This window comes from Nicotiana attenuata, unplaced genomic scaffold (assembly GCF_001879085.1).
Source record: "Nicotiana attenuata strain UT unplaced genomic scaffold, NIATTr2, whole genome shotgun sequence".
NCBI classification, from domain to species: Eukaryota; Viridiplantae; Streptophyta; class Magnoliopsida; order Solanales; family Solanaceae; genus Nicotiana; species Nicotiana attenuata.
In genome coordinates this window covers 118,503-190,591 of record NW_017672048.1, presented here as the reverse complement: position 1 = coordinate 190,591, position 72,089 = coordinate 118,503, and the positions used below count along the sequence as shown (strand labels likewise).

General features: G+C 37.9%; 4 protein-coding genes across 4 annotated transcripts; 3 read left to right on the top strand and 1 right to left on the bottom strand.

Moving 5' to 3' along the window:
• Positions 1-14,661: 14,661 nt before the first annotated feature.
• Positions 14,662-30,529, top strand: LOC109211533 (eukaryotic translation initiation factor 2 subunit alpha homolog). Its single transcript, XM_019375075.1, has 7 exons — positions 14,662-15,155; positions 18,160-18,216; positions 18,307-18,393; positions 18,474-18,620; positions 18,757-18,861; positions 29,513-29,611; positions 30,153-30,529. The coding sequence occupies exons 1-7, from the start codon at positions 14,772-14,774 to the stop codon at positions 30,306-30,308; spliced, it is 1,035 nt and encodes a 344-aa protein (XP_019230620.1). The 5' UTR covers positions 14,662-14,771; the 3' UTR covers positions 30,309-30,529.
• Positions 30,530-32,134: 1,605 nt separating this feature from the next.
• On the top strand, positions 32,135-35,845 carry LOC109211529 (probable methyltransferase PMT22). Its single transcript, XM_019375069.1, has 8 exons — positions 32,135-32,908; positions 33,276-33,425; positions 33,738-34,008; positions 34,085-34,195; positions 34,391-34,565; positions 34,660-34,902; positions 34,987-35,181; positions 35,316-35,845. The coding sequence occupies exons 1-8, from the start codon at positions 32,360-32,362 to the stop codon at positions 35,524-35,526; spliced, it is 1,905 nt and encodes a 634-aa protein (XP_019230614.1). The 5' UTR covers positions 32,135-32,359; the 3' UTR covers positions 35,527-35,845.
• A 92-nt stretch (positions 35,846-35,937) lies between these two features.
• Positions 35,938-38,106, bottom strand: LOC109211530 (peptide-N4-(N-acetyl-beta-glucosaminyl)asparagine amidase A-like). The gene has a single exon (XM_019375071.1). It carries the CDS (start codon positions 37,872-37,874, stop codon positions 36,138-36,140), a length of 1,737 nt encoding a protein of 578 aa, XP_019230616.1. The 5' UTR covers positions 37,875-38,106; the 3' UTR covers positions 35,938-36,137.
• Positions 38,107-45,112: 7,006 nt separating this feature from the next.
• On the top strand, positions 45,113-49,374 carry LOC109211527 (BICD family-like cargo adapter 1). Its single transcript, XM_019375067.1, has 4 exons — positions 45,113-45,258; positions 45,675-45,879; positions 45,939-46,383; positions 49,214-49,374. Exons 1-4 carry the CDS (start codon positions 45,113-45,115, stop codon positions 49,372-49,374), a joined length of 957 nt encoding a protein of 318 aa, XP_019230612.1.
• Positions 49,375-72,089: the final 22,715 nt, after the last annotated feature.

The window sequence follows — 72,089 nt, the reverse complement described above, 5'->3', positions numbered from 1 at the left end:
ATGCCCAGGATGGCCTCAAAGTCGGCCATATCAAGTAACAGAAGGTCCGCTCTAGTCTCGTAACCACAAAATATGACAACACAAGATCGATAGATCCGATCCACAACCATAGAATCGCCCATAGGGGTGGACACATAAACAAGAGTACCCAAGGACTCACGAGGAATAACCAGGGAATGAGCAAATAGAGATGACACATATGAATAGGTAGATCCTGGATCAAATAACACCGAAGCATCCCTACCACAAACAGAAATAATACATGTGATCACGACATCTGGTCTGGCCGAAAGAGCATAGAATCTAGCTGGAGCGTCGGCTAGCTAGCCTCCACCTAATTGAACAATAGCTGGCTGACCTCCCCCTGCCTGGCCTCCACCTCTAGGACGGCCCCTACCTGATTATCCCCCACCTCTGGGCGGTCGGACGGCTGGTGCTGCAATCATGGGCTGATGACCCTGTTGTACTGCCTTGCCCCGAAGTCTGGGACAGGTTCTCTTCATGTGAACCGGATCTCCGCACTCATAACAATCTCTCGATACCATAGATTGTTGCCTTGAAATCTGACCCTGATGGCCTGAATACCCACTAGAAGAACCCCGAATTGCTGGTGGGCAGTACAAACTCTCTAGCATAGCGCTAAAATAGGGTCGCGTTGGAGCACCCCCAAGGAGGTGGTGGTGTTGGATATGTGGGCCTGCGAGGCTGACCCCTCCCAAACTGACCTCTGCTCCCGGTCGGGGCACCTTTAAACTCTCAAGAGAAATGGGTCCTCTTGTCCTGTTGTATCTGCTCCCTACACCTCTGGCGGTAGCCCTCAATCCTCTGAGCAATCTCTACCACTAGCTGATAATCAGTACCCATCTCAACCTCCCGGGCCATACTAGCCCGAATACTAGGATGCGACCCTGCAACAAATCTCCGCACTCTCTCTGTGTACGTAGGAAGTATCATAAATGCATAGCGAGACAACTCATAAAATCTCACCTCATAATCGGTCACGGACATCTGACCCTGCTCGAGCAGCTCAAATTGACACTGCAACTCTTCCCTCTACGAGGGTGGAATATACTTATCCAAGAAAAGTCGCGTAAACTGGCCCCAAGTCATGGGAGGAGAACCCACTGGCCTGCCAAGAAGATAAGACTGCCACCATCTACGGGCCCTGCCCTCCAACTGGAAAGTAGTGAAATCCACCCCATGCGACTCTAATATCCTCATGTTGTGCAGTCTTTCCCTGCACCTATCAATGAAGTCCTGGGGATCCTCATGACCCCCACCTCCGAAGACAAATGGGTGTAGCCCAATCCATCTGTCCAAAAGCTTCTGCGGCTCGCCGGTCGCAGCTGGTCTAGGCTCAGGTACAGCCGTTGCAACTGGCTGGGCTCCGCCCACGGTAGTGTACCCGGAGTCTAATATACTACAGCTGTATGCTAGGAGCCTGAGCAGTAGAGGTCTGTGCTCCCCCTCCCGCCTGAGATGTGGCTGGGTCTGCTGGAAATAAACCAGCATGGGTCATAGAATCCATGAACCGCAGCATACGGCCCATGACCTCCTAGAAGCCTAGTGCTGACATGAAATCTATCGGGGCTGGCTCTGTTGGGGGCACCTCGCCCTGCTCCTCAATAATGGGATCCCCTACTGGATCCACTAGTGGTGCAGCTGGGGCAACCCAGGGACATCCTCGTCCCCTACCTTGGGCCGGTGCCCTCCCCCGGCCTCTGCCTCGGCCTCTAACAACGGGAGGAGCAGCTCCTCTAGGGGTCCGAAATGTCTGTTGTGCGTGTTCTCACCATTTGTGAGAGAATAAGAGAAATGAACTTAGTATACCATCAACTGCACGATAGAAAATGAATAAAGAGTAGTTTTCTAACACCCTATAGCCTCTCGAAGATAAGTACAGACGTCTCCGTACCATTCCACAAGACTCTATCAAGTCTGCCCATAACTTGTGAGACCTACGTGAACCTAGTGCTCTGATACCATGTTCTCACGACCCAATTTACATTTCAGGCGTGATGGCGCCGAACACCATTGTTAGGCAAGCCAACAGCGATCAAACTAGTGGTTTCCTATTTTAATTAATTATTAAGTGGGTGTTATTTTCTCATTTATTAAAAGATTTAGAAAATTTGCAAATGGAACACAATTAGACGGAAGCAAAAGAGTATATATCGTAATCATGTATACAATTCCAAAATCATAAGTCTACTAGTGTGTGTGTCAAGATCTGTGTCACAAGTATGTGGGCAATCTAGTAGAATATACTAAAGAATGTTGGCCTACTATCTGAAAGAAAATAGATAGAAAATATAACATAAAGAAGACTCCAGCTACTGCAGCACTGCTTAAAAGACAACTCACCGTGAAGTCTCGAGATGGGGGTCAAATCTACGCGTCGGACTGGTGGCCAGATGCACGTGCCTCAAATCCTGTACAATTAAGTACATAAGTGTAAGTGAGTACATAAAAATATATACCCAGTAAGTATCTAGCCTAACCTCGAAGAAGTAGTGACGAGGGGTCGACTCCGACACTTACTAAGGGCCAACAATATAATAACATGAAATTATAATTAAGCATGATATATAGAGATAACGGTAAAGCTCATAACAAGAAATAGCCGAACAATTCTTTCATCATATTTAAGAATCCAAAACACTTCCTTCATTTAAAACAAATGATCTCTCGAACAATGAATTTATACAAGATAGGAAAAGGACTTTCAGTTCTATTATCACACACAAATTCCACCGAGGACGTTCAGCCCGATCCAACATAAATGTAAATTGTGCACTGTCGAGGGTCGAACGGCCCGAACCATATATGCACCTATTACCCCGCTCACGAATCATACATGCAACGCGGTCAAATATAAATTTATCAATAAATCATAATCCTTTCTTGATACTTTTGAAAATAAAGACAATTCAACTTGAAGCTTTTAAATCCTTAGAAATCGTCAACTTAATTCCATTTGATGCAATTAACAAATATAATCAAATAACTGTGTCCACAAAGCATGGTGTAAACCTAAAACTACCCGGACGTAATAGGAATAGTAGCTACGTACGGACTCTCGTCATTTCTCGCATACGTAGCCCCCACAAATAAATCACATATTAATTAAGTTCACCTATGGAGAAATTTTCCTCTTACAAGGTTAGAAAAGAGACTTACATCGTCTCAAAGCCTACTTCCAAATTCAAGAATGCGCTCAAACCCTCAAATCGGAGCCGAATCAATCCAAAACTATTCAAATAGTGTAAAAACTAATCAATATATGTTCAAGAGTTCATATCCCCACTATTAAAGTGATTACCCAACCCAAAACGCAAGATTCCTAAAGTTCACCCCCGGGCCCACATGCCCAGTCCATAACCTTAGGAACATAAATATATGATTTATAAGTTCCATAACCAATTTCGTGGTCAAAACTCATTTTTATCAAAAACCTAGATTTTCATCTAAACCCTTGATTTTCACTAATTGTTACATGTTAATCCACCCATAATCTATGTATTTAACTTATGTTGTGTAGAAATAACTTATCTCAAAGTGCTAGGTGAAAACCGTCTTCCAAAAGCACCAAAAATCGCCTAAGAGATGAAGTGAAATGAAATAAATGGCCTAAGTCCCGCATTAAAAGAGCTGGACACAGGCCTCTGATGTTGCATTTGCGACACCGGGTTCACAAATGCGACAAAACACCCGCAAATGCGAAGCCTGGCTTCAGCTTCTCAGGTCGTAAATGCGATGCAGGGGTCACAAATGCGATCACTGCTGAGGTCGCAATTGCAGCTCAGGTGTTGCAAATGCGAACAGTCGAGCTTCTTTGCAATTGCGAAGCTCTTCCTGCAAATGCGAGGTTCGCATTTGCGAACTATTTCTCGCATTAGCGAGACCTGCAACTGATGCCAAGAAACACCAGAAATCTATGTGTTTTTCATCCCTTTTGAACGTTCGAAACTCACCCGAGCCCTCGCGGCTCCACACTAATCACCCACACAAGTCTAGCAACATCATACAAACTTGCTCGTGCGATCGGAACACTAAAATAACTTCAAAAACCACAAATTGGATGCCAAAACGCATGAATTTGCTCATGAACTCCAAAATCTTCTAAAACACTTCCGCGCGTCCGATTCTTGTCAAATTAACTCAAAATAAAGCCAAACTTTGCGTGCAAGTCTTAAATGACATTACGGGCCTACTCCAACTTCTTGAACTGGAATCTAAACTCGATATCAAAAAGTCCACCCTCGGTCAAACTTTCCAAAAACTTCAAAGTTTCTAACTTTCGCCAAATGACTACGAAGCGACCTACGGACCTCGGAATCCACTTCCGGGTGCGCTCCTAAGTCTAGAACCACCATACAGAGCTATTCCCAGGCTCAAAATCACAAATAGACGTCTAGAATGTAAAAATCCATTTCAACCCAAACTTATGGAATTTGCTCAAAATGCCAACTTTCACTATTAGGCGTCGAAACGCTCCCGGGTCATTCAAAACTTGCTCCGAACATACGCCCAAGTCCAAAATCATCATACGAACCTATTAGAACTGTCAATTTCCGATTCAGAGATCGTTTACTCAAAATGTAAGTCAAACTTGGCCTTTTAAGCCAACTTTAAGGAACCAAATGTTCCGCTTTGAACCCGAACTCTTCCAAATCCCGAACTAACCATCCCCGCAAGTTATAAATTAGTAAAATCAAGTACGGGAAGTCTTATTTAGGGGAACGGGGTTCTAGAAAGCAAAATGACTGGTCGGGTCGTTACAATTCCGAGTACTCAGAACCAATACTCAAAGAGTCATCCACAGCAGGCCGTACATGAAGATTTTTGCGAGCAGATAGCTCCAGCTCCCGAACTTGGGCAATGCAATCGTCTATGTTGGAAATACCCAATTTAGCTTCTTCCAAGGTTTTCCTCCTTATATGATATATATCATATGGCTTCTCAAAAACGGGGGAGTCCTCTTATTCTTGGAGTTTGGCTTGAAGCTTATCGACCTCGGCCTGGAGCTCTTCCCTTTCAGATTTCATGGCACTGAGACGAGAGTCGAGCTCAACATGTGTAGTTGAGTGAATCTGGTTCTGATCCATGGTCTCTTTTCCTCGGCAACATTGGCCTCCTCGATTTTGGAGTTTAGGTCTGCCTTCAAATTATTTATTTGCTCCTCGAAGGCAGACTCATGCTCGGCAACAGTAAGCGCAGCATCATGGAGCTCGGCCCACTAAGCCTTGGCCTCTTAAATCTTTTCGTGCAATTGAGTAGCTTCTTGACTGTAGGCCATTTTCTCTTGCTCAGTATGCTGTAACCGAGCCTCGAGCTTGATCATCTCAGTACTTTTGCCTCCAGTATTGGGAGCGAGTCCTTGCTTGTTGATCACGCCCAACTCTAGTCCTAAAAAGGATAAGCGATCGCTGCAAATATAATCCGGTCTAAAAGTCTGGAGTCAAATCCCACAGAGAACTAAGGTTTCACTTAACTGTTCAATATCACTCGGAAGACAAGCTCGAACAATTCCTAAGTTATAATATTAAAATTTTTATGTCTAACTAATTAACTAACAAATTAAAGAAGTAAATTAAAAACTAGGGATACTAAGGGTTGGAGAAAAGATTAGGAGGTCTAGAGTTATGATTTCCCCAATTGTCGGAATCCTTCCCGCTACGTCTTCTATAATTTTGCCTAAGTATTTTCTACCGATCGTGAGTACTCTGAGTGTCGTAGCTCTCTCTCGAACAACTACCACAATTTACTAGATATATTCTCTCAAACTACACTAGCTAGAACTAATTCACCGCCCACTATGATCGCACCAAGGTTTCGTTATCTCTAATCCCGCCATTAAAGCCTCCATATTGATCTCTCACATACGTTAGGAGTGATGTTATTCAACAACTACCTAAATATTCACTCTCTCTCGAGCAGTACACACTAAATAGGCACCGTCAATTGATGGCCATTCAATCAACAACAACAAACACGTAGTTGAACAAGTAGAGACATACAACGGCTTAATTATATAAAAAATATAACAAGAATTCATCCTACAAAAGGTTCCATCAAAACCCTAGATAACAAATTAGCTATTCATAATAGTATGCATTACTAAAATACTAGAATTCATAACCAATAATGGAAATATAAAGAAGGAAGTGAAAAACTCGTGGAAGAATTCTCCGCCTTTCTCCCAGTGTGTTCTTGCCTCCTTAGGTCAAATCCCCGGTCTCCTTAGCCTCCTTAGGTCTAAATTATGTCAAAGTCCCAAAAATAACGTTTTTCTATGTATATATACCAAGTAGGGTCGGGCCCAAACAATTATACCTCCTCCTACACAGAAAAGGACAGTTTTCCCGAACAGGACGTCCGCGGCCGCGGATTCAACCGTGAATTTGGCCGCTGATTTTACCCAGTTTCTGCTTCACATCCACGGCCAGTGCGTGGTCGCACATTTGTTGCGCATTTTTCACCCTGTTCTGTTTGGTATTTGAAAAACGTAAAAAATGGAAGTTGTGTCCCTTTGAATTAGCTTTCCAAACATATATTGTGGAGCTCAAATGGAGTTCTGTGCGAAAGGTTATGTGCATTTTACTAGATAGTGCACAATATGCCTGTTCGATTCTTCGTTCGTTCTTAACTATCATCTGTTGATCCCTGGACACGATCCCAGCTTAATTCCTTGGGATTTAACTCAGACTTCAAAGCTCCAAATCACTTGAATTCATTCCATAACATCTACATAGCTCGAATCACTCCTACACGGCATAAAACACACAATTAGTGCAAAACACTAGCGATTAAAGCGCAAACTCAACTAAAGTGCAGTGAATTGGAATGTAATAATCAACTAAAATACGTAATTATAGCCTATCATCAACACCCCACACTTAAACCATTGCTCGTCCTCGAGCAATCAAACTACACTTTATATAGACACGACATTTTTAAACAATTCTCCTAACTCATCACACCAAGGATATTTAAAATAGATTAAGCACAAAAGTGTAACATCTTCACCTCAAGATTTGACTCACAAGTACCACGGATTATTCACAACTCACCCACTTACTTTAACATAGAGGTCACTAACATTACATTTCTTTCATGAATCAGGTGCCCTCACACAACAAAAGAGAGTAGTTCCACACATAAAATTTAAGAACATTTAGGAACTCAAGATAGAAAGAATTCACTCACTCTCATAAATAACATTCATATGCCATAAAAGATGCACCATAGGCTTGCCCGTAGTGTACTACTCTACTAATCGAGCTCATTCAGTCTAGGATCAAGTAAGACTTATTTGGTTGTAATGTAGGCTGCGGGACGGGTATGATACATTTAGATATAAGAGTGACTACACCTCCCTAAGCACTTTAATACATATACTGAAATATCCAAACCCCATACTTATGTCAAACCAAACTCCACCTTCACATCAATGTATATTACCCATACTTCTTTAAGCACAATTACATCAAGAGTCACCACTTATCAAGGAATATTTTTTTTCACAGCAATACAACTATTTTTTTTCTTTTTTTTTTCAATTCAAGCGGCTCTTACTTTTTCAAAACAGTGCACCTTTCTCCTTATTTCATTATTTCCACTCAAAAGCCAAACCAATCACCCCACACTTTAACTTTACACAATTCATAACAACTCAAGTGCTCATGAGAGGTTAGAAGGTTCGAATAGATGGGTAATTCAAACAAATAGGTAATGCTTGTAATGTGGTTGCCAAAGAAACAGGATTACAGGCTCAAAGGAGTTAACTACGATACATAACAATTAGGCGGGTAAAATATATATATGGCTCAACAAAGCAACGCCTATATCACTTCCAAAAATGAACAAAACTACTATTTCGTTGTGCAAACACACGGCGCAAGTTCTAGGCATCAAATGCAATGCACAGAATAACACCCAAACCTCACACACACATGGCACATAACTCACTCAGGATTGGATTCATCAAGACACTCTAGTGAAAGCAGTTAAGCAAAGTTAAGCTTATACAATTTAAGGTACTTATACAAGAGTCAAAAAAATGAGCCTAAGCGTCACAACCAATGTACTCACTATTCTCAAGGCATAACAAAGTCAAGAGATATTGCTTCAATTCAATTCATCTCAAACTGGCTCCTGCTCCTAAAAAAATAAAACTAACTACACCCGGTTCAAATAAAACCCTTGGAAAAGAACCGCTCTACCCAATAAAAGAAAATCTTTTTGTCTATTTCCTTTCGACTTAGTAAATCCCTCAAGAAAATTGTCTAATAGATCCATCGTCGGGAAATGTCCAATCTTTTCTAATTTTGTAAAAAAAATCAATTAAACTAACACAACTAAATTAGGATAGAAAGTCACCCAAACAATCTCCTCACCCCACACTTAAAATTGTGCATTGTCCCCGATGCACATCCTTAAATACAATAGGGTAAAAGAAACTCCCTGGTAGGCCAACAACCGAAGCACTAGCAGCACATGGGTTACTCAGACTTCTCCCAAACTTGATTCTTTGTGCGGGCACCCCACACTTAGTTTTCACCATCTCACTTGCTTTTGCTTTCTTCCAATAGCCTTGCTTCCCATGCTCCTAGAGAATTCAAAAATAACACTACAAAAATAATACCATAATAAAGAAAATAAAATAAATAAAATAATAATAGCAGTAAAGCTAGGTTGCCTCCCAACAAGCGTTTGATTTAACGTCGCGGCACGACGTGAATCACTTTCTGCCTCCACCTTGAGCTTATGAATTGAACCCTAAGTTTTGCTTCAAGCTTATGATTATGCTCTTGGGGCGGTACAAATTCTTGCGAGCCAAAAATTAGATAAAGTCTTATGCACTTTTTTGGCTCTCGACCGAGGAGTGTCACCTTGCCTAAACGGCCTTGAGAATTTCAAAATATAAGGCTCGTCTACCTCTTCCATGGACTCCTTTTTATACTCATAAGGATCCATCCCCTTTTCACCTTCCGAACATAATGTAGAGAAGTGTTTGGAATGAGGTCCAATGCGCTCCAATACATGAACTTCAAGATTTTCGACCTCCTCAACACCAATAACACTAGAGTCAACTAAATGTATATCCTCAACGTTCCTGGTTGACTTTAGTATTACTTCTTTAACATGGACATCCTCAATTTGCTATTTGGTTAGATTGTTGGTGTTCTACTCTATCCTCCTCCATTATAACCTCAATTTCGGTATCTAATTCACACTCTTCTTGGCTACTATTTACAATATTGGCTTGTTGAGCATTAAATGCTTCAACTAGTTGACTCACTTGTGCCTCCAGGTTGCGAATAGTAGCACTTGCCTTAGTATGTGCAGTTGTTTCTCATTATATTATTCCACAAGGCACCTTAGCATATCCTTGATCTCTTTCAGGTCATCATCCCTGGGTTCTTTGTTCCTATTAACTTCACAAGAAAAATAAGAACCATCAAAATAAGGGGTTGGTGGAAGATAAGAAATATAAGCACAACCATAAAAGTGACCATCTTGACCACCACACATATCACATACATTTCACACATAAGATTAAGTTGGTGCATATAACACGCTCTCGAGAATATTTTGTTAATTTTGCCCTGAGTGCTTTCCTCCAAAATAAGCATTAGGAAGATCAATAGTAGAATTACCAACATTGAAACTCTCATAATTCCAAGATGTCATGTTTCTAAAATCAACAAGTAACAAAATAAAAAAAATCAAATACAAATAATAAAAATAAAAGTTCAAACTTGAAACCTAGCAATATGTACACCTACAGCTACACCGTTAGTTCCCCGGCAACGGCACCAAAATTTGATCACGCACAACTCTAGTCCTAAAAAGGATAAGCGGTCGCTACAAATATAATCTGGTCTAAAAGTCCGGAGTCAAATCCCGCAGAGAACTAAGGTTTCACTATAACTGTTCAATATCACTCGAAAGACAAGCTCGAACAATTCCTAAGTTATAATATTAAGATTTTTATGTCTAACTAATTAACTAAAAAATTAAAGAAGTAAATTAAGAACTAGAGATACTAAGGGTTGGAGAAAAGATTATGAGGTCTAGAGTTATGATTTTCCCAATTGTCGGAATCCTTCCCGCTATGTCTTCTATAATTTCACCTAAATATTCTCTACCGATCGTGAGTAATTTGAGTGTCGTAGCTCTTTCTCGAGCAACTACCACAAATTACTAGATGTATTCTCTTGAACTACACTAGCTAGCACTAATTCACCGCTCACTATGTTCGCACCAAGGTTTGGTTATCTCTAATCCTGCCTTTAAACCCTCCGTATTGATCTCTCACATATGTTGGGAGTGATGTTATTCAATAACTACCTAAATATGTACTCTCTCTCGAGCAGTACACACTAAATAGGCACAGTCAATTGATGGCCATTCAATCAACAACAACAAACACGTAGTTGAACAAGTAGAGAAATCCAACGGCCTAATTATATAGAAATATAATAAGAATTCATCCTACAAAAGGTTCCATCAAAACCCTAGATAACAAATTAGGTATTCATAATAGTATGCATAACTACAATACTAAGATTCATAATCAATAATGGAAATATGAAGAAGGAAGTGAAAAACTCGTGGAAGAATTCTCCACCTTGCTCCCAGTGTGTTCTTGCCTCCTTAGGTCGAATCCCCGGTCTCCTTAGCCTCCTTAGGTCTAAATTATGTCAAAAGTCCCAAAAATAACGTTTTTATATGTATATATACCAAGTAAGGTCAGGCACAAACAATTATACCTCCTCCTACGCAGAAAAGGACAGTTTTCCCGTACAGGACGTCCGCAGCCGCGGATTTTACCCAGTTTCTGCCTCACATCCGCGGCCAGTGCGCTGCCGCACACTCGTCGCGTATTTTTCGCCCTGTTCTGTTTGGAATTTGGAAAAACATAAAACACGAAAGTTGTAGCCCTTTGAATTAGCTTTCTAGCCATATATTGTGGAGCTCAAATGAAGTTCTGGGAGAAAATTTATGTGCATTTTACTAGACAGTGTGCAATATACCTACTCGATTCTTCGTTTGTTCTTAACTATCATCCGTCGATCTACGAACACGATCTTGACTTAATTCCTTGGGATTTTACTCAGAATTCAAAGCTCCAAATCACTTCAATTCATTCCATAACATTTACATAGCTCGGAATCACTCCTACAAGGCATAAAACACACAATTAGTGCAAAACACTAGCAATTAAAGCGCAAACTCAACTGAAGTGCGTGAATTAGAATGTAATAATCGACTAAAATACGTAATTATAGCCTATAATTACTTGTTAGGAATCAACCTTTGAGGTCTTCAGAAGCAAGGAAATTAGCATGGAAAAAAGAATATCAAAGTTAGGATTTCCATTGCAGCAGGTGAATATAAAAGAAAATACGAGGAAATCAGTACGGTACCTACGCCGTGTTGTGCATGGCATTGTTTATCAGGCACTTCCCAGAAAGTGAGTGCATTTTCTTCCAATCTTTCTCTGAAGCCAATGACTTACGATAATTCACAAGCTCCACCGGCTTGGACAAAAGATGGCACTCTTTCGAAATCGAAAGAGTGACACTTCTCATCCCTCGAGGATCTGGGGAAGGGGTTGAATAATCATGTCCCATGTTCCTGTGGACGGGAGACCGACTGTGGAGGGGAAGCATCCCTTTCTTGATCTTCTGTTGCCGGTGGAGGAGATGTGATCATTGTAGGTGGTGAAAGAGTAGATGGTGTCGGTGGATGTGAACCCATCAGTATGGAAGGTGAAGAAGCAACGGTGGCAGTTGATTATTATTTGCTCAGTAGTCGAAGGCAAAAGAGGCCCAGGGTCTAAACTCTTTGGACCGGAGACAACAATGGGGACTGAAAAGCGAGAATACACTGTCTACCAGGCCTATCTCACCCCAAAATGCTTGGGTTTCTTCTGCAGTCGGGTTTTGAAGTTCTCCCGGCTGAGCATCCGGTTGCCGCTGAAGATCTTTATCTCTTTTGAAGGGAAACCTCTTCATCACTGGCTTCCCCGTCATCGACAACAACCATTGTGATCGGCTCGGATGATGTTTTCTTTCTTTTCTTCTCCTGATCATGAGTCCCAACCGAGGAAGGGCGTTTTCTCTTCGATTTCTTGCCCTTGGACTGGGGACCCCGAGAAGTGGCACCCTTACTGGAAGCAGATCACAAGCACAACTTCGAGCAAGGGCACTTTGCAGCACCCTCCTGGCTTCTTCGGGGTCGACTTAGGCGTCAACCTCAGGGCAGACGACAGAGCCCCTTGGAACCCCTGTATCAAGCAAAACACGGATCTAGCAACTTTTCTCATGAAAATTACATAAGTTTCGTACATAGACAAAAGGTCTCTAAACTTTGATCATTTTCATTTTCGTAGGTTCACATGATTTCCAATTATCTTGACTTCGACGAAAAAATCAATATTCAACAATCCACATTAATCTATCACAAAAATTATACTTTTTCCATTAATGTATAGTTATATACTCAAAGATTTGTTCGAATCTATATATTATTAAAACCAAAGAAAAAGGCATCACATTAAGCCAAGTTGCATCGTAGAAAAAAGTCACATGACATAATTAGTTATTGGTTATTATTTTTGAATTTAAATATCTATAAAATTCGAAAATAAGAAAAAAACAAAAAAACTACGAGAGTAGTTTCTTCCTAAAATAGTAGTCTCTCTCTCTCTCTCTCTCTCTCTCTCTCTCTCTCTCTATATATATATATATATATATATATATATATATATATATATATATATATATATATATATATATATATAAATTTTGTTGTTAATAATTAGTTACTCTTTTATAATTTGAATATAAACATACTTAACTATTATTTTTACACAAGCAATAATTATTATATATTATAAACTATTTATTCTAAAACCCATCTATCTATACTATATTAAATGTGCGAAAGCCCTTAGTGAAATGTCATTCGCCTTTTTTATCCTTTTAAAATGGAGTTCACATTAGACAAAATAGTCATTCAATTAATTTTCCTAATATTTAGGAATAACATTTAATTAATTGTCTACTATTTAGGAATAGTTATTTAATCATTTCCCTTATAACTATTTTTTTAAACCATTCCTTATTTGAACTAAGTAAGAAATTTTAATATTTAAAATTATAAGGAATTTAAAGTTCGTTACAAAGATAAGAAAAAATCAAATAGTCCGAACTCATCAACTAAGCCATAAAATCATAAAAGCACATACGTAAGAATAATCTATATACCAACTATTAAAATCATAAGGAAAGGTTTGTTTTCCTACAAGGAAGCTCCACAACATTTTTTGTATTCTTTGTCTTTTGTATTTTAATCAAAATTTCAAATAGTAAATATTTATTTAAAAGCTTGATTATTAAATTATATATTTCTTCTATTTTTTAAATTAACTATCTATCATTAACTTTAGGATTAGTAATCATTGTTGAAAAAATATTAGTAATCATCTATTTGTAATAGGAAATTGATAATCATTTAAAGGAAAGAAAACAGAGAAAAGCTAGAAATATCAATAAAAAAATTTAATTTTTTAGTTGACTATTGATTTCAAGAGTCATCAAAGAGGATATTAAGAAAAATTAAGAAGCGGAAAATAGATATAGCAATTATTTATATTGCCACACAAGATTTCGAGTAAGTTGAAGGCAACGAAAGCTTTGATAAGAGAAGTCACCGACATTGATAATAATATATATAAATATATTTAGATTAAAAAAAACTAATATATTAATCATGACCACAAAGAAGAAAAAAAGAAAGAATTTATTACATCAAAAACATTATTTATAAAAATAGAAAAATTGGTTAAGGTAGAATCAAATAGTTTGTTATATCCATATCGATTTTGAAGAAAAATACACAATCATATTATTTGAGAAAATTTGTATTTTAAGGTAAATTTTCATGTTTCTTTCTCAATGCATTTACCAGAAAAAAGTGGAATGAACGATAGTAAAAGAAAAATTAATAGCTCAAAATGCCAATTTAAAGTTACACAGCTTTTTTATTCTTCAATCATATAATATTATGCGTGAAAAATATAAGTACTCATTCTAAATATTATTAATGTATAATTTCTCCAATTTTTCACCATGACCATACTCTTTAATTAAACATCATATTTTAAAAATCCTTATGATAATACACTTAACGTAGTACATCAAGTTCGAATACCTAATTTTAGAGTAGATGAAAAGATTATTATTACAATCTTCTATAAATTAATTTTCTTACATCAAATATATTCTGCTAATCAATCCTTCGGTAAGTTAGAGGCAAATTCAATAATTATAGAAGCGTAAATTCAAATTTATTTTCTTAGAGAAGCGTAAGGGTTATAGAAGAGTTAAAATATTATTGTAAGTAACATGAATATACATTCACACCTTGTGCTTCTCTTGGAGGTTTATTCCGCCCATATGGAAATATTATAAATATAGCATTTGATAATTTAAATATGGTATAATTTCTTCCTTTATTAAGTTAACTAGAATTGACATACATTATTTCATGAACTTATCCTATATTATAATTTATATTTAGTAGCGAAAACATTATTTAATAGTAATATTTATGTAACTCAGGCATAGATATATAAGCATACATTTCACAATCTCACCACAGACCAAAAACAGGTAGAATCACGAGACAATTCATACTTGACAGATTCTTCTTCGCCAAAACCCTAAACCCTGGTACTGCTCGGCGCTCGCCACATTATGGCGACGAACAGTCCGAACCTAGAGTGCCGAATGTACGAGGCCAAGTATCCTGAGGTGGACCAAGCAGTAATGATACAGGTCAAGAGCATGGCTGATAGTGGCGCCTATGTTTCCCTTCTCGAGTACAATAACATTGAAGGAATGATCCTTTTCTCCGAGCTCTCTCGCCGTCGAATTAGGAGTATCAGTAGTCTCATTAAAGTTGGCCGAATCGAGCCCGTTATGGTTCTTAGGGTTGACCATGAGAGAGGTTATATCGATCTTAGTAAGCGAAGGGTTTCTGAGGAAGATATTCAGGGTTGTGAGGAAAGGTACAATAAGAGCAAGCTTATTCATTCCATTATGCGCCACGTTGCTGAAACTATGAACATCGATTTGGAGGTTAGCTACTTGTTATGCTAAGTTTCTTCAGTTCGTGTTGAATTTTTTTGGTTATGGAGAAATTATTTGTGAATATGGATATGTCGTTGAAGTGTAATGTAAGTAGAAATTGACTGTTTTATTATTCGGCATTATTTCAACACTCATCCAAATCACCATTTGGCATGCTGTCCAAATTATGGAAAATGAAGTGTTTGCAGGTGTTATGCCAATTGTATCTGAAATTGAGTTTTGATTATAAAGTCTGAATGACTAAAATCACCTTTCCTTTCAATTTCTCAATACACTAAATAGTCAAGCACATAGCGTAGCCAGGAATGCTAACAAGGGATTCAAAAAAATGCAAAAAGGCTATACCTGGAAGCTTCTCTTAGATTAAGAGGATTCAATAGTTTATATATATACAATTTTTTTTATACTTGCACAAGATAATTTCGGACTATACTTACTTTTAGCTCCGCCACTGGTCAAGCATATGATAAAAAATATTTGTCTTCTAGCAAGAATTTAGAGGGAGCTTGGTTCTTTGTGCCAGGTCTTGTATTCGTACCATGGTCATAGCACTAAGTGATCACAAACGGAAGCAAAAACCTGGATAGTGTAGAATAACAAGGCAATGGAAGATAGAAGTTAAACACAAAATTGATTTGAATCTATTAGAAATTAGGATAAAGAAACCCTAATAACCTTTAAACCCAATTGAGAATGTACCTAAACTATGAGATCCTCAAGAGATTAATTACTCTTGCAAATTCCGGGCAAAGCTTAATTGCAATTAAGCAATTCACAACCAAATCACTTACCAATTAACGATAAGTGCTTACTAATCAAAACAATTGAAGAAAGCAGTAAAGGAATTAAAAGCTTAAAACTCATAAATGCATAAATGTAAAGAAAAGGATAAATGACATCATTGTCTTTGTTCATCGAAATCTAAACCTATGAAGTACCAAGAATTGACAATTTATACTAGCTATTTTAGGTATAAGTAATTCCCAAAATATCCCTAAGGAGTGGTAAGGATAAGGTCTGCGTACACATTACCCTTCCAGACCCTACATGTGGGATTATACTGGGTAGTTGTGTTGTTGTTGTATCCCTAAGGAGTGGCTTAAGGTGTAATTTAACCACTTTCGGAAAAATCAAAATCTGGCCCGTCTTCAGAGCGCTTAGAGGTGCGTGAACGCGCTTCAATGTGGGCCTCCTGCACAATCGCGTTGTGCAATGTCCTCCCAGTCTAGCTCCAGTCATCGTTTTGTGCAATTGTGTCCACAGGTGTCGATCGTGCTGAAAATCCTTCAGGCCCTCTTGTGCGATCGCTATATGCTTCCACGATCGCAATAAATCAATCTGCCACAGCTCCTCCATTTCTTATTCTTCAGCTCCCATCTCTGTTGGAGGTCCTTCCTTGTATTCTAGCAATGTGTAATAAGTCAAAGACCTCTCCATGACATCCTTGGAGGTGTCCATCTTGGAGGTCAACAATCCTAGCACTTGAAGCTCCTTTGCTTGGCTCCTTGTGAAGGATCTTGAAGGTGCATGTGTATCACGGAGTAATCACTCAGAAGAGTTTACTTTATTTATTACCTACATTTAAGTGAAAGTTTGAGTTAACTGTCACATTAATCGTTCAGGTTCTCATTTTGTTTGCCGGATGCTGCTAATGGATCCCATGTTAAGGCTCCATGTTGTTTCAGAATCATAGGATGCAAAATTTACTGTTGTGCATTTTGCAGAAGTTTATTTCACATCACAACATCTCTAAATTTGTTAGCTCCTGGGGGTATTTTTGCGTTAGTGACAAGTTGAAACTGTGATGTAATTTCATTTCTTTGGGGAGTCGATGAGGTGGAAGACAAAAATTGTGCTGCCACTGCAATTTGCTGTGCCTATTGTAGCGCAATGCAATTTAAAGAACATATATTGGAGGATGAAACTGTTCTATTGGGTGTATGTTTGGCACAGGCTGGGTGCTGGGGAGAGCATTGACAAATTTCAAATAAGTTATCGTTCAGAGGAAGAAATCAATTGTTTGAGTATGGAAAGTGAGAGGGAAGATTTGACTACCACCACATATCATTGTGCTATCTACATATGGAAATTTAGCAATTACCCTGCCCCTACTACTCCGTAATGGGTTGACATAATACCATATGTCGTGCTCTGCTGCTTTATTTCTACTTCCTGTTTGTCCTCAGTTTTGTTATATATTTGAGTTATGGTACTGTGGTCTACCTAGATCTCCGAGGCATTGTGCCTTATCATAACTTTCCTAATATTTAACTAGAACTTATGATACGACCTTCGCTGGAACAACATAAAGACCTGGTTGGTCCCCTTCTAGAGTCACTGAGGGAAATTATTCTTGATTGGGAAAAAACTTGGCACTTTTTTTATATCCGTTTTGTGAATTAGGTTCCAAGTGAGAGATACCAAAAGAAAGGGATCGTGCTTTAGGACACTAGCTGACATTTACTTGGGCTCATTCCAAGTCCCCTGCTTCAAAATTAAAATAGCAAAGAAACATCATGACTGTTTTCATTTGTTTGATGAAGCGAATTAATGCTGGATCAGAGGGAGTGCAATGTGGAAACTGTTTATTTATATGCCCCTTGTTTTTACTAAGCACTTTTTGCTGCTTTGGTTTTAACAGCAATGTCCATTTCGAAGCATGAGGCTAATTCCTAGCAACGTGCTTCAAAATTAAAATAACAGAGATACCTGATGGAAAAAAAGTTAAATTAATAGAGAAGCATCTTGACTGTTTTCTTTTCTTTCTGCTGGATTGGTTGCTGGGAGCATGTTCAAAGTATTATCGTAATTTACTGGTCAGAGAGGTGGTGCAGATTAAACTGTTCTATTTGCTTTCTTTTCTGAACTGTGCATGATCTACTTTCTGCTCTGTGCTATTGTGTTCAGATCAATTCTTTTTTCTTGAAGCCGCCCAGATCTTTAGAATTTCTTCTCTCGACTTTCTATTAATCATCTGATCTGTTTATTGCAGGACCTTTATGTCCATGTTGGTTGGCCTTTATACAGAAATTATGGTCATGCTATTGAGGTGAGAATTGGTATCTGTTTCCAATGTCCTTTTTTTCTCTAACGACTATCAAGATTTGTCATTTGTAGATTTCTTCGTTTTGATTCCCAGGCATTCAAACTAATTGTCAATGATCCAGATCCAATCCTTAATTCCCTCACCCGTGAAATTAAAGAAACTGGCCCCGACGGGCAGGAGGTAGTCTTTTGTCATATCATTTTCTAGGTTAGTTTCTTCCTTTGGTGTTAAATGATGTATACTATCTTATTCTTCCAAAGGTTACTAAGGTGGTTCCTGCTCTATCAGAGGAAGTTAAAGATGTATTAGTCAAGAACATTAGGAGGAGGATGACCCCACAACCGTTGAAGATCCGAGCAGATATTGAGATGAAATGTTTTCAGTTTGATGGTGTTATTCACATTAAGGTAATTAAAGTTGGAATCATTTTTTCATGTGATTATTTATTTCTTCAACCTATTGTCAACACTTGTAGAGGACATAGTTTTTTTGAACATTGACTACTTAAATTTGCACTGATGGTTTATTAACCATCTGATTCAGGAAGCAATGCGTAAAGCTGAAGCTGCCGGTAATCAGGATTGCCCAGTTAAAATTAAACTTGTTGCGCCTCCAGTATATGTGCTGAACGCTCAGACTCTTGACAAGGTAACAGACTGCTATATGTAATTGTTAGCATCTTGTCTGTTGCCTGATGAAATGCTGTGTGTTTTACCAGAGAATGACTGAATGGTGTTATAATGCGCATGAGTACTGTTTATGTTCTTTGTTTTCTACTTAGTGTGTGCGGCATTTCGGCATTTCTTTGTTGCTGCTTACAAGTGATTTTTTAAGGAAAACTTGATAAAGAAAAAGTGGAAGTTAAGGATGGTCGCTTCAAGGGCTTTGAGTTTCTACCAGATGTTTGAGTTAAGACTCTATCTACTTGCCTTCAGTGAGAAGTAGTGAAAGCATACTTGTTGCCATCCCTTAATGAGTTTCTAGGAGAAATTTATTAAGTCTATATTTCATATGTTATCACTGCTTTACCAAAATAGCTTGGGAAGACCTTTTCACAAAAAAAGAAGAAGAAATATCTCAAAAAACAAATAAAAGGACCTTATAAAAAAAAAAAGAAGCTTGGGAAGACTCTCTAGCCTCCTCACCCTCTCATCCCTAGTAGTTCTGTTGACAACAAACAAGGATGTCTCTCTTAGTGATATGCTCGGTGTACTTTTTTTTTTTTGTGAAGCTCTACAGCTGGGCTTCTTTTGCTTGCTAGGATTCTGCAAAGACCACCTCTTATATATTGTTATATCTCTCCTTTACAGGGACTTTGCCAACTATCCTTTTGTCCTGTTTTAAAAGAAAAGATGTTAAAATGATAATGGGTTTCAGGATAGTGAACCTGCCTAGAATCTCTAGAGTAGGACGGAATAAGAAGGAAATCAATCACAAGGGAAAAATAAGCAGCTTAATCTGCTCAGCCGCTTCCACCATTTATCACTTTCCATATGCTGCTAACTCTGGCAAATCAGATTGTCAAAGGCTAAAGGGTAAAAAACTCTTAACACCTGTTAGGGCTTTAAGTATGAAGCACTTAAAGTGTCCACTTTATTAAAGGAAAAGTGCGTAAATGAGGAAAAAAATTGAAATATACATGTGATGCAAGAAAAACTAACTAAACAAAAAAGCACATAAGGATGTGGCCTAGTGGTCAATGAAGTGTGTACAAACCTTGGAGACTAGAGTTCAAATCCCATCAGAGACAAAAATTAGGTGATCTCTTCCCATTTGACTAAGCGTTGGCAGCCCGTGGCAGGCAAGGTCACCTGCTAGACTGGTACATGTGTTGGTGGAATGTAGAAGGTACCCGGTGGAATAGTCGAGGTGCACACTAGCTAGCCGTGTAGTGGGCACCATCGTTGTAAAAAAAAAAAAAATAACAATAATGATATGGAAGAGTGGATTTAAAAGATTACCATTAAGTGGAATATATGAAGTATGCATAAGAAAACGGAATACTAATCATGTAAATACTAATCTTGTAAATCAAGTTCAGAAATTATTTACACTTGGTTATTTAGATGCAAATCTATAATTTTAAGTTTTTAACTCAAATTTAGAGACCAGATATCTTGTACTTCAATCAAATTCTAATTTGTTAACAAATTTATTCTTAACGTTTCCCAATAACTACATATCACTTCGTCAGCTATATTTATATTTAAGAAAATAGCAGCTTTGGTCCCTTAATCTTTGGGTTATTCTAATTTTGCTCCCTGTATAACTTTGCTGAGCCCATCTGACCTTCAATTACACCATAATTGCAGTTTGGTCCAATTATGAACAGTAATAGAAAAATGTTAATTTCTACCTTGTGCAATTCGTGAATTATGAGAAAAATTATAGCTACAGACAAAATAGAAAAGCTTTTTCTTAATTTTTTAAGATGAAGTAATGAGTTTTATAGAAAAAGGCATCAAGAAGATGCAAGAAGTAGAGTCAGCTTTGATACAAAAAAGAAAAGAAATACTAGGCTAAAGCAAAAGAGCTGACAAAATTCAAAAAGTTAATATGGCAATCTACAGGGGCTAAATACTGCCAACTAAATAACCAAAGGAGACATCTAGCTTTAAGTGTGTGTTGGAGTTGATATCCCATCAAAACATCTGCGAATCCTTTCTGTCCAGACACACCAAAAGATACAAGCAGGGATCATCTGCCAGATGACTCTATCAACTTTCCAACCAGACCAGCATTCATAGACTTCTCTGATGCTTTGTGGCATGACCCAACTGAGACCAAAGATAGAAAGAAACATGCACCATATGTCTGAGGCAACTGAGCAATGTAGCAAAAGGTGTCTGTTGGACTCTGAATGTTGCCGGCACATAAAACATCTGTTAACAATTGGCATACCTCTTCTGGTAAGGTTGTCCTGTGTTAAACAAGATTCATTAAGGGCTATCCAGCTGAAGCAAATGATCTTTGGGGGAAGACTTGTCTTCCAGATGTACTTCCAAGGCCATCTATCAATGATTTCATTAGTTGAACATAAATGAGAGTACCCTACTTTCACTGAGTAGAGGCCATCCATCCCCTTAATATTGTCAGCAATGTTGTGGTTGACTGAGTATCCCTCTAAATAGAAAAGCTTTTTCTTAATTATTGAAGAAGAGGACCAAGGTACTGGATCCCAAAGGGCGGGAAGTAGAAGGGAGAAACCTTGATAGTTGATTGCCAAACTAATGGAAGTTAAGATCATGGATCGCCTTACTAGAGAAGCTTGTGGAGGATCGCATCAAGGTGGAGGAGTTGATGCTGCTGCTTGAGTAAGACATTGTTCACAATTTTGTCAGTGATTCAAATCTTTTGCACTTTTGACCAGTTAAATGGAGAAAATGGGACTAGTCAAAGAAGGGAGAAAAACTCAAAAAGGCATGAAGCACTCCAACAGCAAACTCTTTAACTGAAAGCAAGAGTAATACCAAATCATGCAAAGTCAATGAACCAAAATCCAATTCAGTATAAGCAAAATAAATTGAGAATAAGGAATCTACTTTGCTATCAAAACCATAGAGTTCACTAAAAGTCAAACAAAAGTCACAACCAAAATGCAGAACGGCATACTTCAAAATCCAACTTCCCTATACCCATCTGCACTCTTCTTCCTCGGCTGATAGAGGAATTCTACTTACATTTATCCTTGCTTTTCTTCAGATTTTTCTGCTGTGTTAGGCTGCTTTGATTGTTTTATTGTTTTCTTTTCCTCTTTTTTCCAAGCAAAATATTTTATCGATTTCATTAGGGGCTTTTGGGGTGTAGAAGTAGATGTCTCTCATGGTCATGGTTACTCCACTGGTTTTGGTTTCTAGATTAACTCCTTCTGGCATCTTTAGTGGATGAAAGAGTGGGGCTATACTTGGTTTTCTCCAAATTGTGAAGAAAACATTGAAGATTAAACGTATTTGATATACGCTGCAAGAGATCGCCAGTGTCTTCTTCCTTAAACCCTAGCTAATAGAAGAATGAGAGATCCAGCTATGATTATTTCTCTTAATACCAAAATTATCCTTGGTACAAATTATCCTCAACCTACTTTGATTGATAATTGGACCACGATCGTACTTATAATTGAATTGAATTTAATTCAAGGTTGTACTAGTGGAGTAACAGAAGGATCAACAGTGGAATAAACCAATGTACTAAGCAGAATAACTAAAGGACCAACCCTGGAATAAACCAATAATTCAGGGACTCAAACTACAATTTTCCCTTTATTATTAAATGCAACCCCTCCAAATAGAGCCATGGGAGGTAGTCGCATGCCTTGGTGTCTTCACTGAAGCTGAAGCACCGCATAAGCAACACGAAGTACCCAACCACAGGTGCATAAAGAATGCTTCAATCGAGCCCTCAACAACACTATATCAAATAGGTAGTTGATGCCAAATGAGATAAATGCTTCGAGGCAACAAAATATTATATGCTAGGCCACTTCTGTTGGGTATCTCTCCCTGCATTATTAACTCTAAAAATCACTATAGCTTTTAAATGATACTAACATATTTGTCTTTTTTCTTCTGCTTATAAGTTAGTGTGTTGGATAATGATCCACTAGCATGGAGTAGGGAATTTGTAGAACAACTTCTCTATTCTGCATACCGCCAGAAGACTTTGTGTGACGTCTAATTGTGGTTCTATTGCTGTTTAGGCTCTTATATGTGATGCCATGCCTACACATGAAAACAGAAAAAGAAAGAGCGAAGTTAACATAATACCTTTTTCGAGTTTGAAATGGTATTTCGTGAGAATTTTCTCCCAGGCACACTTTTCAAGGCTAGGAAAGACCACTTCTTTTCTGGCATGATCTAATAGTTTCCGACGTCCTTTTTAGAGTTTTTATTTTTAATCATTCATCAGTGATTAATCCTAAAACTTCTTTTGTTTCTTTATGGGGGAAAATAGGATTTATTTTGCTGCAGGTTTTAAATCTTATGATATCACAAGACTCAAGTCTAGGGCAGAAACTTGGTTCGAATGGGTGGAAAGGAGTCGTAATCTGATGCGTAGAACAACCTTCAGCTGGAAAGCCATGGAATGGCTATGCTTTGTTCTTTAGGAGGCTTCCAGAGATGCTGCTACACATGTAAGAAAATGGAAATTCAAAGAGCAATATTCAAACATTTTTGGCTCCCGGAAGAACAAGTTTGGAAGATTTATAAGCATTGTTTCAGTCCAAGGCGACAAAAGATCCGTAACTATTATTCCTGAAGTTGCATTAAATTCAGGATGGCATGATATTGCCTTAAAGATCAGGAGATTCATTAGGCAGATAGAGGAGCCTTTGTGACAAATGGGGCCAGGAAGATAGATCCCAAATTTTCATATACAGAGTCTGTCAAAGCCAGCAAATGGCAGACGAAGGAGTCCAATGAAGTTCATATTACAAAGGGCCCTAACAACAAATCGATTTCTGGTGGTGTTGTAAATGATGATGAAGGTCTATTGGGCAGATGTATTGTTGGTAGCTTCGACGTAGGACTGGCTGAGAAACCTACTCCCACTGATATTCGAAGGTGGTCGGTAAGTTCCTGGAAAAATGCTTTTGGAATCGATGTGTACGCGATGGGTGAATCCAGATTTCTCTTCCAGTTTCCAAACAAACACATGGTGGAACACACCATTCAAGGTGAATGGAGATGGAAGCAAGCAAAAATCCTTCTAGAATGGTGGTCGCCAACTGCCGGCTGCTGCTCCTTCCACCAAAAAAGAGAATGGACATGGATTAGAGCCATGGGTCTGCTGTTGCACTTCTAGACTGAAATTTTTTCCAGAGCCATCGGAGATCACTGTGGAGGTTGGCTAGAAACAGAGGAGGAAACTTCTCTTAAAAATCATTTGAAATGGGCGAGAATCAAAATCAAAGGAGATGGGGGTGATGTTCCGTAGGAGGTGACGATATCAGATAAGGGTTTAGATTTTACTATCCCCATTTGGTGCGAGTCGCCGACGAGGTTTTCAGCCGGAGAAGATGAAGGGAGGAGGTTTGGTTCAAACCAGTGGGCAAAAGAGCCCTATTCTGACAAAGGTGATAGCCACAACTGTACTTTAGACAGGGGAGGGCATATGTGAACCTTTACTATTGTGCCCATTTTAAATTGTATAAGTGATATGGGAAAGGGTGTATGTGGGCATGAGAATAAAGCAAGGAAGAATATGGGTCATGGACCAGCCCAACAACACTTTAAAAAAGGCAAGGAGCGAGGAGAAAATTTGGGCTCATTTTTATTTAATGAGGCCCAAATTGTACTAATAGCCCAGAACATTATGCCTTCCTCTAATACTTTAGACCCAATACTGGTAGAAATAGAGGCAAATACTTCTATTCCTAATATTTCTCCAATCTCTGCAGAAACAAAAAATGAAGAGAGAGAAACTGTTCCATCTCAACTTCAGTCACTTAATCAGATTGTCATTCACGAAGAGGCTGATGATTTTGAAGATGTGACCAACACTGAAGGTGAGGCCACTTAATTTGAGGCAGGGGAAGATAGAAGCAACATACAATTGTTTGATGCAACAGAGACTAATCTTTGGTATGTTGAGGAGGCAGAACCTTTAAAGATACATGTGCAAGAAGAGGAGATAGAGGGGGAGATGGATGCATCTTTATGGGTCCATCAAAACATTTTGAAACTTAGCAAGCAATTTGGAGTTGAATTCCAAGGATGAAAAAGGAAGCCTTGGCCCTATTCATGAAAATTGATAGATGCAGGCAATAGAAGAGACAACAAGCAGAAATCAGTAATATGGAGATTCCCAAGAGAAAATGCAACAATGAGCTCAAAGGTTTGATCTCTGGCATGAAATTCAAAAGCATTGGAGCAAGGAACAAGGGAAAGAAACCACAATTGTGGATCCATGAATATCAAGATTATTTCTTGGAATGTGAGGGGATTGAACCGTAGAAAGAAGAGAAGGGTGGTTGGTAGCTTGATTACCAAATGGAAAGCTGATATTTTCTGCTTTCAGGAGACAAAATAGATAGAAGAGGCGGTTTATCAACTATGGGGTAACAGGAGAATTAGGTTTATGCAATTGGAGGCTAGTGGTACTAGGGGGGGGGGGGTATCTTAATGTTATGGGATAGTAGAGTATGGAACGGGGATGTGATAGCTACAGGCTCTTATTCTCTAACATACAGGTTTAAATCACAAACCCAAGATTTTAGTTGGCATATGACAGGGGTATATGCTCCAAATTGTGATAGAGAAAGGCGGGAAGTGTGGTGGGAGATTGGGGCTGTAAGGGGTCTCTTCCTTGGACCCTGGGTGGTTGCCGAAGATTTCAACATAATTAGATTTCCCTCTGAAAAAATATATTGCACTAGATTCACTAGAGCAATGATAGAATTTTCAGATTTTATAGAGTATATGGAGTTGATTGACCTTCAGATGGAAGGGGGAAATTACACATGGGCCGGTGGGAGCAGACAAGAGACATCCTCTAGAATTGATAGATTTCTCATATCAGTGGAATGGAGTGAGTGTTTCAGGAACATCAGGCAACTCAAAGCTCTTAAAGGAAAGTTGAAAGAGTGGAGTCTTAATAGCTATGACAATCGGGAGAGGGAGAAATCCCTTATACTAAATCAAATTATACTAAATCAAATAACTGAACTGGATGCTATTCAACAACAAAGGGACCTAAATCAGGAGGAAAGAGCCAGGAAAGCTAGACTCTTCATGGAATTTGAAGAGTATGCCAGAAAGGAAGAAATAACATGGAGGCAAAGATCCAGAGTATTATGGCTCAAATTGGGAGACAAAAACACTAAGTTTTTCCAAAAAAATTGATAATGCGCATAAGAGGAACGATACTATTGACAGCCTGATAGTGGAAGGGCAGATCATTGAAGAGCCTGAAGCTATTAAAAAAGAGATAACTGACTTCTATCTTAAGCTGTATTCGTTAAGACCTACCTGCAACATGACCAATTGCCCCACAATCTCAGGAGAAGAACAACAAGCTTTGCATAATCATTTTGAAGTAGAAGTCTTGCACAGTTTGAAATTGTATGCAATAGACAAAGCCACTGGACCAGATGGGTACACTGAGATTTTTCATCAAATGTTGGGAGGTGGTGAAAGACAGACATCATGGCAACTATACAAAACTTCCATTCTCAGGAAATGTTTGAGAAAAGCTTTAACGCAACCTATGTGACTCCGATTCCTAAAAAGAACGGAGGAAAGGAGCTAAGAGATTTCAGGCCTTTTAGCTTAATAGGAAAGCATATACAGGCTGATTTCTAAAATTCTTAAATTCTCACTGAAAGACTTAAGAAAGTGATGCACAAACTAGTTGTCACACACCAGATGGCTTTCATTAAAGGGAGACAAATTACATATGCTGTACTGAATGTATACACTCTAGGATTAAGGAGAAGGAATCAGGAATAATGTGCAAGCTAGATATCGAGAAAGGGTATGATCATGTTAACTGGAATTTCCTCTTGGGAATTCTCCACAAGATGGGGTTTGGAAGGAAGTGCATCAACTGGATGAAATTCTGTATCAGTACTGTTAGGTTCTCTATTTTGATTAATGGATCTCCAGTAGGTTTTTTCCCCTCTGAAAGGGGCTTGAGACAAGGTGACCCACTTTCACCTTTCCTTTTCATACTAGCTATGGAAGGTTTGAACAATATGTTGAAGACTGCTCACAGTAATGGGTGGATTAAGGGATTCAATGTTGCAAATAATCAAGATGAGAGGTTAGAAATAACTCACTTACAATATGCAGATGATACCCTTATTTTTTGTGGACCGGAAGAGAGCCAAGTAAAGTACCTCAGTATTATCCTAATCCTCTTTGAAGCTATCTCTGGTCTTCACATTAACTGGAGAAAGAGTCAGATTTTCCCAGTTAATGAGGTGCCTAGTATTCAGATGCTGACAAATCTTGGGAGGAGAAATTGGCACAATTCCAACTATCTATCTAGGAATGCCTTTGGGAGCAAAAAACAAATCCAAAGAAATTTGAAAAGGAGTTTTGGAAAGATGTGAGAAAAAGCTAGCTAGATGGAAAACACAGTATATATCGTTGGGAGGTAGACTAGTACTTATTAACTCTGTGCTAGATGCTCTCCCTACCTACATGATGTCTTTATTCCTCTACCTGCAAGTGTGGAACATAGATTGGAGGCTCTGAGAAGGAACCTTTTAAGGCATGGAAATAAAGGAAAAAAAAAGGATTTTACCTAGTTAACTGGAAGAAACTGACTATTAGTAAACGAGAAGGTGGATTAGGAATCAGAAACCTTAGGAAGCTGAACAAATGTCTATTGATGAAGTGATTATGGAGGTTTCCTAAGGAAGAACAAACACGATGGGGCAAGGTGATAAAGGCAAAATATGGAAAGAAGGGTTTTGGATGACCAAAGAGGTGAAGAACCCTTATGGAATTAGTTTATGGAGATCAATCCGGAACTTGTGGCCAAACCTTTTTCATGACTTAAGTCTTAATGTGAGGGAGGGAAGGAAAACGTTATTTTGGGAGGACAATTGGCTAGGAATTGAAAGTTTGAAGAATTTGTTCCCTGATATTTTCTGAATCAGCAACAGAGGGGCAACAATTAAGGAGTTATGGGGTACTGAAATATGGAAAGTGACATTTAGAAGATTGTTACAAGACCGGGAACTAACTACAATAACAGAATTTTACAATACTTTGGAACAATGCAGAGAATTACAAGAGGAGGAAGACACTCTAGTATGGCAGAAACATAGCAGCTGGAGGTCTACAGTAGGATCAACTTATAAAAATTTGAATCGGGTAGGATCTCAACTCAGCTTATGGCCTTGGAAGCATATCTGGAAAGTCAAAATACCATATAAAGTGGCATGCTTTACTTGGTTGGTGGATAAAGAAGCAATACTCAAGAAAACCTCATGAAAAGAGGGTTATCAATCTGTTCTAGATATTATTGTGTGGCCAAGATGCAGAGACAATTAGCCATCTGTTTCTACATTGTAGAGTGACAAGACAGCCGTGGGAGTTGTTCGTTACCTAAAGGGCATCCGATGGACAATGCCAGGAAGATCCTATGAACTTTTGTCCAGCTGGAACACGGGAGGGAGCTCTACATCTAACAAAGATAGATGGGAAATATTCCCAGTAGCCATTTGGTGGACAATTTGGAAGGAGAGGAATGCTAGGTGTTTTGAAGATATAAGTAGCCCTATACAGAAGATCAAAATGAATTGCATTCTTATTTTTTGTTTTTGGTGTAAAGCAAAATATATAGATGAACATGGTTCAATCATAGAAGTCTTAGGCTCCTTTAAGAAGAACAAGGAAGTTTAAGTTTGGTTTTTGTCCTGGCTCTTCTTGATGTAATCTTGGTTCCAGTACAAAATTTGTGCTGATGATTTATTAATATATTGGATCTGTTACCATCTCCAAATTTTTTTTTTAACATAATTGTATATTCTAGCCTTCTAAAAAAAAATAAAAAATTACAGGCTTGTATAATGTTTCATTTTGCCACAAAACTCTCATTGCAATGTCCAATCTAGCCATTGTCTTATAAATTAATTTTTTCTCTTTTTATTGGCTGTTTTATATGCTTTCTAGATGTCCAGTTTCTTCTCTGTTGTTGCAGTTTAGTATATTTGATTAAGTGGGTCCCTTGAACTCCCTTATAAATACTTTTAAATACATAACTTAGACTTGAAATTCAGAAAATTTATATTCGTTTTGCCTTCCTTTTTACTCATTAGTTTCTTTAATATTCTTTTGTTGCAAAGCATACTTTCAGAGCATGAATTTGACTGGTACCATTGAAAATAAGTCACAGAAAGGGGGAAAACGGGGACAAAAGGAAATTAATAGATTGTGAGTTTGGGACGGATTGGTTGCAAAAATTCTACTTCGTAATAGCGTCAGACTGTCTAGGCTCTTGTTATTGAATTGTTTGGAAGAATCACACTCACTCTTAAGAGTGGTGCTCTCCATAAATCACACTCCAAATGCTGCAGCAAAAAGTTAGAACAGTCTAGTGGTTGTGCATTGCATTGTTCAGAAGAACTTTGCAAATGCTAAAGAGTGTCGCTCTCTTTGGTGTGGCACTTGGATTATGATTTGCTATTTCTACAGTATTGAGGATTCACCGAATTTATGTGTTTGATTTATGAAGCATGTAATCTGTAATTATGTCTTGCCCTATAATTTTCTTGCCTCTTAAATTTATGTCAAATTTCAAATAGAATCCAAATTTCAGATGACAATATGTGCTTTAATTCTTGGAGCAGGAGCAAGGTATAGCTGTCCTCAGCAAAGCAATTGCCGCTTGCACCCAGGAAATAGAACGTCATAAAGGAAAACTTACAGTCAAGGAGGCCCCTCGAGCGGTGAGAAATTTTTGTTCATTAAACCTGTTTTATATTCCAATTATAGTCATGCATTTTCTTCTTCCTAACTCTGAGAGACCTTTACTTTGACATTGGGACATCAAGATATGGATCAAGCTTAGACTTAGAATTGCAAGATTTAGCACAAACAAACAATAATTAATAAAGCTTGTAAATCTCTTGATAGTTATTGGATGCTGGGAGACCCGAGACCTCCCTTTTCCCCCTTGATAAGTAAAGCTGACACTTCAGGGGGTTTGTTATTAGGAGCTCAACAGATATAGCGCTCTGATTACTTTTTTGAACTATTTTCCTGTTGAATCAAGTTAGATCTTATGATTTAGATTAAAAAACTCGGTTGATGCTCCCCGGGAGTATTTGATTGACTGGAATTGAGCGCCGAGATTAACTGTACAATTGTATAGTTCCAACATATAAAAATAACGCTACAATTGTATAGTTCCGTCACTACTTTTCTTTGTTTTTGTCTCGTGTCTAAAATTTCTGTCTTGCGGCTCTGATGTGATAAAAATCTTTTCAGGTGAGTGAACGGGAAGATAAATTACTTGCTGAACAAATGGCTAAACTTGGACGTGAAAACGAGGAGAGAAGTGGTGATGAAGATAGTGAAGAGGAAGAAGATACAGGAATGGGAGAAATTGATCTTGAAAAGTCAGGAACTGGAATAACAGATTGAAACTGAAGCTTGTTGTGGACTTGAACAGCACTCTGGCATTTTCGTGCCTAATTGTCTACTCTTTTCTCTGTCCTTTGTTAAGCCCTTTGCTTATTTTTGGCCTTTCTCTTTTTAAGCATTTGAGATTGTATACAAAATCAACCTTGATGTCAAGTCCTTGCGGCTATTTGGTAAAATGCAAATTTAGCGATGGATTGAGCAATGATATGGGTTTACTGTCACTTCAGAGGTGCAAATGACAACGCCGTTGGACAAGCTACAAAGGGGATTGTTGATGGCACAATGTCCACGAAGCATGTTAAATGTTAAAATAATATATTTGACCTATCAAAAGTACGTGTCTGAGCTAAGTGCGTGACAACGTCAATAAGCTAGCCGGCCATCAACTACTTTTTTGAAATCATATTGATCTTTTGTAAATAGACAGATGCCTCTGCCCTAGTCGTTCCTGTCGAGCCGCTTCCCTTACCTATTCTTTTTTTATTTTATTTTAATTATGCTCTTGCAATTCTTTTTCACCAAACAGTAGATGGAGGGCTCATATTTTAGTGGGTTATGGTTTAATGTAAATATGGAAACATATAGAGTAAGAGTAGTAGGATATTTAGCAGTGCAGTCATAACCTCAAACTAGTATGTAAAGGCGTCATCGAGCAATTGTCTCATTCGACTGTAAGCAGTCAATTATCCGTTTAAGATTCTTAGTTGCAATTAGAGGTGTACATAGGTGGGGTTGGTTCGGATTTTATAATTACCAAACCAAACCATTGTGTCGGGTTATTAAATTTAAAGACCAAACCAATAAAACTTGGGTTTCTAAATCTCGGGTTTTTTTCGAGTTTTCGGTTTATTCGGGTTTTTCCGGTAAAATCTTCGTAGAACAAAACATATAACTTGTGCTCAAAATATTTCTTTAATCCTAATAAGATACAACTATATAAAGTATTTTTTAAGAAAATAATACAAAATATGAGATGTGTCATGGCATTATCCTAAAATATTCAACAATATAATATAAATATTGCTAATTAAAAAGCCATAATAAAAATAAACATAATCTAAAAGTACTAAGTCATGCTAAAATAAGTAGAGTAATAAGGGAGTATTAATTACATGACTAAACGCTAAAGAAAAAATAAAAATAGGTTATGCATTTTTATCTAAATTATTGCAAAACTAAAAATAGATATTCAATACATTCCCGTTTGTAGTATTGAATTGAATGTCTTTTGTTCGCATTAGTATTGATTTGATTTTGATTTGGGCTTTTTTGTTAGCATTATTTGATTTATTAATATTGATGGCTATAAAACTTATTGGAACATTTAAAAGTTCTAAGTTCAACCTTGAAATAATACCTTAGAAGATAAAATTATGAAAAAACTTAAGAGTTTGGTTTCGGTTTGACTTTCTTTAGTTAAAACCAACCAAACCAATTATGGTCGGGTTTTTTTTCCCAATACCAAACCAAATCAAGCCAAACCATAGTCATTTTCTTTTTCTCGGTTTAACTCGTATAATTGGGTTGGTGCGGTTTATCGATTTCCTCTGTAGGCCCCTAGTTGCAATATTCCACTTGCATTGCATGAATAAAAAATCATGGGACTCGGTGACAAATGGTAGTCCAAAAATCCATGTGCTTATTAAAAACCTATTGACAGCAAAAATTGCACTCTGACTAGGACTTTGTTAATGAAAAACTCGGATATTAAGAAATAAAAAAACAAAAAAGAGGAGGGTAAGCTCAAACCCCCTGGTCTGGGGGTCGGTGGCACTGTTTACACAACTCCTTTGCTGCCATAAAAACAATAATGAGATTCTAGTGTTAACAGATTTGCCTCCTTTGTGTGGCCCCAGATCCTTGTAATCTCTAACCATATTTCAAAATCATCAGTTTCATTTTTTTCGCCTTTGGACTTTTGACTCTCTCTCTCTCTCTCTCTCTCTCTCTCTCGCATATGCTGAATTAGCATTGCGTTTTTTCACGTCATCGTTCTTTTTTCCTCATCTCTCTTGCTAGAGAGAACACAAAAGAATTATCAATCCAAAAAAATGGCTATATCATCATCTTCATCGTCCATGCAAGATATCTTAAAGCAACGCAAATACCCATTCATCTTCTCTTTTTTCCTTTTACTCATCTTCGTCACTTTCCTCCTCATTTCAAACTCCCAGAAATCTCCCATATTCGTTGCCATCGACTTTGCTCAACGTACCTCTCAATCCAAATCATCAATTCCCGATAATCCGGAATTGAATCCTAACACTATTTCAAACGAAAACGTACCGCTGAATAATAGTATTACGATCAATCCTGAGTCTGACGTCCCGCTGAATAATAATTATACGATCCATACTGATTCTGATACATTAATCAACAATGAATTGGAAAGGTTCGCTTATGATTGGAAGCTATGTCCCGGTCCCGTGGCGGTTGATTACATACCGTGCCTTGATAATTGGAAAGCAATAAAGGCAATAAGGTCAAGAAGGCATATGGAGCATAGGGAAAGGCATTGTCCTGTACCTAGTCCCAGGTGTTTGATTCCGTTGCCGGTTGGTTATAAGTTGCCGGTTTCGTGGCCTAAGAGCAGGGACATGGTGAGATTTTCACTTCTTTGGTGGTAAGATTTTTGTTTTCTAGCTTAAAGCGTTGTAGATATATATGATTTTTTAACAATTAGCTGCTTGCTCGCAACTCGATTGCTAACTCTGTCCATCAAAATTTATTTAGGTAGATGAAACGAAATTACCAGTATTTTTGTCTCAACTGACATGGAGCTAGATATGGTTTTAGTTGGTTTTTGGAAGTTATTAATTATAGGTCCAAATAATTGTTTTTCTGTTTATGTAAATGGAGCAACTTCTAAATTTGCTAAAGCTTAATTTTGTTTTCTTAGAGCGTTACTTTCTATTCGTCATACTATTTATTTTTTATTCCTCATTTCTTTCTTCTTCTGCGCGATAGATATGGTACGACAATGTTCCTCATCCTAAGCTTGTGGAATATAAGAAAGAACAGAATTGGGTTAAACAATCTGGTGAGTATTTTGTTTTTCCTGGAGGTGGAACACAATTCAAGGATGGAGTGAATCACTACATCGAATTCATTGAAAAGGTACTCTGTCTATTTGCATTCTCGCCCATCATAATCCCAAGCGACAATCATCGACAATATATGTTTGTTTCTTTTAATTTTCATCTAAAGCAATCATCTAATGAATGTAATATTCATTGTTAATATCTGTCTGTACATTGATGTCTTTCATAATCAGTAGAAGCGATATTTCGTGATATTAAGTTAGGAAGAGGCACTTCATATCCCGCGGTTTCAAAAAAGAACTCCTATTGTTAATTTTAAAAGTGTTCATTTAATTTTCCTATTGTTAATGTTCTCATGGTGTCTTTTTCCTTCTTGCTTTTTATTCAGACTTTTCCAACAATTGAATGGGGAAAGAATATAAGGGTCGTTTTAGATGTTGGATGTGGTGTTGCTAGCTTCGGCGGTTATTTGCTGGATAAAAATGTCATTACCATGTCATTTGCTCCAAAGGATGAACATGAGGCTCAGATACAGTTTGCACTGGAGCGCGGAATCCCTGCTACTCTCTCAGTCATTGCAACTAAAAAGCTTGCATTTCCAGATAATGCATATGATGTGATTCATTGTGCAAGATGCAGGGTTCATTGGCATGCAGATGGTAACTGACTATTCTCAAATTTCTAGGTCCTTCTACCATCTATATTGTCGACATGGTAACTAATTGAAACCTGCAGGAGGAAAACCATTGATGGAGCTCAACAGGATTCTTAGGCCAGGAGGGTACTTCATATGGTCTGCAACTCCAGTTTATAAGAAGGATGAAGGACATAAGAATGTCTGGAAAGGTTCTCGCACATTGATACTTAGTTTTTTCTACTTTCTTTCTGTTTGTTGTTGATGAACTATGTAGAAAGTGACTGCAAGAGGCAAGCTTAAAGAAAAGAAATACAGCACTGTAACGGTGAAGTTACTCTCGAACTGAATTACTCCATATTTGTTATGCTTGGTAACATATGATTTTTCTGTCTTGTTCTTTGCAGTTATGGTTAATCTGACAGAAGCAATGTGCTGGAAGATGGTGGCAAAGACCTACTTTAAAAAGGCTAGAGTCGGGCTAGTCATATATCAAAAGCCAGATTCATCTTCCTGCTATGAGAATCGTAAAGAAAATAATCCCCCTATGTGCGAAAAGAACCATAGGCTGAATAGTTCATGGTACACTTGAAACACTTTGATGAAAATTATCATCTATATCCTTATTCTAATCACATTTTTTCCTTAATCTTGTCTTTCACATCCAAATACGCAGGTACACGCCACTGGACATCTGTCTTCTACCACTCCCCACGAGTAGCTACGAGTGGCCTGCACCTTGGCCCCAGAGGCTCAACAACAAACCTCTAAGTCTATCCCTTGAAACAGACGCCGAAGAAATATTTAATGCGGATACAAAACACTGGGCAGCTTTGCTATCAGATGTGTACTTAGGAGGTCTTGGCATAAATTGGTCAAATGTGAGGAATGTGATGGACATGAATGCAGGCTATGGAGGGTAAGACAAATTTATTTTGTTGGAAGCATATTAATTTTGTGCTGCTTCCTCATCGTCTTACTGTTTTTCCTATGGTTAATGCAGATTTGCGACTGCACTGATTGATCGACCCCTGTGGGTAATGAACGTCGTTCCTATCAGTGGACCGGATACTTTACCCATTATCTTTGATAGAGGGTTGATTGGCACATACCATGACTGGTGCGAGTCCTTCAATACCTATCCGCGGACATATGATCTTCTACATTCCAGCTTCCTCTTTGGAAATTTAAGTCAAAGGTTCAGTCATTACTTCCTGGTTACTATTTTGAGCTAATTTTTGCATGACTTGTTTTAGCAAGAATAGTCAATTACTTAACAGGTGTAGGCAAAATTTTCTTTTGAGATGAACTTTTTGTTGTCTCTTTTTGCAGATGTGACCTAGTGGATGTAGCTGTGGAGATGGACAGAATGCTGAGACCAGGTGGATATTTTTTAGTTCAAGACACTTTGCAGATGATTAAACAACTTGGCTCAATTCTGCGTTCACTTCATTGGTCGGTAACTCTACATCAAGAGCAGTTTCTCGTTGGCAAGAAAGATTTTTGGCGCCCCAAAGACACAGCAAAAATATCAAAGTCCTAAACAGTTTTGTATATTTTACAGTTATATCTCCAGTTTATCTGTAGAGAGAAAAGAAAACATACTTCTCAACAAGTTTTGTATATTCATTCATTTCTTCTCAAGGAGAAGTATTCAAATTTATACAAATACATACTTCCAGAGGAAAGTGATTTTTGCCTCTAAAAATGAAAAGATGTTCGCTTCTTGGCACCACTTATCTACAGTAACATTCCTTTTGGCATACCAGCTTTTTTGTAGAGAGATAAAACCATAATTTTAACATGATCCGCCTCTGTCGTGGAGTACTTATTTTTGTTGTTATTAGTGTTTCTTTTGGGAGCAAAATATGAGAAGAGAGTTGCAAGAGGAGATTATCTTCAATTACTACTCCTGGATATGCATATCCAGAAGACAAGAAACACTCAGCGGAGGTAGGCGAAAGCAAGAAAGATGATTACATGAAGCAAATAAAGTTCATTTCCAGACACCTCACACCCTTATTGAAGCCTGCACCTTTCACACAAAAACATAAACCGTACAGGCAAACTATTTAAACAGAAACCAAAATCTAGTCTAATGCTACCTACACACGTGATGATTGTAGGGCAATAGAGGATTCTTCAAACAGAGTGTCACAAAGCAGAATATGATCCAAACTTCAAAGGAGCTGCTGCACAAAGACTGTTTGCAGTGTCATTCATAAGCTTGCCATTGGCAGCTGTAATGCTTCGAGAATAGCAACCAGCTTCACCCTCATAAGAATAACTCTGTTGAGTGGTTGCGCCACCATATAGAACATTGTGATCTTGAACAACCATCCACCCTTTGCATTGCTGCCGATTTGTCAAACTGCTTGAAGAACCTCCATCCAACTTCTTCTTCTCCTTCCATTCGTGGTCCAAATCAGAAAGCATCAAACTTGTACCATTCTCCGTTGATGGCAAAGTCTTACTGGTTATAGTAAGCGGATATTTCCTCTTTACTTTGGTCTTAGAGATGTTGCCTCCACTAATAGACACTACTCTAACTTCAATCTCCTCTTCCACTTTTTGCTTAATGTGCTTCTCAGTTCCGTTCAGATAAAAATTTATCTTGTTCTTGAACTTCAATTCTCGCGAAACTATAGTAGTCAAATTGCCTGCTGATGAATTCACCCAAGAAGAAATCTCGCTCTTCCTCTTCAACTCAACCTCAAATGACCCATCCAACCCTATAAAACTCGAAGACCGCTCAATCTTGAACTTAGGAGTACCCAAATCAAAAGCTTTAGCCTGCACTTCATTGCTATCCAACCAAAGGTGCAAATTCGCATCCACAAGCCAGAATGGGATACTATCCGCAACTCCAAGCCCAAAAAAGTGATCTTGGCCATCAAGTAAAACCCCCAAAAATGATGTTAAGTCAATGTCATAAGAAGGAAGATCAAATGCCCCTATTGAAACAAGTGGTTCCCAATACAGAGGATTAATTCCACCTGCGAAAATAACCGGGAACGGAACCACAGATCCTACCAAATACTCATCTATATTCAACAAAACTTCCCTGTACGATCCGTGGCCTCTCCGGGTAGTCAAACTATTATTCTGTATGTACGAATCTGGAGGATTTGAGTACCAAAACTCATCATACCCATGAGATGATACATAAATTTCAATCACAGCTTTATATGTGTTATTCGGAATAATAACTCTCTGTCCATGCAACTCCGATTCGTTTAGAATTCGGAACCAAAATCCTTCACTCCCATTTCCTGATGTTATTGGTATTATCAAATCTGCCGGTTTTTCATAGGAACTTTTCAAATTGTTCGCTCCTATTTCTCCCACAGCCTTAACATCATAGTAGAGGAAACTAACATTAACATGATAAACGCCTGTATAAACATCGTTGACCATATTTTCTAACATGACAGAAAGAGATTTATTGGCGTTGACCAGGATGGAGGAGTACCTGGTGACGTCTTTAATAACGGACCAGAAAACGCCGTTATCAGTAGGCTCGGGGGTGCTAGTACGGAGGAGCTCGGCGCCGTCAAGCCAAACGGCAGCGATACGGTCGTATTGAAAACCATTGGAAGAAGCATTGAACTGAAGAGATACGTGGGTCCAAGAGCAATTGGAGGGAGGAGAGTATAATACAGAGAGCGGTGGAAGACCTATTGTATTGCTGAAGTTGTGGGTGAGGATATGAAAAGTGCATGAAGGAGTGAGATTAGCAAATGGCAATGGAGGAGTGATTTCCAAGTATTGCTGCGAAGAAGTAGTGTTATTTTGGCGAAGACTTTGTTTGGTTAAGTGGGAATGGTGCTCAAGGGAAGAAGAAAATGGAACTATAAAACTGATGAAAAAGAAGAAGATGAGAATCGCCATGAGAGAGGAAAATGGAGTATTCAATTCTTTGAGAGCAATCTTGAGATTAGATGTGTAGGGATCCAATTCCAATGTGTGGTTTTGACTAATCTTTAGATGTAAATGCTGATTCTAAGTTTGGTGTAAATACGTGTGCTAAGTTTTGCGTGTGAAAATTTGAGATTGCAATCTTTCTCCTTTCATGTCGACTTTACAGAACATGAATTGATGGAATAGTATAATAATAATAGCAGAGATATGACTAATACAACATCAAAGATAGTGGTGGGAGGGTTCTACTCTCAAAATGACACTTCCTACTCAATGTGAACATTGTTTGACTGGGCACGGAGTTTAAGAAAAAATGAAGAATTTTAGAATTTGTAATCCTAAACAAGTTAAAATGGGGCATATAGTATTTGTGTGGTTATAAAAGCTTCTCGAATTGTTACCAAATTTAGAAAGGGGTCATTCTTTTTGGAATGGACCAAAAAGGAAATAGGTTCACATAAACTGGAACAGAGGAAGAAAACTTTACACGGCACAAACTCAATTTATCCGAATAAAAAACTAAAAACGAAAACAAGATTACTCCTTCTGGACAACATTAATAAGTGACCAATTTGCTAAAATAATAAATTCAAGACAAAAATAGATAGTGTAACTAAACTATCCTTAATTAAATATTGTAGCATAATTTAATGTGAGGAGTAAAAGACCTTTTAGAGATACATACATAAGTGTAATTTTGGAAAAACAAATTGAATTTTTTCTTAATTATATAAATAGACATTTATTTTGGAACAAAATAAAAAAAATTGATCACTTATTATGGATCGGAGGTAGTAGCTATTAATATGTAAATAAACAATTATGAAACGTCAGTAGGAAAAAGAAAATTATGAAAATTCAATGAAATAATGGTGCTTACTAGAACCATAAGGTGACAAATGGCAGATTTTTTGGCGAAAAGAAGGGTCATGGTACCCAACTATTTCGAGACACTGACGTTTTTGAATTATTTCACTCTTCTAAGGTTTCTTGTCTGTTTTCGTTCCAAAATTTTCTAAAACAGAATATATATCCTTTCTCGAAAAATATCAAAATGCTATTTTAACGTATTGGGTTGCTTTATTTTACTCCTTAATTTATCCCCTTCAAAATTATGATTCTTAGTAGGCGTTTCAACAGAAAAAAAGTGAGATTTTTTAAAAAATAATTTTGAAGTTAAGTAAAAAAAAATATTCAAACCTTAAAATTTTGTTTGAACATGCATATCGCTTGAAAAAAGTTACCAAGAAAATATTATTTACCTGAAACAATAGTAAAAAACTTAAAGCTCATCTTCAACAGTCAGTTAAATGTATAAAAACAACAATAACAAAAAAATATAAATAGGAGAAAATTCTTAAGAACAAATGGGTCCTTAATATATATAAAAAAAAAAATGAAATCATTGGTCCAGAGTCATAAATCTAACAGATTTGTCGAAAATTATTAAGTTTAACTCTTTTCTCTCCGTGCGAAACAACTTCTTAGGACCATTCCCGGTCAAACACCCTCCTCAATCGCAGCTAATAAAGTAACCCACAACAGCTAGAGGTAGGCGTTGAGACTGTTTGGATTGAATATAAAATTTTTGGTTTGGATTGTTGATTTATAAATTGAAGAAACAATAATTCAATTAAGTTCGGATTGGATTAGATTTTTAAAGTTTAATTTTGAATTAATCGGTCTGGTTATTCTGGATTTTCGATTGGAGTTTTGACACAATTACCCACAAAAATAAAACTATTTACCCTTGTCTACCCATTTATTTTTCTACCCATAAACTAATTATATTTCCTACCCATAGCAGTTTTTGTGGAGAATTTTTTCTTTATTCTCCAAATCTTTTTTATTTCTATACTTCTTTTCTTTTTTTCTTTTTTCTTTTCTTATCCTTTTCTTTTTTCTCATTTTCTTCCTATTTTTTTATATTTTTTCTCTTTTATTCATTCATTTTTGCCCAAATCGTATTATTGTTATTTTTTCCATAACTTATTTCACACTCTAATTTGACTCCTTCTTTATTTTTTTTATTTTTATTTTTTTCTTTATTTCTCGTTCCTTTTTTAATTCCACGTGATTGCCATGCAAACCTTGATCTCCTTCCCTACAAATATTAGTACATACTCTACCATTAGCAGTAACACCAACCAGTGATGGAGCAAGACAATATAATCTACCGCCACTAAATCTCCATATATACTAGTTAGAATAGAAATGATAATAAAATATTGGAAATTGCAATAAAAATATAAGTAGCAAAAAAGACTTCTAGTACCACATGATACCAATATGGTATACATGTATACCAACAGAGTATATGATTGCTCTAGAATATTGCTACAACTATCTGTGACTATACTACTGTACCAAAACATTAAAGGATACAATAAAAGTATGAGAAAATTACATGCTCGCATTGCAAGGTAAATATTCGCAAAGCAACTTGCTCATTCCATATACTAACAGGGTGTACAGTTGTATGGGTCGTTCCAACAATTGCCTATAATTATAAAAACTATTACATAATACACATAATCTATATCCATCAGCACAAAAATTTTCCAGCACTGCAAATCACGTTCATATAAATAATTTCAGAATAGAATTCACTTAAAAATGCAGCCAAAACAACCAAAAAAATGTTCAAACTACCATATGATACCAATATGGCATATAACTATACCAACATGGTATACAGTTTTACTGGTTAATTCCCGGCAACTATATGACTATACTACTATTACATAACACACATGCATAAAGAGAAAAATAAAAAAATAGTGTACCACATGTTAATGTAATAAAGTATTTCAAGTTATTGAACTATATTACTATTATTAAAAGAAAATCAAATATTGTACTAATAAATGCAGCTAATACAACCAAAAAATGATTCAACTAGCATATGATACCAATATAGTATATAGTTATACTAATAGGGTATATAGTTGGAATGAATTGTATACCAAAATAGTATATCTGTATACTATTTGAGTATACAATACAAATTCGTCTTCTTCTCTTATTCAACTATATTTCAACCCAACTTCTAAAATCTACTACAAAATCTCCACCAAATTGACTAAAACTTTAGATACAACCTCCAATCAACTTTCCAAACAAACCCATATAGGATCGGATCAAAATAATTAAAAACTCAAACAAACCAAGTTATGAGTTTCAAGCTTCAAGGTCCTTCAATGGTGGATTTGATTTTTGTACAATAAAGTCAACCCACCAAAAGTTCTATATTCAGGGGGAGGAGGCGGGTAAATAGTTTGGGCCCCATGGGTAGGAGTAGTAAATAGTATAGATATGGGTATTTAAGGGTAAATAATTTGTATTTAATGGGTATAAAGTGAGCTTTTCTCTTTTCGATTTTGAGCCTATAAGTGAGTTTCTTCTTCTTCTTCTTATTATTATTATTATTATTATTATTATTATAAATGAACATTCAAATGAAATATTTATGTTAAATTGCCGACCTTTGGATTTGAAATCATTGCTTATGTACCCGGTATTGGCCTGCATCTTCACGTGACTCAATAGGAGAGATTGACCTGACCTATCAATATTTCATTATTCTCGCAACAATCATCCAAATAAAGTATTTATATAAATAATTCCATTATCAAAGAAATGCAATAGAGACATTAATAATGCTGATATAAGCTAACAATAGTAAAACCATATAAAAAAAAAGACATAAGCTAATGTGTAATGAGTAACGTATTGGACATTGACATATGAGATAATGGACTAATATCTAATGGATAGCATCAAATATAAAGTATAAAGTACCGAATCTAGTATACTATCAAAATCTAAAAAATTTAAAAATTAAATTCGAAATTTAATCCATAATCCGAAATTCGATTCAAGAATCCAAAAAATATTAAATTTTAGTTTTGATTTCGGATTTGTCCAAACTATACCACCCTAATAAGAGCCATGCATTGGTTGATAAACTCTATGCCCTAATCTTTAGAGAAGCTCTCTCTTCGTCATTTCAAAAATGTCAATCAAAAGTAATGGTGGAGAAGAATCAGCCCCATGTTTTGGCAATTAGAATATATTGTTTAGGTTTCAGAATCAGGTATATTTTGTTTCTTTGCTTCTGTTATTTTTTGTCAAACTCCATGTGAAATGATTCTTGTCATTTGTTAGTGTTAAGTTTTCTAATACTACAATTTACACAAAGTATTAGATAGTGGTCTAACGTTGATGCCTTTTGTCTCATCGAGTGCTGAAGAGTGGTTCAGAGAATATTTAGAAGTAGATGCATGCAAATGTACAATATAGCAAATATGTTCGAGGAGGCATCTTTTAGCATAAAAATTTACCATAACGAGTCGATGAAACATCAGTGAAGCAAACTGTATATTGAAATCATGGTAGAATACTTCTTCACAAACGACTCGGGAGTGCTCAACATCAGTCTTTAAGCAGTTTTATCACTAACATTATAAATAATTACACCCTCCAGTTCACAATAAGTGACCAATTTGCTTTTTCATTTTCGTTCAAAATAAGTGTCCAGTTATGTAATCAAGAAAAAATTCAATTTGTTTTTACAAAATAACCCCTATGTACATATCCCTAAAAAGTTTTCTTACTCCTCACATTAAATGTTTAATTAGGGGTAGTTTAGTCATAGTAGGTATTTTTTTTATAGAATTTAGTATTTTCTTAATGGGCGTGCTAAAAGTAAATTGGTCACTTATTGTGAACTGGAGGGAGTAATTGACTAGCCGAACTTCAGCTACATATGTTAATATCAAATTAAATCTACTCTAATGGTACACAATACACTGTTTGACCAAAATGTATGAAACCTTTAGTTAAACTAATTAAATAAGAAAATAACGGGTAAATCCTAGTTAAAGATAATAATTTCTAGATCCGAAATGCGTTTGTGCAGATAATGTGGGATTGCATTAAAATCGATTTAATGCTATGTATATTAAATGATGTGGTTATGAATGAGTGGAGAGTAATGATAAGCAATAAATACATTAAATGTAGCTAAATGTAAATAGAGAAAAAGATTACCCAATATTGAATGAGGTGGATGATTCCTCTCCCTTACAATGATGTAAGACAAATGAATATGAGAATATAAGGAGCTTTCTCGAATCTGATGCGAGAAATATGGGATAAACAACAAATCGAATCTCTATGGAAAGACAATGTTTGTATTTTACTAAAGAGTCAATTTTTCAAGAGAATTCTAATCATATAGAATATTACATGCCCATGTTCTTCTCTCTACCATTCTATTTATGTGGGACATACCCCTTACCTAACCTAAAGTAAAGGTACAGAGAATATTCAATGAAATATTCTCCTAAATATCTTATTACAAAACTAGCCGTTATTGCCGGCCTGGACATCCTACCTCGGCCTCGATTAATTAGTGCGACCTCGGCCTATTCGCCTAATCCTGTGTACGACCTTGGTCTAATCGCCTCTTAGTAATCTATTCTTATGCCAGGTCCCCTTAGTCAGATTTTGACCCGTACAGTTAGTCCCTCCACCTGTCGAGGTTGTTCTTGGACGAGCTCGATGGGCGGACTTCGCTAGTTGCAACTTGAGAAATCTGGGTGCGTAGGTCGAGTTGTAACGTTTTTATGGCGAGGTGACGACGTGGCACTTCGAGAGCCACATCCGACCGTTACGTCAGTTTGAAATAACATCATTTGATCATGCGTCATTATGGGGCATGTTCCTGATACGTTACGTCATTTCCCGCGCTCCTTACGTTTCGAAATTAATGTGGCGGCGTTTGTCCTTCTCGATTGGGGTGGCAGTATACTTATAAATAGGGGTGGGAACTCCCCATTTGATTTGCTGCATTTCTAAGCATTTGAATCTTCAAGTTTTCCCTTCTTCTCCTCAAAATTGTTGCATCCTTATTTCTCTTTTCTTTTAGCATTCTCTGTTATTACCATCCCTTTCGTATTTGCAATTCCTCCCCATATACGCGACCAAAAATGGCTAGTGCATCTTCTAACTTTGAGAGAATTTCTGACACGGTTCCATTGACTGTGGGCATGCCTTCTCACGATGAAGGAGAAGCCATTGTTGCAGAAGACGAGAGTTTCCCCACCGTGGATGTAATAATTCCATGCTCAGAGAGGGCCAGGTCGGACTTCTCGAAGCAGCCTGAAGATGATCCTGAGCCTGTTATCTCCGAGATGGATGCGACGGCCTTTGTTGAATTTACGGCCAAATAACGAATCCCAGACCATATTGACCTTATCCTGGTTGGAGACGATGTGGTGCAAATTCATCGCCCTGGATACTGCACATTTTACGCGTATCCGTTCATTGCAGGTTATTCGCTTCCTCTTCCTTCATTGGCGGAGGATTTCTGCAGCTATTATGGCGTCTGTCCGGCCTAGCTCTCCCCATATATCTATAAACTTTTTCTTATGCTGATTAAGTACGCGGAGCTTGCCAACCGCGAGATCTCCCTCCGCCATCTGCTTTACCTTTTCTCCCCAAGCTTTCACAGGGGTACGATGATACACCTTTGCCACCGCGGGACCAAGGGATTGGTGGTGAAGATGGACGAGAAGACAAATCATCATTTTTGGGTTAATTTCTTCTACGTTAGGACAGAGCATGTGGTGTCGAACCCCAATGGATTTCCCAAAGAGTGAAACTTTGCTCGTAAGTATTTTTGCTAACTGGCTGTTTGTTGTTTCTCTTCTGTGACTTAATCGTTATTCCCCCCTTTTTTTGTATGCAGCCGAGAAGGACCCTCCTTTATTGGTCGCCTCGCGACTGGGTGAGCCAAATTTTACCTCACACGGTGGGGATCCGTGAGTAGTTGCAGCTTAACAAGAAGTTTGGACGTAAGCCTTCTTCGACAGGTGAGTCAACTTGTTTCAATCTTAGTTGCTTTGACCTCCATACCGTTTTTTTTACTTGTCTTTTTTTGTTGATAGGTAGGAGGGCTCCGAGCGGGGCGAGGGCTCCTACTCTCGCATTTCGTCAGTCGGGTGCCTCGATCTGGTCTCTCCTCGCTGCGACTGTAGGCGACTCCGTTTAGGTTGTTGTTTCTTCTCAGGCCCCGGCCCCGCGTAGGCCTAGCCGTCGGGCAACTGCCCCACCTGCGGAGACTTTGACTTCTCCAATATTGCACTTAGTGGACAAGTTGTCGCAGGGCGATTAGGAAGCAGGGGGGCATTCCCGATCAGGCCATGGCCGCACCGAAGAGCGGCGTGGCTTCGGTTGCAGAGACAGCGTCCCCTTCAAATGTGGAGATTGCTTCCTTGCTAGGGGTCTTCGTGGAAGTAGGAAGGCGATCTGAGGCAGCTGAGGTCATTCCGAGGAGTGACCCGTCAATGTCATAGCGGGTCGGCGCACCTTCGTCTGCCGAAGAGAGGGGGAAAAATGTGGTCGTGGATGGCGACGAGTCTGGTTCCAACATCGACCCCGAAGAGGTATGGATGTTAGATGAGGGGTTGACTCGGGTAGAGGTGAGAACGGAGGGATCTGCTCGTGCTATCGTCATTCCCTTAGACTACAACCTGTTGACGAACATGGAGAGCGTAGTTCCTTCTTTGCTTCCCCTTTACACTGGCGCCGAGAACAGGACCTTATAGACATTCAAGGATGCCGACCTGTCATTAGGCATATCTAGATTGGCTTTGAGGGTAAGTGTACCTTTTTCTCTTTTCTTTTTCAACGTTTGTCTGCTGATTGCTTTTTTGCCTGTTCATCGGACCCTCATTTTGGAGATTGAATGCGCCTGTCGTGAAGAGAAGAAGAGGGCTTTGTTCAAGAGGTGGAGTCCAAGTATAAAGAGTACCGTGCCAAGCATCGTGAGTTGTGCCGCCGATTCAGCGCGGATGGTAAATTCCAGTCTCTTAGGGACGAGCTGAAGGAGAAGGACGATGAACTCGTGAGAGTCGAAAGATGTAGCGAGCTTGAGGGAGATCTTAAGGCCAAGGATGACGAGCTCGAGGTGAGCAAGGGGTTGCGATCGAGTGCGTCGATCTTCAATCTCAAGTAGCATCCCTGCAGGCTGAGCTTGAGCAGAGTTCGATCAGAGCCAATGACCTAAGTGACGAGTTGACTGAGAAAACGGTAGAGCTGGAGAGGGCCGAGGAAGCCAGGACGATGACTTTGGTGAGGGTAGCAGCATTGGAGGAGGTCATCCGCGTCCTTAGATCTGAACGGGCGAGCGAAGCAAAAACGGCCATGCTCAGAGAGGCACGGGTTGATGAGCGGATTGGTGGACTCAAGAGAGAGGTTTCAAGCCTTAGTGACCAAGTCGCTACTCTTGAGGCCGAGAAGGCGCATCTGCTGGCGCGGTTGTCCTCCTCCTATACTTCTGCGTTTTCCGATGTTCTGCAGCACTTATATGAGATGTGGATCCACGCCGAGGCTCAGCTGGACATTCTCAAGAATTTGATGACGGCGGGAAAGGTTCCTGAGGCCGATTTTGAAGATGCTCGTGTCAAGGCGTGTGCGTCTAGGATTGCTTGTGGTTATGTGTGATGACCCGGCCCGTCGTCACATGAGTTACCGCCCTGTTTTTCCCATATTATGTTTCTCTATGCTTCATTATCGGTAGTTGGGGTAATCGAGTCGGATTGGTTTGGTCTTGGTAGGAGATGAGACATTTAGTCTCTCTAAGGAAAGCTTGTTTTGGAAAAGTCAACCAGAAGTTGACTAGTTGGTTAGAGGGCTCGGATGTGATTTCCGGAGATTCGGTTAGCTTCGGGGGATGATTTGTGACTTAAGAGCGTGATCGGAATTGGTTTTGGAGGTCCGGTGTAGAATTAGGCTTGAATTGGCGAAGTTAGTTTTTTGGCAAATTTCGGTTGGTAGGTGAGATTTTGATCCGAGGGTCGGAATGGAAATTCCGAGAGTTTCTGTAGCTCCGTTAGGTGATTTTGGATGTGTGTGCAAAATTTCAGGTCATTCGGAGATGTTTTGGGTCGAGTTTTGATCGAATGCGTATTGCGGAAGTTTTGAAGAAACTTAGGCTTGAATTCGATGTGATTTAATGGTTTTAGCGTTGTTAGACGTGTTTTGAGGATTGGAACAAGTTTGAATAATGTTTTAAGATGTGTTGGTAACTTTGGTTGAGGTCCCGGGGGCCTCGGGGGTGATTTAGGGTGGCTAACGGAAGAAATTTGAAGTTGGAAAATTGCAGGTTTTTGGTTGCAGCAGGTGTTTCCGCATCTGCGGAAAGGAGATCACAGATGCGGTCTCGCAGAAGCGAGCTAGGCCTCGCAGGAGCGGAAATAGGATCCCAGGTCAGGTTCCGCAGAAGCGGGACATTGGGTCGCTTAAGCGGTCCCGTAGATGCGAAGTTGGACCGCAGAAGCGGAAAGTCGCCTTAAGTGAAAGGTCCGCAGGAGCGGACGTTGACCGCATAAGCGGAAGGCGCAAAAGCGGGAATTAGTCCGCAGAAGCGAAATAACTGGCAGGTTAAGTGAAAACATCTTCCTCGCGAATTTTTGAAAGAGTAGCATTTTGGACTCCGAACCTTGAGAGCTTTGAGGCGATTTTGAAGAGGGATTCGAGGGCTATTATCAGGTATGAACTCTTGGACTTAGAGCTTGATTTTATGGTGTATAAACATGAATTTGGACTGAATAATCAAGGAATCAAAGGTCAAAAATGGTGGTTTAGGGCTTGAATTTAAGAGAGTTTAAAATAGGGATTTGAGGGGTCAAATGGACCCCGATTTTGATGATTTTGATATGTACAGACTCGTGGCGAGACGAGGAATCCGGAGATGTAAATTTTGTAATTTTTCGAGAAGTGGGCCCGGGGCTCGGGTTTTGCCAACTTCGTGATTTTTGATATTTTTCGAGTCTTTCGATTGGGTTATGACCCATTAGCCTATTGTGATGTATTTCTTGTGGTCTTGATCAGATTCGACGCGCGAGGAGGGCGATTCGAGGGGAAAAGGCATAGCGAGCTAGACTTTGACCGGCTAGAGGTGAGTAATGATTTTAAATGATGTTCTGAGGGTTTGAAACCCCGGATTTGCACAACTTGGTGCTATGTTGAGATGAGACACGCGTTCCATGACGAGCGCGGGGTCATTTACTATTGGGGACTGTGACTTGGTCCAGTCCGGATGATATTTTACCGCGTATTAGCAATGACTTGTTGTTTTCACTATGATTTGGGCTTATTGCCATATTTGGGGCTTATTGCCGACTGTTTGAACTCTTTATGAACTATCATCACTGTTTTCCTCACTGTTTGAAATATTATTTGAACTCAGTCCATGTGATTTACACTGTTTTCTTGAACTCGGCCATATTTACTCAAACTTGGAGTTTTAAACTGATATTTGAACTATTGTTTGAGCTGAGTATCATTGCTTTACTGTTGCCCGAGGGGCTGTTGACTATTTCTGGACTGATTGAGGCCGAGGGCCTTATGTGAGGGCATGATGAGTGAGGTGAGGAGGCTTTCAGGCCTCGTATTGATACTGTTCAGGCTTTCAGGCCTTGTTGATAGCGCTTGGGCTGTAGGAGCCCCTCCGGAGTCTGCACACCCACAGTGAGCGCGGGTACCCATCTAGAGTGATTAAATATTGAACAGTGGTAACAATGACACTGTTATACGCGTTTGGTCAGGTAACAATGACTGACCAGTGGTAACAATGGCACTGTAATACGCGTTTAGTCAGGTAACAATGGCTGACCGGTCAGGTAATAATGGCTGACCATACTTGAGCATACTTGTTTTATTAATTGTTTTCAAAGAGATTTTCTTCCTATATTTCACTGGTTTCTACTGTTTATCTGATGTTGCTGCTTGAGATAGCATTATTTGTTCCCTTGTGGGATTTTATGTTCTCAGTCGTTATTTAATTTTATTACTCACTGGGTCGGAGTACTCATATTACTTCCTGCACCATGTGTGTAGAGACAGGCACAACTGAGTTCGTACCTGAGCGCTGATCTCCTTCCAGACCAGGCGGACTAGGAGAGACGAGGTAGCTGTCGATGTCCACAGCCCCGTTTTCTTCCTTATCTTCTGCATATTTTATTCATCTTCAGACTATATTTCCAGACTTGTAGTATTTTTACCAACTCTGTAGTAGCTCGTGACTTGTGACACCCCGATCATCGGGCTGAGTTTGGGATGGTTTTTTCCCGTTATGTTACGTTTATTTCCGCACTTATGATTAATCAGTATCTATGGTTTAAACCTGTTGTGCTAAGAAATTGTCAAAAGCAGTGTTGATTGTTCTGTTGGCTGGCCTTGTCTTCACGAGAGGCGCCATCACGACCGGATGGGAATTGGGTCGTGACATTATGAACCAGCTACTCCGAGGGCCGGCGACAGTGAGGAGGAGGAAGAATTGGACGAGCTTGAGCAGGATGCCTGGTACGAAGATGAACATCCTCAAGGCGATGGTGGAGACAGCGCTATTGGGATGGGTGGTGAAGGAGACGACAATGTCGGTGGAGACAGCGTGGAGTAGTACTTTGTACTTAGTTTTTTGTTCTCTTTTTTTGTGGGCGTCTTTCTGGCCCTTTGTAAGATACTTTTTGGAATGGAATGATTATACCCTTTGCTGTACATTATTGACTTTTTTATTTTTCTTCGAACAGTTTTCTTCAAATGGTTGCTTTTAGAATAATTATGTCGGTATGTGCTATCTCGAACATGGTCGAGTATATCTTTGATTGAATCTGGGTGAAGTCCCATGTCGTCATAATTAACTCAAACAAAGTTAACATGTAAATCGAACTCAAGTCAGGCTGAGTATGAGTTGGATTCGAGTGTGGTCAAATATAGTTTTTTACTAATTCGAACGAGGTCGATGTGCGATTATTCGAGCGAGGTCGAATGTTACTCGTAATTAATTCGAACGAGGTTGAATGTGAGTTAATTCGAGCAAGGTCGAATGTCACTTTAATTAATTCGAACAAGGATGAATGTAAGTTAATTCGAGGGAGGTCGAATATCACTTTAATTAATTCGAGCAAGGTTGAATGTGAGTTAATTAGAGCGGGGCCGAATATCACTTTAATTAATTTGAGCAAAGTCGAATGTAAGTTAATTCGAGCAAGGTCGAATGTCACTTTAATTAATTCGAACGAGGTCGAATGTAAGTGCATTGGTTGGTGCGGAGTTAACTTGGTGGAGACAGGAGGACATCATGTGTTTTGTATTCTTATCTTACATATATACATTGGAGAAGTCTACACGTTTTCCAGACCGGCATTCCAGTCCCAGTCTAATTTTTCAGGCTGGCATTCCAGTCCCAATCTATCTAGTCCCTTCATTGGGCGACCTGGAGAAGTATTGAGAGGTCGGGCAAGAACATATTGGTCTGCACCTTCAACGTATTTAACTTAAAACGTTCTCCTCGTCGCCTCGTTAAAAACCTTCCCGAGAAAACCCTATTGGGACAAAACTCAGGTGAGGGAAAAAGAGTACGACTCGAAGAATATTTTCCTTAGAAGTTAAAGTACTTGAGGTGAGCAATGTTCCAGTTGTTTGGCGGTAGTTTCCCTTCCATCGTTTCCAGTTGGAACGACCTTTTGCTTGCTGCCACCGTAATTTTGTACGGGTTGTCCCAACTAGTACCTAGCTTTCTTTCTCGTGGGTCTTTACTCGTCTGTGTTTTGTCTTTGAGTACGTAGTCTCCTACTTTGAGCGGTCTGACCTTGGCTTTTTTGTTGTAGTATCGCTCTGCCTGTTGTTTCTGAGCAACCATCCTTATGTAAGCCATGTCTCTTCGTTCTTCGACCTCATCAAGGTCTTGCCTCCTGCTCTTGTCATTAGTTGGCCCGCTTTCGTGTGAGTACCTCAGACTTGGCTCTCCGACCTCGACCGATATTACTGCATCAGTACCATAGATTAGCGAGTATGGTGTTTCTCTTGTGCTCGTTTTTGGCATTGTACGGTATGCCTATAGCACTTTCGGCTACAATTCCGGCCACAGTCCCTTGGCATTCTCGAGCTTCTTCTTCCTGATGTACAATATTGACTTGTTGGAGGACTCCGCCTGACCGTTGCCCGCTGGATGATATGGCATGGAGAGTATTCTTTTGATGTGCCATTTTTCAAAGAATTCAACGATCTTTTTCCTAGTAAATTGGGGCCCGTTGTCACAGCTGATTTCTTTGGGGATGCCAAAGCGGCATATGATATTCCTCTATATGAATGTGATCACTTCTTGCCGCATATTTAGGCGAATGCACCTGCTTCCACCCACTTTGAAAAATAGTCAGTTAAAACTAAAAGAAACCGTACATTACCTCGTCCTGCTAGGAGGGGGCCGACGATGTCCATCCCCCATTTGATGAAATGCCAAGGCGAGGTGACGGAGTGGAGGTGCTCGCCTGCTTGATGGATCATGGGGGCGTATCTTTGGCATTGTTCGCATTTTTTCATGAAGTCGGCGGCTTCCTTTTTCATTGTGGGCTAGTAGTAGCCTGCTCGTATGAGGCATCTGACTAGGGCTCGATTGTCGGTGTGAGCCCCGCAGTGACCTTCGTGGACTTCTTCTAGGAAGCGCCGTGTCTGGTTTGGTCCTAAGCACTTTGCTAGAGGGACGCCATACGACCATTTGTACATGTCGTTATTGATGACGTTGTACCTGGCTGCTTGCAAAGAACGCCGTCCTACAGGTATGCGACAATACGATTGCGCCAGTCCCAAGTTAGGTTAATAGTGTGTACCTCAATTTGGTCGATCGACGAGTGGAGGAGAGTAACCATGTTCCCTTCTCCGATCATGCTTTTAGTGGCCGCCGCCAGTTTGGCGGAGATCGCCCGCTTCAATGTTCTGCGCTCGAGGTATTTGATCGAGCTGACATTCGTCGAACTAGGGTAACAGTTTGCAGATTTTGGCCTGGCATTTCTATAGCCTTTGTTCCTTGATTTGGAAAGTCCTTGTGACTTGATTGACGACGAGTTGCGAGTCGCATCGTAGGACTACTTGTCGTGCTCCGTACTTGAGTGCCAATTTTAATCCTACAATCACTACCTCATACTCGGCCTCATTATTAGTCATATCAGGGCACCATATGGACTGGCGAATTGTTTCGCCTGTTGGGACCTCAAGCACGAGTCCCAGTCTAGATCCTGTCGCGTTAGAAGCGCCATCGGTGTACAGAATCCATAGGTCGTGTATTTTGAGGGAAGTACTCGCGGCTTCCCTTTGACTTTGGGCATTATTTTTGCACTGAAGTCGGCGACGAAGTAGGCAAGTACTTGCGACTTTATCGCCGTTCGTGGCTGATAGGTTATATCGTGCTCGCTCAGTTCTATGGCCCATTTGGCCAACCTACCCGACAACTCGGGTTTGTGTAGGATGCTCCTTAGAGGAAAGGTCGTGACCAGTGAGATGGGGTGGCATTGGAATATGGTCTAAGCTTTCGTGAAGCTACGGCCAAGGCTAGGGCTAGCTTCTCGAGGTGGGGGTACCTTGTTCAGCGTCGACCAAAGTTTTGATAATATAGTAGATTGGAGACTCTGTACCTTTATTTTCTCAGACCAGGACTACACTTACCGCAACATTGGACACGGCCAGGTAGATGAGGAGACGTTCTCCGGGCTCCGCCTTAGCAAGCAATGGGGGCGAAGACAGGTACGCCTTTAGTTCTTTTAACGCGTCGACGCACTCAGAATTCCAGTGGAGTCCGTTGTACTTTTTAAGTATGCCAAAAAATTTGTGGCACCTATCAGAGGATCGTGAGATGAATCTTGACAGGGCAGCTATACGACCGGTCAGCTTCTGCACCTGCTTCTTGCTGGTCAAGTTCTTTGGTATTCCTTCTATAACCTTGATTTGGTCGGGGTTGACCTCGGTGCCTCGTTGCAATACTAAGAAACCGAGGAACTTTCCCGAGGTCACCGAAGGCACATTTCTCGGGGTTCAATTTCATGTCGTACCTCTTGAGTATATCAAAGGCTTCTCTCAAGTGGTCGATGTGGTCTTCCATTCTTTTCGATTTGACCAACATGTCGTCTATATACTTCCATGGTTTTGCCAACTTGATCTTTGAACATTTTGGTCACCAGCCTCTGATATGTCGCCCGTGCGTTTTTCAACCCGAACGGCATAACCCTTTAGCAGTACGTCCCTTGGTGGGTGATGAAAGTGGTTTTTTCCTGATCTTCTTCCTCCATAAGGATCTGGTTGTAACCCGAATAGGCTTCTAGGAAACTTAATAGCTCGTGCCCGGCCATTGCGTCGATGAGTTGGTCGATATGGGGTAGTAGGAATGAGTCTTTCGAGGCATGCTTTGTTCAGATATGTGAAGTCTACGCATACCCGCCAGTTCCCGTTTTTCTTTTTTACCATGACCACGTTGGCGACCCATTAGGGATATTTTGACTCTATGATGGATCAATTCTCAAGCAATTTTTCCACCTCCTCGCGGACAATATCATTTATTGCGGCATTGGATTTTCTTCTAACTTGCCGCACTGGGTGGTGGAATGGGTCGACATTCAATTTATGTGTTGCCATATCCTTTGGGATGCCCGGCATGTTTGCATGGGAAAAAGCAAACAAGTCTACGTTATTTTTTAAGAATTGGCGGAATTTACCTGGTTCTTGGAGTTTGTGGCCGATGAAAGCTTTCTTGCTGTGGTCGTTATCATCGAGTTGGACGGGGTCGAGATCCTCTACATTTGACCCCGTGGCTTCTATGATTTTGGGGTCTCTAATAACGTCTTTCCCTTCATCACCATCTGGCCCCGACCTCATTAATTGTTATGCCTCCTCGGCTTTGCCCTTCAGTCGTTGGGTGTATGTGCAGTCTTAGGAAATCCGGTAGCATTCTCAGGCAGTGCAATTCTGTCCTCGATGCTGAATACTCCCTAGGGGTAGAAAATTTGATGACTTGATATAAGCTGGAGGGGACGGCTTTCATGGCGTGTATCCAAGGTCGACCTACGATGGCTTTGTATGCCATATCCTAGTCCATGATGTGGAATGTGGTCTCCAAAGTGACACCGTCAGCCAGGATGGGCAGTGTGATTTCTCTGGATGTTCGCTCAACTGCATTATTAAAACCCGTCAGTGTGATGCAGTGTGGCACTATCCTATCCTCAAGCTTCATTTGTGCGAGAACTCGAGGGTGAATTATGCACGTGCCGCTCCCATCATCAACCATAATATGTTTTACATCAATATCTAAGATGCGTAAAGTAATGAAAAGAGAGTCATAGTGAGGAAAAACCAAACTGTGGGTATCCGACTTATCGAAGATAATACTTACTTCAAGTTCGTCATACCGTTCATGAGTGATTGACCATCTGAGTTTTTGGGTGGTGGTGAAATTCACGTTGTTGATTAACGCGTCGTCGCCCCTTCTGATGATCATTTGAATGGTTCGAGCTGGGGAAGGTGGTTTGGGTGTTCCCTGGTGCTGTTCATGTCCTCAGGGCGAAGTTATCTCTCCCCCGGTCGCTCATCAGCTCTTTCAAGTGCCCTTGGTGAAGCATATTCACGACCTCCTGTCTTAGGATGATACAGTGATCGGCTTTATGGCCCCTGGTGGAATTCGCAGAGGGCATTTGACTTTCTGGTGCTCGGGTCAGATCTTATCTTCTGCGGCCACTTCACTTTTGGGCCGAGCTTCTCCAGTGCGTAGAATTTTTCTGAGGGGGAAACACAGAAATTGTGAGTAGATAATAAAGAGGGCATACCTCTCTCACTTTGGTGGGTTCCCATTCATGTCCTGGATGGGCCTTCGTTGTGGCGTGGAGGCGGCATGAGGGCGCCTCTGACGTAAGGCTGATATCTTTTCCGATTAGGTCGGGGTCCCACTAGATCTCTCCCGTTGTCATTGTCACACCTCCTTTTTTACACACTTACCCCGAAGGATAATGTATAAGGGAGTTTTTCCATTTAAAGTGACATTATTCGAAATGGGATTATTTATTTATTTAGAGTCGCCACTTGGGATAGGTTTGGCTTTTGGTGTCCCAAGTCACCGGTTTATCTTGAATCCCAAATCGAGGAAATTTCGACTTCCCGAGTGGAGTCTGCGAACCAGAAGTTCTGAATAAGGAATTCTGTTGACCCGAGGGAAGGTGTTAGGCACCCCCGGATCCTGTGGTTCTAGCACGGTCGCTTAAACTATTATAATTGGCTAAGCATCTGATTTTTATACATATCATCCTATAGTGCAATTTTAGAATTATTTATCGCTTTTAATTAATAATAAAATTTTTAGGAAATTGAACGTCGTTTAAAACATGCTTTTGGATCACGTCACATGAAATGCACCCGGATCCTCGACATATTTTATTCAACGTTTTGGGATTTGGATTTGGGTCGCATGAAATGCACACCCGAATGTAGGAAGGTAAAATTATTAAAGAACGCGCCTAAAGTGACTAACATGTTATTAACTTTGCGGGAGGCCATGAAAATTCGCTAAAAGGAACGTCCCGAATTCTAAGTATATGAGTATTTAAAGAGGGCCACGCGATTTATGAATTTTTGTTTGGCGCGGCGCACCTCATTTTATTTTAAAGGCCAACCTAAAGTAGCTAGGGTTTTCTATTAAGTAATGTCTCTAAAGACCTAATTAATTATCACTATAAAATTCGGGCCCCAAGTTCAAGTCCGAACTTAAACAACAGGACAACCTCTTAATTTAAATTCGCTACCTAGCTTGAAAGGCCCCAAAAATAAAAATTCGGCCAGGGTCTTTTATAAGGAATTGCCAGTCGTGGGCTTCTGCCCGAGCCCAAATAGAAGGCAGGCCATAAATTGGAACTTAGAAATCAAATTCCAACCCATCACTCAGCACCCATGAACTAATTCAAATTACTTGGGCTTCTTAATAGGCCCATTTTTAGTGGCGGGGTGGCCTACTGTATGAAAGATGGCTTTGGATTTTATCCAATTTCTTTTAGGTTCGAAATCAAACCAGCATCAATATGCTTCAAAAGTTAAAATGATTTGCAATAATTACAGTGACCAAACGTGATCAGATGAAAGTACCTAAAACAATTTAGAAATGACTAACAATTTTAGACTACTAAGCTGCACACACTAGTCATGATCCAATTTAAAACAATTGTGGTATTTTGACATAACTAAGCATTCTAAATAAACAACTAATACGGTTCATGATCCCAATTCAAACTAATTAAAGTGTTTTACAACAACTAAAACCAATTGCAGCAATTTTAAGAAGCTAATATGGAATTTAAACCATTGAATCCAACTATTCTTAGCCCAACTAAGTCATATTCAAGCTATTCTCCTCACAGTCCCAACTTAATTACAAACAAAGGTTTGTACAATATCAAATTCGAGTCCCTGGTCAGTTACACTATTGGCTATTTGAATAATATAAGACTTTTAAGGCATAAATCAGGAGATTGCATGAACGTATAAAGCTACACTACTCATTACAATATCAAATGAATAAACAGGGGTTCAAAACAGTGTAAGAAAATTCGGAACAACTTTTCATTCAAATGCAACTTCAATTACAAGTCTCCTTAGCTTTGGCCATTGAAGGTTAGACAAATACCTGGAAATTGGAACAAAATAAGAGAAGGTGAAGGTCAGCTAGGCAGTAGCACAACAACAGTAAATTCAGCACAAAACAGCAGCAGCTTTGCACTAATTTTAACCCAGAAATGACATCTCAACCGACTAGCAGTTAATTTCCAATGAACAACACAAGTGAACACCCAAAACCAGCTCAAATGACCTCTAATAAACCCAGCAATGACCTCAGGAGCTTCTGAAAATCACAACTACTGAAACAGGACTATTAAAATCATTTTTTTTACCTATTCAAACACAGAAATTATCTTAAGAAGAACTTTAATAGAATAGTATTTTTGGTAGTTTTAGACTTATTTTTTTTTTTTTTGGTTTTTTGAAGGTTTCAGATCTAGGAGGATTTTCACACTCTTCAGATTTCAAATTTGGGTTTTTGAATTTTGAAATTCAAATTTTCAGATCTTTCCAAACTTCTAAAAATTTTTGGGGATTTTTTTTCGATTTTTTTTTTACCCCTTCAATAAGGCAATGGCATGCCTTTTTATAGGCAAAACTAGGGCTGCCTGCAGAATTATACTTTGCCCCCTAGGTCCCTCTTTTATTTTTCAGTTTTAGCTGATTAGTCCTTAAGGTTTTGGCTTGTTGCCCAAGTTAGACTATTAGACTTCTGAAATTCAAATTAAAACCCTATCTAGAAGCTTCTAGGGAATTCTATTTTTAGTTACTAAAAGATTCCTTATGTAAACTACCCACACTACCCTTTCATTCATTCTAAAATTACCAATCATATGTCAACTAAACCTAACCTTTCTAAACTAACCATGGTTACACTAGCACTTCTGAAAATCAATCAGCTGAAACCAAATTTAAATGAAACAAAACTCTTGAATCTAAATTAACTACTAAACTACAGATTTAAAACTATTATTACCATTCAAACAAAAACTAAGAAATGAACTAGACTAAAACCAAAACAGTATGAAAAGAGAAAATCAAACAGTGGCAAGTAATGACAATCCAAGAATAGGCAGAAATACTAATCGAGCTTTCAAACTAAACTAATCAGAAAATAACATTAAAGAACTATAACATAATGAAGAACGGATTAACAGAAAATCAATTTTAAAACAAAGAATAGCAAAAGAAAGAAAAGAAAAATTACCTATGTGAAATTTGAACGAAAACTGGATTTCGATTCGGGCCTCAAAACAATGTTAACCACTTGTTCTTCACAAAGAACAATGAAAGCATTGTTTCGAGGCTTAAATCCAAGACCAGTCTCAAGAACTTGGACAGAAATCGGGCGATTTGAACTTCTAGGGTTCAACCGCTTCTTTGATTTAAAATTCGAGCAGCTCTAACGATTTTTGAAAGAATCCAGTTAGGGGTTCGAGAAGAGGAGGGTAAGGAGAGTCCGTGGTGTGATTTTGGTAAGATTTGGACGAGTTAGTGTTTTGGTCCGAGTTTTCGATGTGATATTCGAAGAGATTGGCTAGGATTGGGGAGATGAAGACGGAGCTATGGTGAAAATTTGGGGTTATTTGGAGTTTCGCCGCCGCCGTAGGCGATTTCCGGCGGTGGCGGACGGCGGAGGGCGGTGGTGGAGCTAAGGTACGAGGAAGAGAGGTTTGGTCTTTAGGGTTTCTACAATTTTTCAGACACTTTTATTAAAACTTAAGATGAAATCAAGGCCGTTGGATTATGATGGATGGAGGGCCAGGATTTATTCGTCATTTAGAGAACATGAAACGACGTAGTAACACCCCTATACTACGTCGTTTCAATGGTCTGAGGGCTAGGGCATTTGGATCTGGTATGGGGCGTGATTTGGGCCTGAATTTGACCGGATTTGGGGAGGGTTGGCTTGGGCTGGTGCTTTATTTGAAGACTGGCCCAATAATAAACAAGCCCCTCTCTAATTCTTTTGAATATTTTTTTTTCATTTTCTTTTATTTATTTTTCTCTTGATTTTTACAAAAATTAAAATGAACAAAGACCTGAATTTAACTCTAGAATTAAACTAATTAATTTCAAAAATTAGCTCCTAATTTCGAACAAACTAAAACCAACTTGAGAATTAAAAGTAAAAATGCAAAAAGAACCATTTTTTGTTATTTTCTTCTATTTTTGTGATGTTAATTGACCAATAAAACTAAAATATAAACTTGAGTCCTAAATGCAAATGTACTATATTTTTGTATTTTTTATGAATTATATCAACTAAAAATGCACACAAAATGCAAACAAACACAAAATCATGCAATTAATTCACTAAAATTAAAATAATAAAAGAAAAATCCTAAATTTAACAATTCTATAGGAATAATTCAAGCGAGGCAAAAATCACGTGCTCACAGCTGCCCCTCTTTGCTCGGAGACACGAAGGGTTTTCGGGCAAAGATAAATGAGCAATCATGAGAGATTTTTGCCTGCTTGGCACTCCATGAGAAGCATTTTTGAAAAACGTCTGACCGAACCCTGCTTCAGAGGTTGCCTACATATCCTTGGCTATAAAGGAATCAGGTCAGTCTAGTTCTGGAAGTTTTGGTAGCTAGGACTACTAGGAGCTGTGATTTCACTGCTGTTGCTGCTACTGCTTGCTGACCTCCTTATTACACCAAAAAGGAAAATCAAAGCTAAGCTAGCTATGCCTATCAACTATGAGTTACAAGATTCCTATCTATAATTCTCTTGAAGCTTGATCTTGAGTCTTAGCTGATTTTGCTGTGGACTCCGATATGAATCTTGATGCTCGCAAGTTGTAGGTGCTGTTTCTTTCTTCAGCATTGGGTCAAAGCGAGATCGGCGGAGCTTGTGACGTCAATCAAGTTTTGAGCAATCCGCACCTCTGTTTGCTTCAACATTTTGAATTCACTTCTTTTTGTTCTTTTATTCTCTTCTTTATTCTGAATTGAGACTCATTCTTTTGGTCATCTTGAATCCCTGTGCCTCGACGTCAAACCTGCTCAGACACCAAAACAAACAAACGAACGAAATTTTTCTGCCCCAGTTTTCAGTAGGAAAATTTCGTGAGTTATTTGTGACAAAATCTGAACTCATTCTCTTTTTTTTTTTTCATTTTCAAGAATTGTATTTATCTATGATGAAACGGATTAGGGAATGGAAACCTATTTCTACAAGGCGCAACTCAGGGATTGGAGCCCTAATGTTGGCAAAAGGTAAAAAGCTCAACTCAGGATTGGAGCCCTAATGTTGGCTAAAAAAACGCTCAACTCAGGGGTTGGAGCCCTAATGTTGGCTAAAGGAAAAACGCTCAACTCAGGGGTTGGGGCCCTAATGTTGGTTGGAGCCCTAATGTTGCCTAAAAGGAAAACGCTCAACTCAGGGGTTGGAGCCCTAATGTTGGCTAAAAGGAAAAACGCTCAACTCAGGGGTTGGAGCCCTAATGTTGGCTAAAAGGAAAACGCTCAACTCAGGGGTTGGAGCCCTAATGTTGGCTAAAAGGAAAAACGCTCAACTCAGGGGTTGGAGCCCTAATGTTGGCTAAAGGAAAACGCTCAACTCAGGGGTTAGGGCCCTAATGTTGGCTAAAGGGAAAACGCTCAACTTAGGGGTTGGATCCCTAATGTTAGCTAAAAGGAAAAACGCTCAACTCAGAGGTTGGAGCCCTAATGTTGGCTAAAAGGAAAAACGCTCAACTCAGAGGATGGAGCCCTAATGTTGGCTAAAAGGAAAAACGCTCAACTCAGGGGTTGGAGCCCTAATGTTGGCTAAAAGGAAAACGCTCAACTCAGGGGTTGGAGCCCTAATGTTGGCTAAAAGGAAAAACGCTCAACTCAGGGGTTGGAGCCCTAATGTTGGCTAAAAGGAAAAAGCTCAACTCAGAGGTTGGAGCCCTAATGTTGTCTAGAGGGAAAAACGCTCAACTCAGGGGTTGTAGCCCTAATGTTGGCTAAAAGGAAAAACGCTCAACTCAGGGGTGGGAGCCCTAATGTTGGCTAAAGGAAAAAATGCTCAACTCAGGGATTGGAGCCCTAATGTTGGCTAAAGGGAAAAACGCTCAATTAGGGATTGGAGCCCTAATGTTGGCTAAAGGGAAAAACGCTCAACTCAGGGGTTGGAGCCCTAATGTTGGCTAAAGGGAAAAATGCTCAACTCAGGGGTTGGAGCCCTAATGATAGCATTCATGGCAGCTCAACATCATTAAAGGAGAAGGATGAAGCTCTGGAAGCTCCAAGAAGGCCCATGACAAGGTCTCAAACAAAGAAATTTCAAGACAAGCTTAATGGGCTTCAATTGGCAATTAAAAAGTGTTTTATAATAGAAGAAGAGCTCCAGCACAAGGAGGATCTTTGGGCCAAGTCTTACAACTATTTTGAGGCCAAAATTAAAGTCCAAGAGGAGATGGAATGAGGCCCAAATATGCCCCAAAAGAGAGGAATTTTCAGCAGCCCAAATAAGCCCAAAAATAGTTTCTAGAATATATATTTAATAGTTGTTTTAATCTATGTTGACTTGCATTGGCCTATATGTATGTTGACTACATTGGTCTTAGTGTGGGTAGTCTTCTATGCTTCTAGGGAATATAATTCTCATTTATTGAAGTCTTGACTAGCTCCTTCTTTACTACTATATAAAGGGGTGCTTGTCTTCCATTGTAGAAGATCATTGAAGATTAATATTATTATTGTGAGTTCTTTTGAACCTTTGTGAACTTTACTTTGAAGATTTATCTTGCAACCCTAACTAGTTCATAGCTTAAGGTAGTAAGATAATTTTCTTTCTTGTGATATCTTTGGTTTCTTTTGATATTCTTCGAAGGCGACTAGTTTCTTTTACTAGTTGTTGTCGTAAGTTATTCAAACTAGAAGTCAAGATCCGAATCTAGTTCTTGATTAGCTTATCTCTAGTGAAGGCAATTGGTTTCATAACCAACTTGTTGTCATTAGGATCTTGTCAAAATCTAGATTAACATAATCTCGGGGTTCTTGGACCTTTCCTCGAATTTCGACATATCTAGTTTATTTTTCTTGCTCCGCTTGCATTTCTTTACTACTTCCGCATTTCATCAACTTATTTTCTTCAAGTTCTTGGATCTCCCAACCTTTGTGTTATCACCTAATGTTGGCTAAAGGGAAAAACGCTCAACTCAGGGGTTGGAGCCCTAATGTTGGCTAAAAGGAAAAACGCTCAACTCAGGGGTTGGAGCCCTAATGTTGGCTAAAAGGAAAACGCTCAACTTAGGGGTTGGAACCCTAATGTTGAATAAAAGGAAAAACGCTCAACTCAGGTGTTGGAGCCCTAATGTTGGCTAAAAGGAAAAACGATCAACTCAGGGGTTGGAGCCCTAATGTTGGCTAAACCAAGTAACGGGTTGATATTGGGAATTCTGAACTATCCTTTTTTGGGATTCTTTTGTTATCTCTTTTTTCTCTTTTTTCATTTTTGATAAGATGCAGGAAAGAACTTGGAGGGAACTTCCTTTTTGCATTGATTATTTGCTGCAAAGTTGTTTCAGCCCTTGCACGTTTCTTTTCTTTTGGCTGCACCTGCTTTTGCGCGGTTGCCTAGATTGAACTTGTTTCAATTTTCAAACAAAGAACAATTGTTAGTTTGAAACGGTGGTTGGTTTTGTGGCCTTGATTGTTTGATCCCGGCCTAGCTTCTGTTTAGAACCTCTGCTGTTTGCTGGCCTCGAGTAGCTTTTTCACTGCCGGTGGTGCCTCTTCTGTTGTGGATGTAGAGTCCCCTTTACCGAGCAAGGTCGTGATGCTACCGTGAGGAGGGAGCAAGCTGTTTCGGCTGGGAGAGGTGTTTGGTATTAACTTTTATCGCCCTCTGTTTCATTAACTTCGTTGATGGTGTAAAGGCGTTGGTGGTGAGGTCGGCTATCCCTTTTCTCTTTTCCTCTCTGTTGCCTACCATGTTAGATTTGTGCACACAAGGAAGTATAGGGTTTTTGCGTTGTTTTTTTAGATCTAGAAAAAAACTAAAATTTTAACTAGAAAATCCCCATAGACGGCGCCAAATTGTTTGACCGAAATGTATGAAACCTTTGGTTAACCTAATTAAATAAGAAGATAACGGGTCAATCCTAGTTAAAGATAATAATTTCTACATCCGAAACGCGTTTGTGCGGATAACGTGAGATTGCGTTAAAACCGATTTAATGCTATGTATATTGATGTGGTTATGAATGAGTGGCGAGTAATGATAAGCAATAAATACATTAAATGGCACTAAATGTAAATAGAGAAAACGATTTATCCAATATTGAATGAGGTGGAAGATTCCTCTCTCTGACAATGATGTAAGACAAATGAATATGAGAATATGAGGAGCTTTCTTGGATCTGATGCGAAACATATGAGATAAACAACAAATCGAATCTCTATGGAAAGGCATTGTTTGTATTTTACTAAAGAGTTAACTTTTCAAGAGATTTCTTATCATACAAATTATTACATGCCCCTCTTCTTCTCTCTACCTTTCTATTTATATGGGACATACCCTCACCTAACCTAAAGTACATGTACAAAGAATATTCAATGGAATATTCCTCTAAATATCTTATTACAAAACTAGCCGTTATTGCCGGCCTGGACATCCGACCTCGACTCCGATTAATCAGTTTGACCTCCGCCTAATCGCCTAATCCTTGTGTACGGCCTCGACCTAATTGCCTCTTAGTAATCTATTCTTATACCAGGTTCCCTTAGTCAGATGTTGACACATACATACACGGAAAAGATTTAACAAAATAGGATACTGCAAAAGGTGTCAAATCTACTCTAAGTGGGCGTTTGGACATACGAATTGTAAAATTTCGGAAAAAATGAATTTCTTTTTCAAGCGAAAAATGACATTTGAGAATTAGAGTTGTAATTGAACATGAATATAATTTTGGGTTGTTTTTAAATTTTTGTGAGTGATCCGACTGAAAATTTTGAAAAACAGTTTTTAGGAGTTTTTCAATTTTTCAAAAAATTTTGAAATTCATCTTCGAGTGAAAAATGAAAATTTTATGTCAACACTAATTTCGAAAAAAGTGCAATATTTTCGGAAAAAAAAAAAAGAAATTCTTGGCCAAACGGGCTCTTAATTTTCTTATCTGTTACTCTGTTTTCATAACTATAAAGTTTTTCTAAAGTAGAATTATATCCTTTTTCTATGCAGCGGAGCTGACGATGGATAACCACTCCACTAGCTAGCCTCTACCCTACAAAAGAGGAAGGAAAAAAAAACCATAGTCATTAAGTTCTGGACAGCTGACAGTGACCTCCTTAATTGAAATTTATAGGCTAATTAATTTGTTTTAAGGGAAAATTACATTTTTAATCCTTAAAATATTGACAAATTCTGATTTCTTTTTTCTTATTTCTCTCGTTCATTTACATCCACTTGTTATCATCAATAAAATCATGCAATTTAGATTTCTTATCCATGCAATCTTTGTTATCGTAATATGTCATAAATATATTTCAATTAACCCGTTGTGACATGTAGCTTGCGTTATTTTTAAGGTACTAATAATTCTACTTTTTATTAATGATAACTTTGTATTTATCCTTGAATTTAAGTTATATACACAGATAACATAAAATTTGATGAAGTTTAACTTGTGATAGCAAGTTAGTTACCATATTTATAAAAGGTCACTTGTTAATACTTATCATAGAGATTTGTCTTTAATTACCTTATAAGTGACGTGTCTTACTTTACTAGCTATCGCTTTTGCTTTGCATCTTTCTTCTAGATTTCATATTCCTATTTTTCCTATGATTTCCGTGGTGATACTAATATTCTCTCCTTTTGCCTTTTTGTTTTCTTGAGCCGAGGGTCTTCCGGAAACAGCCTCTCTACTCCTTCGGGGTAGGGGTAAGGTCTGCATATACACTACCCTCCCCAGACCCCACTAGTGAAATTTTACTGGGTTGTTGTTGTACTTATAACTGACTTAATTGTAAAATATCCTTACAATGTCCTCAAACTTAAACTCTTGCACTGTCATTGTATAAAAGTTAAACTTTACGGTAAATAATGTAAAAGGTTATTATGTGTACAATAATTTCTTAATCGGAAAAGGGCCTAAAATACCCCTATCGTACTCTAAATGATTTACTATCGCGCTCCATCCACCTATTGGTCCAAAAATATACCTAACGTTATCTTTCGGCCTAAAACTACCCCGTGACTAACAGAATGTTGTGTGGGTTCTTTTTTAATTCGCTGGCGTCATTTTATTGGGCGCGTGGCGCCCCAGCCCAGATTAATTTCTACCCGCCCCAGATTATCTTTTAATCAAATGAATATTTGTATTGTTTAAGGTATTGATTTGTTGAGGAATACGAATGTTATTTTTAGAGCATTGGAATAATATAATTCTTTTAAATGTATCTATTCCTCATGTCCACATAATTCTTGATTATTCTCGACAGTACATATTTTAATAGTGGAGATTTATCCAAAAGTTTTAAAATTATTTAATCTCAAATGACGTGGAATGAATTTCAAAATTACCGTATATTTTTTCGTAATTTTTGATAATATTTTCGAGTAAAAAGGTGTGAACTCGACGCAATTATGTGATTCATGTGATTAGCATAAATTTTTTTACTCTTATATATGTTGAAATAATTGTGAAAAAACTTCTCAACAATGTTTTGCTATGTGTTAAAAAAATCATCTTAATAGGTGCCATATATAATTATTTTTCTTGCATGATTGTGACCATTATTTTTGTTATATTTGAGGAGCGGGATGATCATTTTAAGAGAAAAATATACAAAAATTGAAATACCATGCAATTTATTAAAATAATCATGGAGTGTATAATGAATCCAAGAAAAAATACAAAATTGATTGCTTTGCTAAAAATAATTGCATTAGCTAGCCAAAAAGTATATAAATATATATACTATATATATAATATACACATGTACAAAAAAAATATCTGCTATTATTTTTTAGAGTGGTTAAAATAAATATTTCTCTAAAATCTTTAATCATGTACTTGATTATCAGAATATGTATATGATTAATATTTTATTTCTTTGAATACGATAAAACAATAATAACTTTATTCGGGTTATATACGATATAATTTAAATTCGACATAACTTATAAATATTTAGAAAACCCTCATAAATATGTCGAAGGGCAGTAGTGAAAAAGTAATACTTTTTTGAGGTGATTCAAAGATGGAAAACTATATGTTTCATCTTTAAGAGCACGAAGCCAAAGTTATAGAAGGAAACATACACCAAAAACGTCATCTATAAAGAAGTATTAGATATGATTCTACTACACTGAATATTTATATACTATAAATACGATACTTTCTAACTTGACTAAATTGATCATCTTTGTAGCTTAAGAGTTAAGACGATATCATTTTGAATTCAGGTATTTTGTTAATGTAATAACATTAATTTTTAGCATTTAAATGATTGTNTTACTTCAATATGAGTAATTGATTCCTTTACAAATTTCTCAAAGAAAATCGATGGATGTTAGATTAGGTTTCCTAGAACAAGTACGTCCAAGTCTTCTATATATTGAAGTTTAACAAAAAAAAATCTCTGATTGATATATTTTAATTAGATGTTCATGTACCATGAATTGTCTAATTCATTACATCAATTTATATTCAACTAAAAAGAAAAATACTTTAGAATATTATTTTTAATATAGTATGTGTGTGACTGGTTAAACATAATTTAAAGTAACTGAAACACAATGATTGGATCGGCTCTGTGACAGAAGCAAAAATATGTTCCTATAGAATGTGAAAATCAACTGGAACTTTCCAAATAAATAGGATGTTTGCATAATATAAGATATTGATTTTATCTTTGTGTATCGTTTTGAAGATATTGGGTTTATGAATTTAAGTTTTTTTTCTTCAAATTATCTATCTTTTTCATATTGACCTTATTCTAGATAATAAATATTTTTTTATCTTTTAATCAAATAAATAGTTGTATTTTTAAGGTATTGATTTGTTGAGGAATACGAATGTTATTTTCAGAGCATTGGAATAATATAATTCTTTTAAATGTATCTTCCTCGTGTCCACGTAATTCTTGATTATTCTTGATAGTACATATTTTAATAGTGGAGATTTATCCAAAAGTTTTAAAATTATTTTAATCTCAAATGACATGGAATGAATTTCAAAATTACCGTATACTTTTTCGTAATTTTTGATAATATTTTCGAGTAAAAAAGTGTGAATTCGACGCAATTATGTGATTCATGTGATTAGCATAAATTTTTTACTCTTATATATGTTGAAATAATTGTGAAAAAACTTCTCAATAATGTTTTGCTATGTGTTAAAAAATCATCTTAATAGGTGCCATATATAATTATTTTTCTTGCATGATTATGACCATTATTTTTGTTATATTTGAGGAGCGGGATGATCATTTTGAGTGAAAAATATACAAAAATTGAAATACCATGCAATTTATTAAAATTATCATGGAGTGTATAATGAGTCCAAGAAAAAATACAAATATATATATAATATAAACATGTACAAAAAAATTATCTGCTATTATTTTTTAGAGTGGTTAAAATAAATATTTCTCTAAAATCTTTAATCATGTACTTGATTATTAGAATATGTATATGATTAATATTTTATTTCTTTGAATACGATAAAACAATAATAATTTTATTCGGGTTATATACGATATAATTTAAATTCGACATAACTTATAAATAATTTACAAAACCCTCACAAATATGTCGAAAGGCAGTAGTGAAAAAGTAATACTTTTTTGGGGTGATTCAAAGATGGAAAACTATGTGTTTCACTTTTAACAGCACGAAGCCAAAGTTATAGAAGGAAACATACACCGAAAACGTCATCTATTAAGAAGTATTAGATATGATTCTACTACACTGAATATTTATATACTATAAATACGATACTTTCTAACTTGACTAAATTGATCATCTTTGTAGGTTAAGAGTTAAGACGATATCATTTTGAATTCAGGTATTTCGTTAATGTAATAACATTAACTTTTAGCATTTAAATGATTGTTGTATTTTTATAACGTTAATTACTTTATAATGATCATTTCATCTTGTAAATAATTTGTTACTAAATTTAGTTAGTTGTTCTTTCACATAAAAATTCCGACTAAAGATTTACGTGCAACGCACGTACATAGTAACTAGTTATTATAAAAGCACGAATAATTTATGCTAAATATTGAACGACTAAAATATCCTTGAAATATTGATCGACTTTTATGACCTTAAATATTTATATAATTTAAGGATATAATTGTAAATCATCTAAGACTGGAATTCTTTTCCCATTTAATCTAAACATGCATTGACCCTACAAAATTGATTTTAGGTAAAATTCTTTTGAGACTCTATTGTTTTGGACTATTCCTTTTAATTGGACCTTGAATTTTGGCATATACTGATTGGTATCATAACGTATGAAGTATTGATCTTTTTTCTTCTTCTTTGTTACTGACCTTTTCTCAAGCAGTTTATATTTGATAAAATTTTATTATCTAAAAATATCTCTGAATAATTAGTTAACTTTTATGACCTTAAATATTTATATAATTTAAGAACACAGTTGTAAATCATTTAAGTTTAGAATTCTTTTTTGATTTAAACTACACATACGCCAATCTTACTGAGTTGATTTTGGTATCACATCGTACAAAGTAGTGATCTTTTTCGTTGTCATTGACTTATTTCATATTTCTCCAGTAATTTGTGTTCGATATAATTTTATTGTCTAAAATAAAAAAAAATAATCATGGTTTATCAAGATAAAGAAATTTATAAAATTAATTAAAAGAATTCAATGAAATGCTTTTCGCTTTCATGGGAAGAGAAGACATTATATTGAGGGGTATCTTGTAGAACAAATTTTAATGTTCTTTTTTTAATCTTATCATTAATAGAGATTTAAGCATAATAATAGAAAATAAACCAAATCAAGTTTCAGCCTTTTGAATTTACAATACACATGTCGATAATCCAAACATGTATTAACAACTACAGGATCAAGTTGTAATAGAGCGAAGTCGCTTGATTAGATAGAAGATCGAAAGTTTATTACTTTTAACACAAGATATTTCGTGCATTGCATCAACGTCGATGGACCAAAATAGGCCTAAAATATTGATCGATTTTTTTTATTTGACATGGGATAGAATTGTAATATTTAAGAATGTTATTTGACTAGAATCCTAAAACTCTATGGTGCGTGTCTAAAGTTGCTGATTAAGAATGTTTTACTCCTTTTTTAATTAAATTCAAACTACGATTATGAACTCTATATGGCATTCCCTATTGCACTTGAATTAGAGCATAAAAATATGAACTACGAATATGAACTCTAATTTCGTCTTCCACTTAAACTCTAAAATATTTCATATATCGGTACCAGTATTTAAGTTAAAATAATTCTTTTAGTCAATGGGATTTAGACTAAAAGGTCAACTGTAAACTCTTTCATGAATATCCGTGTCAAAGTGTGGTGATGCAAGAGGAGTTAACAAAATTCAGTAAACTTCTCAAAGTTATTGTATTTTTCTTTGAAATCGAAGCAAGCCTGAAAACATGTGCTTTTTTACTCTTTCTTCATCATCTTTTTGTGTATGCAATTGACAGCTTGCAATTTTACTTTGTTGTCGAATTTTAGTTCATTTATTTGCAAAAATATTATCAATGTGGTTATCAAATCTTTTATCATACATGAATACAATGTTGATAGATCAAAATAGTCTTAAAACCCTTCAAATTAAAAGTTAAATTTTATCTTCAAAAGATAATTGCCCATAGGTTAGAATTGTAACATTAATTCCTAATATGAATTTGTATGGAATTCTAATACTAATCAATGTGTCCAACTCATTATTGAAATTATAACGCGTTATACCAATGGTACATAGATAAGAACATTTGGAGCTATCTTTTACCATTATATATACAAAGGTTACCGCGGTGCCTATATGCGCAGATATTTCACAAAAAAACGTAAGCCTCATTTAGATCTCGCGGTCGCCAAGGTGAGTTCCAAGCCAACAGGTTGTTTGCATAATAAACATCATTTTTGTTTTGTCTACCTATTATTATATTTACATGATAGTTGGCTATGTGCATGTCCAAAACTTCTCTTCTTTGCTTCCTTTACAGCTTGTTTGGATGGTTGTTACCTATCGTATCGTATCGTATTGTTATTTTAAATACAATATTTGTTTTGATTGTTACTTAAATTTTATTGTATCGTATCGTTAAATCCGTCGTTACGTAACGATGAAATGTGCCACATTATGTAACGACCGATTTGGTGTGGTCGCGTCGTTTCCTTGTGTTTTTCTCTCAATCTCTGTATTGGGTGATACCCTTTTTTGCTTGAGCCCGACCGGGTTGGGTCCGGTCCGGGGCAAGTCGGGGCCATCGAACCCGACCTGGATGCAAGGTAGAACGACGGCCACGTCTACAACCGAGGTCGAGTCATTTCGAGACCGTTGCAGAGCTCGATATGAGTCACCACCGGATGGAGAAGCACACAAGGTCGGAAGCCGGACTCGTAACGGATAACCAAGCGTCGCCGGATATCTCGCCCAAACGTGATTTTCTCAACCACTTCAGGCCATTAAGGCGTAATTACAGGGATCCACGATGTAATTAATTTACCTACCTTATTTTTACCCTTAATCAGAATGTATAAAAGGGGAGAAGACCCCATAAAGAGGGGATCGGAAACCATTACACTACAGTACCATCTCTCTCAATTCTTGTACGCTATCAAGCACAATTGTTCTAAGCAATATTATACTCTGCGATTATTTACTTTAACAGCAATTGTTGAGTCTTTATCTTTTATTTTCCTCAATCCAAACCTTTAGTATCTTTTAGTTCACGGATCCTTAAAACCCCATATAAATTCAATTGTTATCCGGATTCCAGGGTAAACAGTTTGGCGCCCACCGTGGGGCTAAGGATATTAGTGAGCTCTTTGATACTCTTTCTTGACACATCACAATACACTGGTTCTTTGCAAAAGAGTCCATCTTACATTCAAATTACCAACTCATAGAATGGCACAATCAATCAACAACGAACTTGAACAGCAGACAGGAAACAATGGAATGCCCGGGCTCGAAAACCCGATAGATGCCGATTCCCGGATGGCGNATCTTGTAAATAATTTGTTACTAAATTTAGTTAGTTGTTCTTTCACATAAAAGTTCCGACTAAAGATTTACGTGCAACGCACGTACATAGTAACTAGTTATATTTAAAGCACGAAGGCTCTTAACGAAATGTCGTTCTCATCAATCGGAAATCAAGACAAAGCGGGCACTACGGTAAGACGTGAAAACACCCGATCCCATTCCGACCTCGATATGTGGAATCGCCTTTTTTACCCTTTAAAAATAGAGTTCACACTAGATAAAATAGTCATTTAATTATTTTTTAATATTTAGGACCTAAAGGTTTATTGAAATTTGGTTATTAAATATTTCCTTATTTAAATTAGGTGTATCTAAAATTTAGAACTTTAAAATCAATTAATATTTTACCTTAAATAAACATTTAAAAGTTAATTATTTAGAACCTTGGTACGAAATTTGTAAACGTTCCTTGGAAGTAGTTTCTATTGTTGGGATATACTATTAACCATGCGGTTTAGACATAGTATTTTATTTTATTCTTTATGGAATAATTATTTATTTAATTTATTCAATTCAATAAAGTACTATTTTAAATAGATCATTTGTTACATGTAGTAGACAATTTAGTGTATGTAGTCTTAGCTCATGCACAGAAGAATAAATTGTCGGTTCTCAAAATTAATAAACTATGTTCACAATCAATGATATTACTGGACAAAATATCTTGATGATTCTAGCACAAGATTATAGTATAATTTGTCTTGATTATGGGAGTGGTTTTACTCCGACTTCTTGTGCTAGTTTATATATAAATTTCTAATGAGGATTAAATGACTCCTAGTGATAGCAAACGTGAAGTAGACATACCAGCATGATCCCATTTAATTAGGCCATCTCTACAAGAGGTTATTTCTACGGCTTGAATTCATGACCTCTTGGTCACATGACAACAACTTTACCATGCCAAGGCTCCCCTTAAAAAAAAAAAGTACTAGTATATATATGTACAAATAGTTTTACTGATGTAATGGGATCAACTCATGGAGTAGAAATCGAAAAAATATCATGGAGTTGTCTGAGAGCATATTATGATAACAAAATTGCAAGAGAAGAATCCTCCTCAGTTATTCCTCTTACATTCCAAAAGAGGCAAAGACTCATTCTCAGGTCCATATCAAACACAGAGACAAGAAAAAGTATTATATCAAGCAAATCATCAAATAATGTTCATTTTTTGACACTTCGCATGCTAATTGGCGCCTAAACCTTTCACCAAATAAACAATATATTAAATCATACATGCAAACTATTTAGACAAGAAGTAGGGAATCAAAGTCTACTCTAATGCTACAAACGGAATGCAATCATCAACGGTGGATCCAGCTTAGTACGTGTGGGTTCCCGTGAACCCAGTAGCTTTTGCACATATATTATATATATATAAAAATCTACTAAAAATCCGTAAATATTCAATTGTGAACTCAGTTACATATTTATTTATTAGATGGAATCCATAAACTTCAAATCTTAGATGGAGCTCTGAATGCAATGCTCCTAGAGTAAGAAAGGATTCTTC

What these genes read in the sequence shown, in the direction of transcription:
- LOC109211533 (XM_019375075.1), top strand. Translation starts at nt 14,772, where the DNA reads ATGGCGACGAACAGTCCGAACCTAGAGTGCCGAATGTACGAGGCCAAG. An exon ending in CTATGAACATCGATTTGGAG is followed by an intron (nt 15,156 to 18,159) that starts GTTAGCTACTTG and finishes TGTTTATTGCAG; the next exon opens with GACCTTTATGTCCATGTTGG. An exon ending in CTGGCCCCGACGGGCAGGAG is followed by an intron (nt 18,394 to 18,473) that starts GTAGTCTTTTGT and finishes ATTCTTCCAAAG; the next exon opens with GTTACTAAGGTGGTTCCTGC.
- LOC109211529 (XM_019375069.1), top strand. Translation starts at nt 32,360, where the DNA reads ATGGCTATATCATCATCTTCATCGTCCATGCAAGATATCTTAAAGCAA. An exon ending in GGCCTAAGAGCAGGGACATG is followed by an intron (nt 32,909 to 33,275) that starts GTGAGATTTTCA and finishes TCTGCGCGATAG; the next exon opens with ATATGGTACGACAATGTTCC. An exon ending in ACATCGAATTCATTGAAAAG is followed by an intron (nt 33,426 to 33,737) that starts GTACTCTGTCTA and finishes CTTTTTATTCAG; the next exon opens with ACTTTTCCAACAATTGAATG.
- LOC109211530 (XM_019375071.1), bottom strand. Translation starts at nt 37,874, where the DNA reads ATGGCGATTCTCATCTTCTTCTTTTTCATCAGTTTTATAGTTCCATTT.
- LOC109211527 (XM_019375067.1), top strand. Translation starts at nt 45,113, where the DNA reads ATGGCCGCACCGAAGAGCGGCGTGGCTTCGGTTGCAGAGACAGCGTCC. An exon ending in CCAAGGATGACGAGCTCGAG is followed by an intron (nt 45,880 to 45,938) that starts GTGAGCAAGGGG and finishes GCATCCCTGCAG; the next exon opens with GCTGAGCTTGAGCAGAGTTC. An exon ending in AGATGCTCGTGTCAAGGCGT is followed by an intron (nt 46,384 to 49,213) that starts GTGCGTCTAGGA and finishes ATTATGAACCAG; the next exon opens with CTACTCCGAGGGCCGGCGAC.